The 68,889-nt window shown below is 39.1% G+C and overlaps 7 protein-coding genes, 4 long non-coding RNA genes, 1 other non-coding gene and 1 pseudogene across 15 annotated transcripts in view; 9 read left to right on the forward strand and 4 right to left on the reverse strand.

Annotated features, from left to right (window-relative positions):
- Positions 1-10,552: 10,552 nt before the first annotated feature.
- LOC124325950 (phosphatidylinositol 3,4,5-trisphosphate 3-phosphatase TPTE2-like) lies at positions 10,553-14,847 on the forward strand. Of its 2 annotated transcripts, none has more exons than XM_046784530.1 (15): positions 10,553-10,939; positions 11,032-11,154; positions 11,392-11,541; positions 12,173-12,292; positions 12,398-12,403; positions 12,500-12,619; positions 12,682-12,725; positions 12,792-12,856; positions 12,947-13,089; positions 13,395-13,474; positions 13,540-13,785; positions 13,911-14,023; positions 14,142-14,237; positions 14,436-14,509; positions 14,621-14,847. In XM_046784530.1, exons 1-15 carry the CDS (start codon positions 10,569-10,571, stop codon positions 14,772-14,774), a joined length of 1,905 nt encoding a protein of 634 aa, XP_046640486.1. In that variant the 5' UTR covers positions 10,553-10,568; the 3' UTR covers positions 14,775-14,847. The 2 variants fall into 2 exon arrangements, with proteins under 2 accessions (XP_046640486.1, XP_046640487.1); XM_046784531.1 differs by having other exon boundaries at positions 11,038-11,154.
- Positions 14,848-18,178: 3,331 nt separating this feature from the next.
- LOC124325999 lies at positions 18,179-19,536 on the forward strand. Its single transcript, XM_046784571.1, has 4 exons — positions 18,179-18,535; positions 18,620-18,827; positions 18,894-19,108; positions 19,172-19,536. Exons 2-4 carry the CDS (start codon positions 18,702-18,704, stop codon positions 19,446-19,448), a joined length of 618 nt encoding a protein of 205 aa, XP_046640527.1. The 5' UTR covers positions 18,179-18,535; positions 18,620-18,701; the 3' UTR covers positions 19,449-19,536.
- A 127-nt stretch (positions 19,537-19,663) lies between these two features.
- LOC124327696 lies at positions 19,664-21,480 on the reverse strand (annotated as a pseudogene).
- Positions 21,481-29,519: 8,039 nt separating this feature from the next.
- On the forward strand, positions 29,520-30,398 carry LOC124326000. The gene is made up of 3 exons (XR_006915491.1): positions 29,520-29,764; positions 29,882-30,149; positions 30,253-30,398. It is a non-coding gene; the product is annotated as an uncharacterized LOC124326000 (long non-coding RNA).
- Positions 30,399-30,404: 6 nt separating this feature from the next.
- Positions 30,405-30,890, forward strand: LOC124326001. Its single transcript, XR_006915492.1, has 3 exons — positions 30,405-30,445; positions 30,557-30,719; positions 30,791-30,890. It is a non-coding gene; the product is annotated as an uncharacterized LOC124326001 (long non-coding RNA).
- Positions 30,891-33,200: 2,310 nt separating this feature from the next.
- Trnay-gua lies at positions 33,201-33,311 on the forward strand. Its single transcript has 2 exons — positions 33,201-33,237; positions 33,276-33,311. It is a non-coding gene; the product is annotated as a tRNA-Tyr (tRNA).
- Positions 33,312-42,933: 9,622 nt separating this feature from the next.
- LOC124327697 (carboxypeptidase A1-like) lies at positions 42,934-44,106 on the forward strand. Its single transcript, XM_046786696.1, has 6 exons — positions 42,934-43,108; positions 43,175-43,369; positions 43,450-43,596; positions 43,662-43,768; positions 43,860-43,982; positions 44,071-44,106. Exons 1-6 carry the CDS (start codon positions 42,934-42,936, stop codon positions 44,104-44,106), a joined length of 783 nt encoding a protein of 260 aa, XP_046642652.1.
- Positions 44,107-46,517: 2,411 nt separating this feature from the next.
- LOC124327881 (dynein light chain Tctex-type protein 2B-like) lies at positions 46,518-47,278 on the forward strand. The gene is made up of 4 exons (XM_046786908.1): positions 46,518-46,713; positions 46,790-46,923; positions 46,986-47,119; positions 47,188-47,278. Exons 1-4 carry the CDS (start codon positions 46,640-46,642, stop codon positions 47,233-47,235), a joined length of 390 nt encoding a protein of 129 aa, XP_046642864.1. The 5' UTR covers positions 46,518-46,639; the 3' UTR covers positions 47,236-47,278.
- On the reverse strand, positions 47,260-50,457 carry LOC124327880 (transmembrane 9 superfamily member 2-like). Of its 2 annotated transcripts, XR_006916228.1 has the most exons (14): positions 50,127-50,457; positions 49,993-50,060; positions 49,840-49,933; positions 49,635-49,770; positions 49,445-49,566; positions 49,253-49,376; positions 49,070-49,191; positions 48,827-49,003; positions 48,446-48,768; positions 48,216-48,375; positions 47,876-48,139; positions 47,642-47,813; positions 47,452-47,569; positions 47,260-47,389 (listed from the first exon to the last, which is right to left on the reverse strand). XR_006916228.1 is itself a non-coding variant. In XM_046786907.1 (13 exons), the coding sequence occupies exons 1-13, from the start codon at positions 50,247-50,249 to the stop codon at positions 47,502-47,504; spliced, it is 1,953 nt and encodes a 650-aa protein (XP_046642863.1). In that variant the 5' UTR covers positions 50,250-50,457; the 3' UTR covers positions 47,260-47,501. The 2 variants fall into 2 exon arrangements, 1 of the variants encoding a protein (XP_046642863.1); XM_046786907.1 differs by having other exon boundaries at positions 47,260-47,569.
- Positions 50,458-51,120: 663 nt separating this feature from the next.
- LOC124325919 (probable imidazolonepropionase) lies at positions 51,121-54,097 on the forward strand. Of its 2 annotated transcripts, XM_046784493.1 has the most exons (12): positions 51,121-51,410; positions 51,693-51,857; positions 51,987-52,158; positions 52,305-52,440; positions 52,508-52,649; positions 52,738-52,832; positions 52,994-53,124; positions 53,196-53,414; positions 53,480-53,558; positions 53,625-53,706; positions 53,785-53,899; positions 54,006-54,097. In XM_046784493.1, the coding sequence occupies exons 2-11, from the start codon at positions 51,703-51,705 to the stop codon at positions 53,876-53,878; spliced, it is 1,305 nt and encodes a 434-aa protein (XP_046640449.1). In that variant the 5' UTR covers positions 51,121-51,410; positions 51,693-51,702; the 3' UTR covers positions 53,879-53,899; positions 54,006-54,097. The 2 variants fall into 2 exon arrangements, with proteins under 2 accessions (XP_046640449.1, XP_046640447.1); XM_046784491.1 differs by having other exon boundaries at positions 53,785-54,097.
- Positions 53,122-53,728, reverse strand: LOC124325920. Its single transcript, XR_006915450.1, has 2 exons — positions 53,601-53,728; positions 53,122-53,540 (listed from the first exon to the last, which is right to left on the reverse strand). It is a non-coding gene; the product is annotated as an uncharacterized LOC124325920 (long non-coding RNA).
- A 4,953-nt stretch (positions 54,098-59,050) lies between the features above and the next one.
- Positions 59,051-60,214, reverse strand: LOC124327698. Its single transcript, XM_046786697.1, has 2 exons — positions 59,940-60,214; positions 59,051-59,885 (listed from the first exon to the last, which is right to left on the reverse strand). The coding sequence occupies exons 1-2, from the start codon at positions 60,212-60,214 to the stop codon at positions 59,051-59,053; spliced, it is 1,110 nt and encodes a 369-aa protein (XP_046642653.1).
- An 8,611-nt stretch (positions 60,215-68,825) lies between these two features.
- LOC124326021 overlaps positions 68,826-68,889 on the forward strand; it is a 622-nt gene continuing 558 nt past the window's right edge. The window contains exon 1 of the long non-coding RNA XR_006915505.1: positions 68,826-68,889. This exon is cut by the window's right edge and continues 36 nt beyond it. This is a non-coding gene — a long non-coding RNA (uncharacterized LOC124326021).

A 68,889-nucleotide genomic window follows, 5' to 3' on the forward strand; every position in this document is an offset into this window, starting at 1 on the left:
CGAGTTTGCTATTAGTCATTATGTCGGCCTGGTATGTTATTCTACCGTCACCGTGTTGGATAGAAATCGTGAACAGGTAAAAATAAATTTGCCACAATTTGTTTTTTAAGGCTGTTATATATTTCTTGCTTTCCAGCTTCCAGGAGAATGGTGTCCTGTTTCCCATAGTGTCGTACACAAACTGCTGTAGGGAAGCAGGGGGGACATGTCTCACGTAGCAACTCAAGTAAAATTATGTAAGTGAACTCTAGTCAAATTTCACACCACAATGTATTACCATTTCATACATGAATATGTTAGCACGGTTGACGAAGACAAACTGGTGTTTGGAATTTCAAGATCACTTAGTTATTCCTCATCTGCCATGTTATTATGGTGCTCAGCGTGTTTGTAAAGCAATTGAATTATTTCATTCCTTTTTTGTATTAGACTGCAGGTTAAACCAATCATCAGCAATGTCGTTTTCATCAAGATCTACACCTTGTGTTTTCCAGTAAGAAACCTTTCTTTCTCCTCTGCTTATTAGAAAATTCTACAAAGCACAGCAACAGGAGATAATCCTGGTTGCTTTCTTTACGTGGGCGTAAATATACCGTAGTCACCACTAAGTGTTTTTTAAGGCTCCAAAAGATTGTTCGATCATTATTCGGGTTGTTGATAAAATCGTGTTGTAGTTTATTTTGGCAAAAATTTTCTTACAAGACTTGATTTTATCGCAGGTTTACATGAGGGAGCAAGGAAAAGTAGAATCTGACATTACATGATATTGGTAACCTGGGAAAAGGAAAGTCATATTTTCGTCAAGAAAGAGACCCAAATCAGAGTAGCGGAAAACTCTGGCATTGTTAGCACTACCAGAGAAACCAGCATAAGTATAAGAAAAGGAACGATTCAGGAGACAAACTGCTAGTAATATTAGGCCCAAATATTACTAGCAGTTTGTCTTGACCAAAAGAGCGTCCAGGATTTCCCTCCATTGCTGATAAACGCGCTGAAATTGACCCACTTTAGATAGATTATTGGGATTGGGAAAATAGGCTTGAAGAGGAAAGGTTCCCGTTTTGGGGTAAATCAGTGGATTAAATCATGTCAGTTGACAGACGTAAGGATAAAGAGAGTCGTCCAATAGGGAAATAAAGACTTTCGCCTCCTTGTCAAAGATTTCAAAGTTAATGTGAATGGGGTCTAATTGGACAATTTTTGTTAACAATGAGATTTCTTGAGGCGAAACAAGGGATCTTTCACTGGGATGAGCATCTGATTTAATCCCTAAAATGGGGACCAACAAATCCGTGTATTCAAGGGAGAGTTTTAATTGGGTGATATCAGCGTGTGCGGATTTTACAGCCACAGAGCCGGATAGAAAATTTCCTTCTGCGTCATCAAAATATCTTTTTGCTGATAGCTTTTTGTGGGCAGAAGTTTTTTCATCCACTGAAAAGTCTCTGAGGCAATTTAAAAAGAGGCCTCCGCTTCTGCTAAGTTAGCCTGGGCTTTTTGGAGCTCAGTTTCAAAAGGACGAGGATCAATTTTAAAAAGAGGCTCTCCTTGGAAAACTCTATGTAAAAAGGGAAATCTCTATGTAAAAAGTTGTTCCAGCAAATGCCTTCCACGCATGCCCGGACTTCCACCATAAGGGAACCATCGGTTTCGCCAGAAAAATCGAGAAAAAGTGGCGCTGTTTGGGGTTCTAATTTTATATACTCCCAGAGAAATTACGGCTTAATGAGAATTTGTTGAACATTTTCCCTTCAGCGAGGTTTCACCAGATTCTTTTTGTTTTGCATAAGACTCCACATGAGAAAAACCGTGACGACATTTGCATCCATTTTTCTTGGAGGCCAATTCTTTAAATAATGTTGACTTTGTTGTTTTATTCGTTTTTCCATTCATGTTTGCAAAACACATAGGCACAGGCGTTAAAGGATAGGACAGAATTTGTTCTAGATAAATTTTCTGTTCTAGTATTATTGTAACAATCCTACCCATAAGATCACGCTCCATATTAATATTTCAATTTTCCCATTTGTCTTCTTTCGTTTTATTTTCAACCCTTCTGTTACGAAGGTATCGAAACCTTGATTTTAGGGATTGGTTCATGACATTTTTATGGGTCTTTTTGCATTGCTGAGTTCACTGTCCTGTTGTCCAATTTCACGAATGTTTAGGAGAAAACTTGAAATTTCTTGTGAGACAGTCTTTTCTGTGGCAATATTGAATAAGTCTTGTACTTCTTTGGTGAAAGGATCTCTGGAGGTTTTGATGTAATCCACAATTGAATTCAAATGACTGTAGTATTTTTTTAATTCGATGAGACTTGGTTACCTTTGATACGTTTTCTTTGTGATTAAGACCAATATAATCGAGAATATTTGAAATTATTCTCGTCCGTATACTATAACTTTTTTTCCTAAATGAAAAATGGTCATGATAGTGGCTTTCATGTTTACCCGAGGAACCAATTGCGGCACCAGCGTTTATTGTTTGCTCTAGAATGAAGTCAACAGCATTTCTTAAAAGTCGTGTCGGAGTTTTCCTGATCAATATTGCACCATTGTTAAAAAGCTCAGTTATTTCTGGATGCGAGAAGACCGAGAAGACTGGTTTTAATAATATCACGTTAGCCAGCGAGCGAATTTTTTATGTTAAAAAAATATCATGCTGATATCATCAGGTACGCTGTTGATAAATAGCTGTAAATCACCAGTCCAAACTGCTTTGGAAAACTTGTGATCAAGTTCAACAAAAGAAAAATATAACTTCTATCTTGCATTTCTGCATTCTCCATGAGTTTTTGATTTTTCCAAGTTTTTATTCTATTGATGACCAACTAAAAAGAGGTCCAATTTGCTGACATCAATGCTCAATCAATTTTCTGTACGGCTATCTTTTGAATCATAGAATGAAAAAACTAAATTTGAATTGTTCGCGGTTAGAAGGAATACAAAATACAACAACACCTTTCATAATTTGAAACCAAGATTATCTTTCTTGTATCTATGAAGGATGACATACCTTTAAATAGAAATGAGTGAGGCATACGACCTTGGCTATTAAACAACTGTTTTGGCGGCGTTCATAAATTATGTTACGCAATAGGGTGGAGGGAATGTTACGGATTGTAACAAGGAACTTTGTAAGATAACAAAGGAAAAATCATATTTCCCTGTTTCACCATCTATCCGAAAGTTAAAAAATTCAGAAACCGAACCCTAGCAAAGATTTTGTGTTTGAAACTGTGGTGTGTGGTTCAACACACTCATTTCAAACTCTAAGGCACCAAAAGGCGCCAAATAACGTGATATATGTCTAATAAACCATTAAATATTCCTTGTAGTTCATTTACAAAGTCATACAATTTAAAATTTAATCACCAAAATAGTTTGGCTGGTAATTTCTTGCTTGTTAATACAGCTATACTGGTAGAACGAACGGAAGAGTGGGAATAAAACATGTAAATCTGGAACACATTAAGTTGTTATACAGACACTTACAATAAAGGAGCATGACAAAATAATCAGTGCTGAAGTACACGAAATGGCGTGAAAAGCATTACTAATTTGGATTCAATCACGCCAACAGTTTGTCTGAGAAATAGATTTCGGTGATGTTGATATTTCTCAAGCTGTAATATACGACGAAGAATTTTAAGAAATTTTATCTGATGGATTGGTAGGAGAAGTCGTCAAGGAGTAGTTTGAAAAAGGACTAGACATAGATGGAGAGAAAATCTTAAAGGACAATACATTCATGCAAGACAATGAAAAGCAGATGCTGTTTAATAGTTCTTGCAACAGTTTGATTTACTTCGTCATGGCTGGATCAACAATAAAATACACTTCAATAGTAGGATCCTGACTCGTTTGGAAGCGTACTTGTCGACTAATGTTTTGTTTTCATGAGTCCCGTTATCCGTTAGCTTGCTGTGATTTGCCAAATCGATTGTTCTCAACTATCTTAAAATTTTACCCAGCCAAAATGTGATAAAAAACTTTTTTTTATTGATCGAAACCTTACTTTGAATGAAGAAAACATAAAACTTTTGAAAACTTTGAATTGGATTTTTTCTAAAAAAATTGGAAAAAAATTAATTTTTTCAATTTTTTATTTTAATTAAATTAAATTGAAAAATTTACCATTCGCTGATGTTGTGCAATTTAATTTTGGTTCCGGAAGTTGTAACTTCTGGCGAAATATAAAAGGATTCACTTTACCACATTGATAAAGGATTTTATATAGCCTAAGGTAGGCATCAGTGACTGTATTTTCCTTAATGGAGTCAATCACCGTCACCTTGTATTTTGAAAAAAAAAGAAATTATTACAAATAATATAAAAAAAAAGAAAAACAAATTAAAGACTTATTAAGCCAGGTATAAACACCAGTAAGGTACAGCCAAACTCATTTCCTTTTTGGAAAATAAACTCTTTTTTAGTCCATCTTTTTATTTTGATGTTCTTGTCCAGTTCAGGTTGTAACGTGGGGGTATACCCCACCCCCTGGTAGTAGTGACTCCTTGACGAAATTTTGGTAGTGGGAAAAATTGGGTCCCGGAAGATGTTGAATTTAATATTACAACCCCAAGATCCCAGTTGCTGAACCCCATGTGTTGCATAACCCAATCCTCTCTTTCCCTTGACATCTAGCATATAGTCGTCTGCAAAGCCCCGATCTCTCTCAGTCTCACACTGACACCACGTCTGTATAGCTGTATAGCTCCACCAGGTCGTCAGAGTCCAGCAAATCGCCAGCCAGCGGCAGAATATCTTTCAGGGCTTCGTCCTCTATAGACTCTTTTTCCCATTGACATGATTCTTCGTCAGTTCATAGCAATATTTGAATAAATAATAACAATAAAAATATGAAATGAAAAAAATATTTTGCATTATTCTATCCGCATATTTCCTGAAGATTTTATCAGCTATCACACATGATGTCACGATTCGTCTATAAAAATTAAATAACACCAAATAATTCGTCAACCAAATAAAACACTGTATTTGTAACACGAGAAACATTTGGTTTGTCGATCGAATTTTACATTTGGTTTGTCGAATCATGAAAAATTTTGTTTTTTTATTGCAATTTGGATTGCCTAGTCTCCATGGTTGTTGTTGTTGCTGCTGCGGTTGGGGGTGGTTTCCTGATTTAACTTATTAATTAAAACATAAAGCCACCCCCTCTCAAGAAGTTCATCATGGAGCAATTTTTAAAAAAAATTGAGCGAGGTCAAAAAAATAAGCGGCGAAGGCTAAATTATGAAGGTGTAGCCGGTTTTCAGGTAAATCAAGGTTTATGAAAACGATGATAAGATTCAAAGTAATAAACCCCAATATAATAACAAAAAAAAGCAGATACAACCAGACCACTGGTGGAAAGGTTTTCGGCTGTAAAATCCATAACTACATTAGCCAAATGACCCAACAAAATCAAAATGAGGACTTTTGCCAATGATGTTATGGGCCATCGAACCCTAGTTGCATTACTTGTTGTTGCTGTTGCTGCTGCGGCAGTGGTACTGCCTGTTATTGTTGTTGCTGTGGTGGTTGCTTCGGTGGCGATGGTGATAGAAGCTGTTGCTGTTGTTGCTGTTGCCTCTGCGGCAGTGGCTGTTGCTGCTCTTCTTCTTCCATTACTATGTGTGTTGACGGAACCACACATGTGGGTATTAGTAGTGGGACTCCATGGCTAGATTCATGCCAAATAGGTTCTATATCCAAATCAGCTGGAACTGCTTCTGCTACTCCAAGTTCTGACATCTGAAACAGAAAAAGGTAAATATAATTTGCGATAAATAAAAATGAGCGAGGCCAAAAAAGTAAGCGGCGAAGGCTAAATTATGAAGGTGTAGCCGGTTTTCAGGTAAATCAAGGTTTATGAAAACGATGATAAGATTCAAAGTAATAAACCCCAATATAATAACAAAAAAAAGCAGATACAACCAGACCACTGTTGGAAAGGTTTTCGGCTGTAAAATCCATAACTACATTAGCCAAATGACCCAACAAAGTCAAAATGTGGACTTTTGCCAATGATGTTATGGGGCCATCGAACCCTAGTTGCATTACTTGTTGTTGCTGTTGCTGCTGCGGCAGTGGTACTGCCTTTTGTTGTTGCTGTGGTGGTTGCTGCGGTGGCGATGGTGATAGAAGCTGTTGCTGTTGTTGCTGTTGCCGCTGCGGCAGTGACTGTTGCTGCTCTTCTTCTTCCATTACTACGTGTGTTGACGGAACCACACATGTGGGTATTAGTAGTGGGACTCTATGGCTAGATTCATCCCAAACAGGTTCTTTATCCAAATCAGCCGGAACTGCTTCTGCTACTCCAAGTTCTTACATCTGAAACAGAAAAAGGTAAATATAATTTTATGCATTCAACAATAAATCAATACATAGATCCAAGAAACGGAAGGAAACGAACCACGTCGTAAAACCTGATATCGTGATCGGCTTGTCAAATAAAATGATAAAACTCAATCTGTTGCCGGAATAAAAAATTGAAATTGGGACATAAAAAATTGAAATTTATAAATGTTTTATTCGCAGTTCACAGTTCGTTCGTTCGTTCAAAAGTTTATAACCAGGAGGGGGGGTGAATTCAACATATTTATACTTGTTATGTTTGTTTTTGTTTGTTTCGTTCAAAAGTTTATAACCAGGAGGAGGGGAATTCAACATATTTATACTTGTTATGTTTGTTTTTGTTTGTTTAAGTTTGTTTTTGAATGTCAATAAATTTTATGTACAAAATTTGAATTTTTTTATCCGATTGGGCAATCAATTGAGGGAGGCCATTATGACATCCTCAATTACTGAGTCGATATTGTTCAAAATGTGCTTCCTGTTTTTTTTTCCTCTTTTGTTGGCCATCGGCTTCTTTTTTCCAAATGTTTTGAGGGGGTTACTCTTCTTTTTCCCTCTGGTGTACCGTAGCCTCTTGATAGAATTTTGAATGGCAATTAGCCTGAATTTCACCGTGTCCCAATCTCCTTCAGAAATGGGGGTTTCCTGAAGGATAAATTTAATCGTTAAAATTGAGAAGCTTAAAAATTAAATATTTAACATTACCCCTTTGAATTTCGTGGGGTTGTGAAGAATGCTGCACAACAACTTATAAGACACCGAGGAACTCTTTTCATACTGAGGGAACCTCCAATCCAATATATTAATGAGCTCTCTGCACGATGAAACTTGCTCCAAAAAGTTCTGAGTAGTTCTTGCTTCTTGAAGGTACTCTTGCACTAACATTTCTTCAGGAGTGTTACCCGTCATTTGCATGGCAAGAAAGATTTCTTCTTGTGACAAATACATCTGCAGAAAATGCAGAAAAGCATTTAAAATTTGAGTCTCATTCACGTTACATGACTGACTCACCTCAGGGAAAAGGAAACAGCAATCTTTGAATATAAAACAACTTCTCGATATCGCGGCTGTTAAAGATGAAGAATTAAAAAATGCAAAAATACCGCTTAATATCGCGGCTATCGAAGATAAAGAGAAGTGAAAATTCAAAAAACTGTTTTAATCTGTGCAATAGCGACTATTCCAGAAGGAGGCGAGTCTCTGAATGAGAAAGAAGAATCTAGAAAGAACTGAATCTGGAAACACATCATACATGTGTGTATCCCACCATACATATGCGTTTGGTTGATTTAATTTGTTTGTTTTTTTAAATGCGGAAAAATACTAAAGATCCAAGAAAACTTCGATTCGATGCCATGTATTTCTCTATAGTGGTGCTAAATAGCTAAATTAAGAGTGCTAAAATTCTTAGTAGAACAACAAATTATTGCCGGAACGCGATTATTCAAGAGAAATATTTTTTTAGTCTTTTCCCTTATTGCTACAATTTCCTGTCAGTAGGACAACAGAAATATGCCATGAAAAGGCACTTGTATTTTCAGACTATTTTCAAACTTTTAAAAGTAAGTGAAAGGAAAGATAAAGTTAGATGTAATGTATAGGCTACCTTTAATTCGAATGCTAACTTTTGCAATGAAGTAACATTTTAAAAAATAAATAGATACATACATCCACTAAAAGCTATGTTTTCGGAAAGAGCTGGGAATATTTGCTCACTGATTTTTACGTCTATTTGGATCAAATGATGTGATTAAAGCTATCACCACTTCTTTGTTTTTGCGTGTATTGCGGGAGTTTCAGACAGGATAATCGAGAAAGAACAGATTTTCGAAAATCGGTTGTCACATGTTATTGACGATTCATCAACACGTGATGGCACTCATTAATTTTTCTTGTAGTAATTATTGCGACAACCATAACATTTTATCCTCTTAAAAAAGATCAACAGATTGCTACGCGGGCACAAATTTAAGCCAAGTGTCACTTTTGAGTTTTGACGATGCAAATAACAAATTAAGTAATTATCGCAAGGTAGTAATTTCTTTTGTACATTATTTGTTAAATTGTAAATTAACGATAAACGAAATTTAAAAATAATTGTGTCAAGTTAATTTTCCCCAAATCTACAATAAATGGCCAGTTTAACAACTGCTGGTGAAGTTTCGGTTAACGGAGTGCATATATAGACTAGACCAAGCGGATATTCAACAAACTAAAAACCCAATTTCACAATGACAATCTTCGAAAAAGTGAAAATGGCCACTTCAAAATCGATCAGATTCTTGTCGTCCAAAAGAGATTCGATCGTATTCCTGATTCTGTTGATTGTGTGGACGTGTTTGTTCTTCGTTTTCAAGAAACCTGACCATCAATCAGACACGGTTCAAATAATCTGCAACGACAAAATTTACATAAACCACCCGATGGCATCACCGGAAAGGATAGAATGTAAACAATTCTGCCTCATCTTTGGACTCATTTGGTCTTCTTTAAACTTTGCCAGCATCGATTTCCTCAACGAATGGGGCAAAATAAAAAAAAGGACAACTTTTCTCAAGTTTTGCTATCGCCCTCTACTTTGGATCGCAACATTATTGACTGGACTCGTTCTCGTCTGGATGTGGGGTAACAATCGTTATTATTCCGAAAGATTGGCTCCAAACTTCTTGGCCGCCTGCCGACCACTCGATCTGTTTTGCAGTCCCGACAGTATTGTTCGGGTGAAGTGTACAACACCTGCTGGAATGTGGATGCCGGCCCTATCCGATTCGCTGCCCAAATTAGCAGCAATACAAGCTTACCTGATGGTAATAACATTCGTCAAGATGGCACACTTCGTGCTCTTGGCGGTATCAAACGCACAGATGGAGTTCCGCATTGCGTCGATTGTCTGGGGCCTGGTGGTATTAGTCATCAATGTAGCGGTTACCTTGGCCAGTGCTTGCTTGATTATCAACTGCAACGATGCAAGTGTCAACATTGACTTCGTTTCCGGCTACATCAAGAGCGCTATTGTTGCTGGCTTTTGGCTACTGGGGGAATACTATTGGAGGCAGAGTGGAATTGAAGATCCAACACTTCCACGTCATTGGAACGACCCCATCCCACCACAAACTGGTCAAATTCCTACCAACCTGACACCAACCCCCTTAACTTCGTTGGACGAACCTCCTGTGGCAACAGGATCAGCAACAGGAGAAACAGAAAATGTATATCACACCATTTACCCGAATCTGCCACCAGAAGATGAAAATCCCCCCCGTTACGAGGACTTGGTCACCCGATACTAAATAACGTTCGGGACAACTACCAATTGTGATCCATATGTCGCCAAGAAACGTTATTGTCTGGATTTATGTGTGACGATCGAATTCAATAAAATAAATTTCAAGTTCGCATTTCATTTGTTATTTCTTAATTAGCCTATAGACTTACTTATTACTGCAACAGAAAGATGTTGTTAAACATATCAATCGCCATTGATGGCTATTTCGTTAAAGAAGTAAAACTTTTATACAATTCAGAATAAAACTGAAGTAAATAAAAAGAGAAAGTTAGTTTTTCTTTTTATATGTTATTCTAACTTGCACCCATACTCACGCACTAAATAAAATAAATACGTCGAAGAACTATACATGCTGAATAATCGGAAAGAACTGGGAATATCCGCTTTCGGCTTGTTTAAATGTTGTTGTGGCTCTAAAACGCGCTAGATCACATGATGATGTGTTTACAGGTATCATCACGAGTGCATTTTTGTTTTTGCGTGTATTCTGAGAGTCTCAGACAGGATCATCGAGAATGAACTGATTTTGGGAAATAAGTTGTCACATGTTGACGATTCGTCAATACGTGACAATACTCATTCATTTTTCTTTTACATACGATAGCCAGCATAAATTGTTTTTCTTCTTTTAATTTGTGTTGGCGGATAGTTTTCTTAGTCCTTCTGTTTATTTTCACGAGGCAGAAGGATGATCGAGCTGCCGAAATGGATTTCTCTTTGTCGCCAATGCAAAATAAAAGAACTTTCGGCTGGAAGTGGCTGAACAGTTTACACATTCACCACTTGAATAAAGGATCACCTGACTAGTCGCAAACAGGTATTGTGCAACCAACAACTCTTCTCCAAATCTTCTCTGGATAATTGAGTAAAATAGAAATTATGTGACGTGTTTAAAAAGAATTGTCAATAAAAAACAGAACATGAGTTCCAATGCGCTTAGTGGTGGTTTAGACAACCCTTGTTTCGTCATCGACTCGTCCGAACTGTCGATTCAATCATTACAAGAATTGGATACGCAACATATTCAGATCGATTCTGGTGATGATGCTCAAGGGGAGAATTTTGATTGTGCATTATCTTTGTCCAATGGCAGTGAAAAGTATTCGTTGGAAAATGCGCCTCCCGTATTAACTAGGACAAGTATCAGTACAAGTACTACATCTAGTGCTCCGCTGGAACATTTGGAAAACTTTCTAAGCGATGCTCGATCCAGCTTGGACGATTCTCCAGTTGCTGCCCTAAGGAGACTTAGCGTGGTGAAATTTGATCCACCTGAAGAGGGTTACTTAAGGTATTAACTTCAAACTATATATTTTTAAAAAGTTGCATGAAAGAATTATGTGTATGAATAGTGTTCAATAGATAAACATTTTCCTATGCAAGGTACAGATCGCCAATAATATGGAAACTTGATCGTCTAATGCAAAGCTTTCCAGTCAACCTTCTGACCACTCTTTGCATTTTGTCTGATCTCGGAGTTGTAGTTGCAGACGTCATCGTGAACAGGTAAATTATATAATTTCAACAGCAGTTGTTGGTGTCTGGGCGATTGTCCCCCTTCGACAAATCCTTCTCGAACAAAAAGCAATAGCCTTCTCCATTCCGGAAATTAGACTACATAATCTTTCACGCACTCAAACATGCGCGTATATTTGTAGTTTAACTTATAGGCCCCTATTGAATTAGCGCGCATTCGATTATGTTGTATGACACTAATTGTTGTTTTTATTTATTTCGTTTTAGTCTGGTATACCAGATAGAAGTTTCAGGAAGCGCTGACAGCATCACAAATGGATCGAACGTCATCTATGTACGAGATAACTACGTCATAACGGATTTCATTTTATCTGTTTACTTGCTTATTGAGCTTCTTCTACGTATCGTCGCTGTAGGGTAAACTTACGAATTATTATGGAGAGCGTGGAGACAGTCTCTTTTTTTCTAATGTAATCATTTGAAAGAATTTACAATTTCCTTTAAATCTTACCCAAGCGGTTCATTTCGGGGAAAACATATTTAAACCCCGTTTAATAGATTTTTAGTTTATTACTGGTATTTTATTGTTATATTAGCCATTTAATGACTTTCAACTGAGAACCCTTTGTAGTGACTAAAAATTATTATTTGAAAAAAGAATTATCGCAGATTATTAAAAAAAAAATTATGGTTCCATTTTTATTATGGTTATTAACGATGATAGCAACCGCTAGGGTAACGACAGCGCAATAAATAATCAGGTTAATTTTGTAGCAGATAGGAAAAAAAAAGTCTTATGGAAATAAGTGGCTGTCTACGGGCTCCGTTGCGATATTAATATTTTTTTCTTTTTGTTTGGAATGGAATGAAGGTAAAAGGTAAACGGACGACTCTGACGATTGTGCCTCCAATAAGTAACGAAACCGCGTTTGGAATCGCACACTGAATTAAAGTATATATGCACAATCGTCAGAGCTCTTCCTAACCTTTAACTTCATTTTCTAATCAAAAAGGTGTTGAAATGACTACATATATTTAAATACATCAGATTAATCCCTTTTGTTCAACAATGGCACAATGACTTGGATGCCTTGGTGACTTTTTCGACCTTCATTTTCTCCTTGGTTGATTTGATCGTTGATGACACCCCGACATCCAACGGCTTACAGTAAATCTCCCTTATTGTAGTTTATTCATTACAGATTTCATATTGAATTTGCCTATAGTTTTGATCCAATTCAGTGCAATGAACTCTTTTACGTTTGATTTCCAGATACCGGTACTATTTTGCTAGAAAAACGACGATCTCTGTAGAGGATGTTGCAAAGCAGGCATAAGAATTTTTCTGATCGTATTATACTGATGGATTGCGCAGGCTGCTGCAAACCGCTAGATTGTGCCGTCTGTTCAGAATCGTGCGCGTATTCAGAATTTTTACTATGCAGAGGCGCTTGGCCAATGCTGCTAGGCTAATGGTCTCTAGAAACAAGCGCAGGTAAGACATGCGAATCGAAAATTCATTGGCTCATTGATTCACGCTTATTATTCCGAGTAAAGATACCAGTACGACGGATTTGATTTAGATTTAACATATGTCACAGGTAACTCTAATGAGTTTGGAAATATATGATTATTTAAGTTCTGTTCACTAAAAGTTTTCATTACAGATAAAATCATTGCGATGAGCTTCCCATCTTCAGGAAAAATGTCCTTCTATCGGAACCCAATGTCTGTATGTCAAAACATACTGTAGTTGTGTCTAATTGCGGAGTTATTAAATATTTTAATTTTTCAACAATTACACACTGATGTTCTTCAATAGGAAGTCGTCCGACTTTTGGACACAAAACATCCAAATCGCTACAAGGTTTACAATTTATGCAGTGAGCATAGCTACAGTCCGTCCTATTTTCATGGGAGAGTTGCAAATTTTCCGATTGACGATCACAATGTGCCAACTTGTAGGTAAATACGACTAGTTATCTTTCTTGTCAGCTAATTACCGTGTGATTAATATACAGTACTGATCAAACTATCAAAATATTCAAATACCAGAACCTTAAATATGAAAACAGAATTTGTGTTTCCTACCTCTCAATTAATTTTTTTTTAAATCCTGCTATCCTATAAATACAAAATTCCATAGAAATAATAAGATTAGGACCAAAGAAAAATAAAATAAAAAACATTTGGTTTCTTGAAACTCAAGGAAAATGAATTTTATAAGGCTTCAGCTTCATAATATAAGACGATTATACTAAATTAATTAGGCAAATGATTGAATTTACTACGAGTGTTCGCAACTGGTTAGAATCTGATCCCAACAACGTGATTGCTGTTCATTGCAAAGGTAAAAAGTTCGTTTTCATTCGTCAACAAAAACTAAGTCAATAATCTTCACTTTCCCGCGTTCAGGTGGGAAAGGTCGCACGGGAACCATGATATGCGTTTGGCTTGTGGAAGCGGAACTGTTTCTGAAGGCAGAGGATTCTTTGGTTTACTTTGGATCACGCAGAACCGATACCCGATACGGACATTCGTTTCAAGGCGTGGAAACCCCTTCGCAGTGCCGATACGTACACTATTACGAAAGGATCAAAGAAAACGGAGGGGATTTACCACCAGATAAAAAAGTCCATCTACGAAAAATACGGATGGAAGGTGATGACTCCAATACTTAAATGCGAGCTTAAATGTCTCATATTCTCTCCGAAGAAATTAAGCCAATTTTTACACGTATCAAAACATTCGTCTAGCAGCTTATTATTTGATGTGACATTTTCTAGGTATTTCACAGCTGGGAAAGGGGGACGGCTCAGATTTTACCGTTGAAGTTTATGATAACCGAGGCACATCTCCCGTGTTCCAAGCTGATTTTCGGAAACAACATTGCTGCCAGGTTATTGGATTGCTTCCTACTTATTTTAAACTTCAATCCATAAATGCATAATTACCATTGCTCTAAAGAATGCAAATTTCCTTTATTTTTTAAAATAATGATTTCATAAATATTTCAGACTATTTTCCTAGCAAGAGAGGAAGCCGTCGAATGCTTATTAAGCAAGGCACCACCTATTCAGGGGGACGTGCAGATCATAATCCGTCATCGATCGGTACAGGATATTTGACTTATACTGTTCGTGAAAACAAAGAATGGCCTTGTGTGGTTTCACATTTCTATTAAACCACATAATATGGCTGTATACATAAAAAATTTAAAAATTTTTTATTTATTTATTTATATTTTTGATTTTTACTTCCTCACCCACAATAATCACCTGCATTGGAATCAACGTGGATACGCTGATTAGAGGAGCGTGCCTAGAGGCTACATGAATGCTGTTCTATACTTCTGGTTCAATTGCAGTTTCATAGATAACAACAGGTGTGCATATTCATTTCATTTGAATAAATAGTAACCAAATTGATATTTCAAAATGATTATAAAACTAAAATTTTCACATTTTTTTATTACTGACGGACGGGAATGTTCCAGGCTACGGTTAAAACGAGAAGAATTGGACAATCCACACAAATCCAACACTTGGCGGTATTTTACACCTGATTTTGTCGTTCAGCTAGACTTTAGCGAGTGCAATCGAACAGATGCGGATGCAAGTTTGTCCATGACATCACCCGAATTCTTATAAAATGTGATGAAGTGCTTTTAATAAATATTAATGAAATGATGATCATTATTTTAAATCGGAAATCCGGCTATATAATAAAAGGTATGAAATAAATAAGTCAGCAAATTGACGCGTGCCAACATTGATTTAAATTTTATTACCCATGGGTTAACAGTACCGCCGTAGAGTTATTTGGAATCGTCCTATCTTTCCCCCTCTTTATTTTATATTTAGAAGGCAGCAAATATGTTTGGATGACCAAAACTAATGTAACGGGAAAGTGTTGCGTAAATCATTTTTTTTTTTAAACTCCTTGTAATTGTAAGTTTGCAGACTGTGTGATTCGTTGTAATAATTCTTGAAAGGTGCCGATCGGTCTTCTTCATGTAAAACATAACACACCCGCGAGAGGCTCTGATTAAAGGCTCCGATCAAAAGTTCCATTTTCCATGAGGACAATTTACTCAGTGCGGACTGCGTAGAGAAACCGTTCCTATAGATCCGCGGAGCCGGAGCGATGAAAAAGTGCTCCGTTGCCAGGCTTATGTAGTCATATATTATTGGCGCTCTTTTGCATGTTGACCGGAATAGCGCCGCTAGGTGGTTTGAAGGGTGTGGTTTGAATGACAAGATGCTTGAGCGTCGAAGGTGAAACCGAGGGTGAAACCATCTGAGAGAAAAAAAATAACAAATAAAAATACTGAACATTATTGCATTTGACGACTTCATCATTTTCAGTTGGGCGTGGTAGTTTGTTTGATTTCATCGTACTGATGGATTCATTCTTTACTACACTTCCAGCACTACATTTCCACCTGAAACCAGAGCCATTTAAGTTAATGGCTCTGCTGAAGCTAAAATCATTTTAAACTTCGACTAAAAATATGGCAAAATTGCATTTGTTTAGTAATACACAACCCACCGTTTGGATGGGAAATATTTAAATATTCCCAGCAAATAATTTAGTTTGGGGCGCAATATTTTTTTTTGTTTCAAGGATTTTGGGCCCGTTTTCCAGCATCGTGCATCACGCCGTTCGTCAATCCCGACGGTAGGCCTATTTATCACAAAAAACTGTTTTACCATATATGTGTTACATTCTACAGCTTAGTTTATCATGATTGTATTGAAAGGTTACGGAAATACTTCTATTTGAAAAATAAGCGAATTTATTCCTGGCGAATAAAATCTACGCGAATCTTTCTTGATTTTACGCTGGAAAACTTCAATTCGCAATTTCTTTTAGGCTTTGAAAAATTTCTACTTAAAGCCAAATGTAAGTTTTACTTCAAATATGTTCACCACGATAAATCGTTAGAAAGTATACGATTGAAAAAGTAATTGCGATGCAATTGAGTCGTTCAAAGGAAATTCAGTAAAAGTAACAGAAATGTTTTTAAATTTTTATTAAGAAGTTTAAACGACTTGGCGTGATTTAGTAAGAAAGGAACCAATATAGGTAGATGTGAAAGTAACAGCAATTTCAGATTAAAACATAAATGTTAAATTTCAAAACCGAGCAAAGAAAATATACTAGAAAATTCACGTTAATGATGTCAACATTTACAAGTATTGGACAAAGGGATAACACAAGATCCATAGAGACAAGCTGACAGCGAGTGGGATCATGATGAACCGGCAGAGATTTTTTTCTGGGTTGACTGTGTCGAATACGAACGATATTGTAGATATCTTGTGCATTTCTTTGATCACCGTAATAGGACGTGGAAACATGGCTAGCCAGAAACCTAATGGCATTTTCTATGTCTTCGGGATACCAAAGTGGAGTCAGAAATTCAGACTAAATAAAAACAAACGAAACCAAATTAATTAACCGAAAAACGGGGGGGGGGATTAGTTATTACCTCATTGAATGAGTCTGGTTGGTTGCAGATGCTACATTTTTGACCAAATAATTTGAAAAACGCTTCACACAGGACCTGGTCGTCGCTGGTCGCCTTGGCGACGAATGCGAAACCAAAATGAGACCCGCCCCTTCATCGACTTCCATCCTCTAGAGCACTATCACGACAATTTTAATCAAGATTACCAAACGCCCAGTTCAAATGATTGAAGAAAAAGGAATTACCTTGCACTGGAACTGAACTTTGGCAGAGAAGGAAGTTGAATGCCACGGCCACTCGACGGATAGCGGAGGAAGTTCTGTGGGTTCCAATGTCCACAGATGTCCGTGTGCGGCTACAAACGGGCGAAAGAACCAGCAAAACGCGCTCTGCCAAAATGTCTCCAATCCACTGTAAAGTTTTAAAAATGACAATGAGAAAATGCAAGATAAACAAATGGTTAGATAATTTCATACTAGGGCATCGCATTCCATCCTAGAAGACGAACTGGCGGCATGGACGGCGGAGGCAACGCCCCTTTAACACAGGGGCGCTGCCGCCTGTGTTAAAGGATAGGGATTTCGCTAAAAATTAAAAAATTCATAACTAGAATGTTAAGACCGGAAGGACGAAAATTATTACAGTATAAATAAAAATAAAGACGGTCTATCGAATGTCGCAAGTCGCGACCCGCTCCGTTTTTCGAGACCGGAGATATTTGCCATCAAAGTTTTTGTTTTAAAATGAAGATTGCGTAATCTTGCAAATGACTAATTAAACTCGGACAAAAACCAAAAAATCGCATTTTTTTTTTCTCTTTTTTTTGGTTTTTGTCCGATCTCAATCGCTCAATCCTCCGCCGTTTTATTCGCGTTTTAGTGCAAATTCCGCACTACGCTCCCGCAAAAAAACTGAAAATCGGAACGAGAATTCCCGCCCAACCACTGATCCAAAAAATCTGAAATTTTTACAGTGTAATATAATCATTACAAGCAACACACAGTATTTTTTTAAAAAAAATCGGCGAGGTACCGCGACAAAAAAAATTGAAATACCATGGAATGGCCCTGCGAATTTATGAAAATGTCACCTTTAAACGAAGCGGACTTGTCCAGGATCGTCGAAGGATGATTCCGGAACGTGAATCATCATGGCGTATCTACTCTGTAAATTTTAAGGAGTTACCGAAAGTCAACTGGAGCACAAGTCGGAGACTTATTCAGGGATCACTCGTTTGTCTCTGGGATCCAACATCAAACGATCTAATCGTAGCCAGCGTCGTACACAGGTTTAATTTAGTTAAAATTTTTTATTTTATTACTTTGAATTTTAACTATCTAATTATGTCTGCCATCCACAGTAACCCACAGGAATTAGCCAGGGGCCAAATCATGTTAGCGATTGAATCCTCAGATGCAGCAGACCACTTTCATAAGAAGGTATTTTTAATTTTTTGTTCGATATTGTAGCCAATTCTTGTATATTCATTTAATGCATTGTTTGATTAGACGTACATCATGTTAGAATCAGTGATATTCTATGAACCATATCGAGCTGTGCTCCAAGTAGGGGAGAGGGGGGCTAGTTGGCAGGTGGGGTAAGTTGGCAGTTTGCTAGTTAGGCCCCTTACAGACCAAAACAAATCGAGCATTTTATACCAAATATGAAAGACCACCCCTAGATGGCTCATTCAAAATTTCAAAAGGATACGACGCCTCAAACAGAAGTTATAGCAGAAAGAAAAAAAATTTGGTCAAAAGTTTTTTTTGGGCCTCTCACAACTTTTTGTTTGTCTTATAGTATAGAACTCTAAAGTTTCAGAACACCTACTGTCAAACATAGAGTAAGTGTTCATCTTTCTTTTAAAATAAACGTGACAGGTCTGCCTTAAACAGTTTTTTAGTTATTGATTTATGAATACGAAAAGCAGCCTGTGGGGTAAGTTGGCAGAAATTTGAAGGGGCGTGTTGTCAGTTGTCGTGTTCTTAAGAAAGCATAACGTGGGTTATTTTTCTCTCCCAGATGAGAAATTGTGAAAATGTTTCACGTGAAAATGTTTTGAAAGCCACAGATATGGTTAGGAATCACAATTGGGGAGTTGTTGATGCTGCCTAGAGAGTTTGAATTGAGTAGGAGTCTTTTTCGATACCTCTCTGTGGTCTCTGCCAACAAAGAGGCTGATGTTGACGAAGATTCACTTCCCTTAACATGTGGCTATTCTTCAAGAAAGGTAATAATGTATAAACAGTTGTTTTTGGTAAATGGTGAGTTGACGATAAATTTTTTTGTAAACTAGATCTTCACTGCAGACCAAGAGAAAGGACTTGTAGCCTACATCACCAAGGCAAGCGATATCTACTTTGGACTATGTCCCATGGAAGTAAGGAAATTAGCTTTCAGCTACGCTACTTTTCTTGAGTGTAAAATGCCCAAGTCATGGGAATCTACTTCCGCTGCTGGAAAAGACTGGTTTGGAAGTTTCATCAAGAGGAACCCATCTTTATCTATAAGGTTTGCTTTTATCAATGCTTAGTTGTTTTCAATCTCGAACTTAATTTATTTCTGAAATTCTAGGAAACCAGAAGCTACATCCCTAGCACGAGCCAGCAGCTTCAACCAATACAATGTTGACTGCTTTTTTAACAACCTTGACATTGTATTGTTTAAATACAAATTAACTCCACTGGAAATTTGGAACGTAGATGAAACTGGAATCACAACTGTTCAAGTTCCAGATAGAATTGTTGGAAGGCGAGACAAAAAACAAATTGGATCCCTTACATCGCAGGAACGAGGCACATTAGTTACTGCTGCCAACCTACCCCACCCCGTTCGGCAACTTACCCCGTAGGTGGGGCAGGTTGGCAGGAATTTTTTTTTTGTGTTTTTCTTATTTTCTGAATTTGGTGTCAATGTATTTCAAAAAGCAAGACGATCAATACAAGGAGAATTGAAATCTGAATCTGATTCATTCATTCAATTTGCAGAACGTGTGGTCAAAAAATTCAAATAAATTCACAAAAAGTGACCCTGCCAACTAGCCCCCCTCTCCCCTACTGCAGGATTTTACGAAGGATTCTTTCCCAATGCTGGACATCCAATAATCTGTAATAAAAGCGTCACATTAATTAGATTTTTCTTTACAAAGTTTCGATTAGTATTTAATCGGTAAAACTAATTTATATATGATTCATACCTGAGGCCAATAAAATTGTTGCCATTGAAGAGATAGACTTACGCTCCAAATAACAAGCGTTCGTACCGAATCCAGAACCATACGAGTGGTCGCTGACAATTCCTTTGTGACGCTGACACCAGCGAAATAAAAAAATGCGATACTTATCACAGTACCTAGAAAGCGCTAGAAAGAAATGACAATGAGGGATTGAAGGCTGAAAAACAATAGAAAATAAATACCTGACATGGCGAGAATAATCATTGGGTTATTACGCATTTGGATGAAACCATCCAGAGCATCTTCAAGGAGCATACGAGGATTAGAGCTAAATGGAGGTCCCACACGAAGGAAATACATAGGAATAAGCAAGAGGGACAGGGTTACAAAACCAAAATTACCCTCGCGGACCTCGACGGATTGTCCCAGCCGACGGCCTGCAACAATGGCACATTGTGTTTGGTAACAAATTTCTCTTCCCATACCATTTGGCTGGCTGTAACGATTTGCGCCATAACAACACCAGTGATAATGCTGTTGATTGAGTTGTTGCTGTGCTACCAGAGCCAAAGATGAAATCGGAAGCGCCCACCACACTCAGACCCATGATGACGGTTAACATTCCAAGCCATTCACGCGCTTTTAAAAGCCTCCCTAGGAAAGCTGTGGACAAAAGACCAGTGAAAATAATGATATAATTGCTTCCGGAATCGAGTTTAATGGGCGCCGAAGTAGGGTAAAACAGCGAATCCGGACATCGTTTTTCTTATTAAGCTTTCTTATGGCGTTTGTGTGTAAATCCGAAATGCGAATGTTCGGACAAAATGCGAATGCCCCGGACAAAAATTCGAATTCCGGACAGAAATATTTTCAAAAACTAATTTTTTTATTCGATACAGTTTTTAATTCTGAATCGAATTGCTTAAGGCATCAGTTATGGTGCAATGGAAATATATTAAGGATTTTTTATTTGAAAAATTAAAACATTGATCTGTCAAAACCATTTTTCGTCTGCCTGAAAGTTTTGACTTTAGTTCAAAACTGCCAAGCAACAGAAAAATGATTTTTTATAAATATTTTATATATCATTAGGCTAGCTAACTTTTACTGAAGCAAATAAGCCCAGAATACTATAATAAAAAACTAAACTAAAATTGGTGGTAGAATTTTCGAGAAATCTTATTGTTAAGCCTGACATACGTGTTGCGAATGTCCGGATCTAACGAAATATCGAAGAATTAATACTTATTTCAAATAAATGTTTTTTAAATAAAACTTGGTATAGACAGATTCAGAATAATGCCCTCTACAATTTGAGCTACATAAATATAATAAAGCGTTCATATTATTAACTATATTAATGGCGTTGTTCCCCCATTTGAGCCAACGATGCGAATTCCGGACAGCGAAACTGCAGATTACCATTAGATCCATGTTATTATTATTATTTAAGTAATGGGATGGCTCAGGGGTAGCGTCTTAGACTACGATGCTGGGAAACTGTTGTTCGATTCAACTAAGATTCATAATTCTTAAGAGGAATTTTTGAAAAGGTACTCGTGAGATGTATCTTCATTACGTATCGATATGATGTTCTATATTTTGTATGCATACATAACAGCTTATTGGTAAATACCAGACTTAATTAACATCATTGAGATTGATAATACTGTCGAACTTGAATTAGCTCAGCGGTAAGACCGTACATGGTAGTACTAAGGTTTATCGAGGGACTTGAGTTCAAAACTCTTCATTTCTAATACATTTTTTTTTCAATATGTATCGTCTAATAAATTCAATTATAAGTCAAAATAAATTTAAGAAAAGAAACCTCATGTTTATTATGAATTAACGTGCTATATTCTACGTTGTATAATACTGATATGAAAATTATATGTAAATACCATCATTTTCGGGATTTGAACCCTCACCCTTAATATCATCTCGCTAGACTTCATCCACAGAGCCATACAAGCCATCGGATGAATACAATTCTCAGAAAATAATGAGTAGGATAGCTTGTGTTGTGATGAGTGTCCGGATTTTGCATCACGGTCCCTTATGGGAGCAGGATTAGAACGGCACATTTAGATTTTTTGGGGGAATATTTAACTATTTTTACAATTTTCTTGATTAATACCCACTATGTAGGGATATATTTACTTTATTAAAGCAGTATAACCGCAATATAACGAAAAAAATGTAAGTATTTTACAACAACAAAAATTCGGACGTAAGGTACAGCTTTTTGAGATACAGAAGCAATTATGTAAGTGAATTATTAACATAAAATCATAAAATTTTGAAGATCATCACAAAAACCCTACGTTCTTTAAAACCATACGAATAAAAAATAGAATTCGAAAAAAGAAAGCAGGGACAATATTCTTGGATCTGGTCAGGTTTGATCCTCGGCCACTTTAATCTTTTTTCGCATATAATGTTAAAATTACGCAATTAAACGTATGCAAATTGCACATCAATCGATTTGTCTCAAAATTCTACGTCGATTGATGTGAAAATATAATAAAATAATGAAAATTTAATTTTAAGAAAATTTTATGTCCGGCATTCGCATCAGCTGTCCGAACATTCGCAAAATGTAAACATTTTCTTTTTATGCTGTAGTTTCATTAAATTCTAAACAATCTTGACAAATGTTTATATAATAATGTAGAGCTTTTCAAGCTCTATCTTTTCATATAATTATGTTTTCGATTGTTCTAGTTTATATATTTGATATTCCTTACGGCGTTAAGCTGTCAGCTAGCAAGGAATACTCAGAATTACCGTTTAGACCGTAAGCAAAAATTTCAATTTTCAATTAGAGATATCTCAATTAATCTTCAATATTGTTTGGTGCCCTTTGGCTCAATTATGTATCTTTCTTTTAAGTTTAAAGCTCATTTATCAGATGTGGCAATAATTTTATCGTTCAATCGCATTTAGAATACTTTAAAAATCGCTTTTTTTGTCCGGAATTCGCATTTTCTCGGGCCGTGTCCGGATTCGCTGTTTTACCCTATCTCGGATATTTTCTCAACTATGCTATAAAGCAATTCTACACAAGACCATTTACTGAGAAACAATTCTGCACAATTCTTTTTCATTCTTTTTTATTAATCCTGTTACGTTGCCCAGCAACAGCGATGATGTGTATTGTGAAGTATGCCTAAATACAATCAAAAGAGTTAAAAAAAACTGCTGATGTTACTTAATCCAACATTCAAGAAAGATGATTTTGTTTGTTTTTATTTCATCCGATCTTGGATTCTTTTTGTAAATTTCCCTCTGTTTAGAATTACAACCGATCGCAACATCCTCTTTTAGGGTGACGTTTTTCTAGTGACGCCGTTAATATTATCGCCGTTCTAGTGTCGGCCCTGAAATTACTGCCGTTCTAGCGTCGCGTTCTAGTGTCGCCGTTCTAGTGTCGCCGTTCTAGTGTCGGCCCTGTTGCCGTTCTAGTGTCGCCGTTCTAGTGTCGCGTTCTAGTGTCGGGGTTGATAAGTTCTAGTGTCGGCCCTGGAATCTTGAAGTTCTAGTGCCGCGTTCTAGTGACGCGTTAAAAAAGTTGTAGTTCTAGTGTCGCGTTCTAGTGTCGGATTCTTAAGGTTCTAGTGGTAATACGTTCTAGTGTCGCTATGCTTGGTTGTCTGCTGGAGTCGTTGATGGGCCTCGTACTATTTCAGCAAAGGAACGACAACGTCACGAATCCAAAGAAGCCAATCACGCAGTTCGTCGCTTTCTTCTCTCTTTCTGTGGATCAATCGATGAAATAATCGGCAACGAAACGTTATGATGTGTTGCTTGTCCGCTAAACCGTTTAAAAATTAAGAACATTAAGGAATAATAAATCAAAATTATAAATGAATAATTGGCAGTGAAACAGAAGGCGACAGAAGGCATATACATGTATTTCCATTAAACATAATACTTCCAACAACTAGTTGGTACGATAGCACATTTCAACATCAGAATTTTTGTAATGTATGTTTAATTTCAAATTTGCTTTTTTTGCTTGCAAGTGCCACTCGTAAACATTTCCGTGCGTCAAATTCTTACAGAATTGAATATCGATTTCTTCGACAAACTTGCTATTCGCCATTAGGGTATCTATACCTCGTTTTGTGATGTAATAGCAAAGAGTAAAATGGAACCTTCTTACGTTATTAAATTTGAAACAGCTTATTACGGCGTTCTGTAAAAATTCGTCAGTGAGAGCGTTACAGTAAGTAACAGTAACATCTGTTAGTGTAGGAAAGGACAAAAGAAATTGAAGGATTTCCGACGAAATGTTGTAACCACAATATAGCGTCTCAAGATTCTTCAAAATAAACCGCTCCTTTTCGTTGCGGTAAAGTGTTATTTCGTCTTCAGATAAGACCGTAACGCTTTCGCAATGAGTTTTGAAAAATAAAGAGTTTAAATTAGGACAAAATTTGAAAACAGTCCAAATATCGACGACAGGAAAAAAACAAATGTCAAGAACCTCCAATAAATTTCCAGTATTTTTCAATAAGGGAACCACACTACCTTTAAACGTGATTTCAAATCCTTTATATTCTTTAAGCTCTTTGGGACAATTTAAATGGAATTGTCTGAGGTTTTTTAATGACGTCAAACTTAAAAGATCAGTGTCAGTTAATTCCTTCATGGCAATAATGATAACAGAAGTAAGTGATGACGAAATGAGCTGCACCACTTGTCCCAGACTACCTTTTCTGTATGGAGTGACGTAACCTATTCTAAGATTCACCAAGGAAAACATATTCGGAATTTCCGACAAATTTTGATCCAACCGCTTCTGAATGAACTCTACCAAGACTTCGAAGGTACTTTGATGTTGAAGGATTTTTAACTTTGTTAGATTATTTATGGCCAATTGAGCTCCTTGTTTTGTAACACTAGTGCAGTACATCAGCAAATACTGGAGGGTCTTACATAAACCAGAAGGTTTCTCTAGATCGTCGTAATTGAAACATAGCGATCGAACTCCAGTGTCTGTGATTCGCTGGCAGTGGTGAATATCCAACATTCTATTCATTAAACCATTAAAAAAGGCATTTACAAAATGAACAATATTTTAAACAGATTTAGATTTCACGTACCTTAAATTTTTACAATAATTTCCTATTAGATGTAAACAATTGTCCCCTGCTTTTGTGTATCGTAAGTTCAAAGAAAGCAATTTCCCGAACTGGGGGAAAACTGTCAAGTATTCTTCGGTGTAATAATGAAATCTGACGAATCTGAGTTGTGGGCTTATCAGATATTCAAGAACAAATGTGTTTGTGGGCTTGCCATAGGTATGGTACGCGAAATTGACGTTGACGATTATTTGTTCTAAGACGCTTATGGCTAAAGAGACATTAAAACATAAATACGACAATGTTTAAGAAGATAATTTTTTTTCTAAAAGGCTAACTTTTTTATTTGACTCACGCAGCTGATGAAATGGATTGACAACTTCTTCTAGCTCCATTGGCACTTCATTATTCGTCGATGGTTTAACTGGAAAATCACTATCTTCGATAATAGAGACAATAAATGCTACGCACAGTTGAAAGAGAGATTTTACACTTTTCACGGTAGGCATCTTCGCACTATTTAATTTAAAAAAAATAAGTTTGGAAATATTCACAGATCTGGAGACAAAAACACAATGTCAGCCGAGAAATAAATGACAAGAATTGTAATGAGAAAAACCACGTAGCCTTTATATTTGCGCATTTTTTCACGATTCCAATGAAAGCATAATAATATTTAGTTATTCCCTCAGGCTATTCCCAATTTCCCATAGGACATTTTGAAAAATATAGAGAAGTTTCATATTGCACTCACAAGCACACAAGCCCTCTTCCCAGTGGAGAAGCTGGGGATCTTATATTAGTCATTACTCTGGGCCCTGGGGAGGGAAAACGCCACTGGGTGTCGGCCTTCACGATTTAATGCTATTTAATGTTCTCTCACCGTATCGTCTCTTGTCTGATTCTAGTCTATAGCCTACACATTTCCCCCAAATCGGGTATTTCATTTTCGCACCTCCTTTTCTGTTCCGTATTGAAATTCTTCTTTGTTATGTATAGGTTTTCTTCTTGATTTTCTTCTAGGACGATTTTGTAAGCGAAGTGGATGGCAACTCATGCTATTCTCTCATCAAAATGCGCATGCTAAGTGCTCACAGCTCTAAACCAAGGCCTACGTAACGGTGAAGCCATCGACATTCTGCGCTGCGTTTACCATCAGCAGGGCAAAGGCGTCCTTCCGAGTCCTTCCAACTTCCGTTAGGCCCTATGTTTTTTAACTCATTGAATTCATTCTTATCTAACTTTCGCTGCCCCGGATAGAAAAACATAACAGATCCTTAAAGATCCTCCTAGGTTTTTGCTGTTGATTTATTTTCTTAGTGCCCGTCCCCATAAACTTTTTTTTGGTTTCCGGTTGGGATTTTCAGGAGCCGATTATTTTTTTTTATTTGACAGTTGTATTTGTGCCATATATCCTCTGCATTTTTGTTTCGCAGAATCTATTTAAGATAGAAAAGCAAGCTTATCAGCTCGCCCCGAAGGGATAGTCGTAAGCCAGTTGAAAACTGTCTTAAATGACAAAATCAGGGCCTATTGTTAAGTCAGACTTATTCACAATTCACAATTTTCTTCACAGACTTTTTTGGTCTTAAAACGGGATTTTTCTGTCACAGTTCAATATCCTTGCAAGTTATTTACGTTTAGTTTGCTCAACTAATATGTTCCTATTTTTACAAATAAAGTTCAATAATTGAATTTAAAAAAAAACTATCTTTTAATCAAATAACACTACAAAACATAAATGCAAATATGGTTAATGCTTCATGGTTGGGACATCAAAGGTTGCGTCATCACGGCGGTGCTATGGACATCTGGTGGTGATCAATTTTGACCTAAATTGAAAAAGTTGTAGTCGCAACCACCAGGTGTCACTAGTCGTAATGCAATTATTTTAGCAATTTTTCATTAATTACAGGAGAACTAATTAAGTAAATGAAAATATTTTGGTTCTGGGTCGCACCGCATATTTTTTGTCTAATTTTTAAGACCAAAAAGTCCGAATCTGTCGTAAAACGCCCGAGCTATGGTGCGGGACATACAGACAGATAAACAGGCAGACAGGCAGACAGACAGACAAAGTGACATGGTTTTTATATTTCTGTGTATGCGATTATTAGCTTCGCCCTTCGGGCTCGCAATTAGCTTTATTCCTAGCTTCATTGAAAAATTTACATTAGTGTGATCTCCGGTTATTGAAACATCCCGGATAACAAATCTCCCTAATGCCTAAAATGTATTGTTATCGCGATTGAAAAAGAATCGAAAATTCCAATCCCAGCTTACGGCGAACGATCAACATCAACCTCAGTATGTTCTTTTATTAAGCGAAAGTTACAACAATATTATCCATCCAAAGTTTAATTGATAATCACTATAGCCACTGGCGAGCCGTCCTTGATTAATCATGAGCAAAGAAAGCGACGAGCAGAGCAGCAAGTAGAAGTCAAGAAAGGGGGCGGGGCAGCTGGACAAGCCAACTTGCAACAAGAAGCCCTTCCTACCTCGTCGTCGTCTTCGTCGTCGTCGACAAGCATGCTGTCTGGTCCCAACACTCCGCTCACGCCGTTTTCTAACGCCAACGATCGACTGCCAACCGCCTCACTAATATAATAAGGAATAATAAAGCATGGACGAGCTGGAAAGCTTTAATTTGCAATATTATATTTTTTAACAGGGGATATTTTTCAAACAACATAATTTGGTTATTTCAAACAACATTCGAGCTAATAATTTTGTTGCAAAACTGCTTCCTGAGGAGGATTACTTGACATCCCAGATTGATTGATTCCAGATATTAATCTGCCCGTTGCTATTTCTGTATACAGCGTGCTCGGATACCTGCACGACATTTTCATAATGTAGGATAATCAATATACTTTAGTGCAAAATAATTTTTTTTTTAAATTAAGCTACACCACTTACTTTATTTTAGCCGATGATAAACTCTAATGCGATCGACGACCTCTCCTTTTTTTATTTTCTCTCTTACGTTGTTCCTCTTTAACATCTTCAGAAACCCACATGGTATCCAGCAGTTGATTATGAACATGTTCACTGCTGAAATCTATCCGCGGATCGACCTCCGTATCTTCTGGATCGTTAACAGCACCCGGATTGTCGAGTGGAGCGCATTCTAGGATTGGCTGCTCGAAAGCCTGGATGGGTACTCCTTGAGCATCTAGCTGCTGCGCGGCAAGCAACGCAGGGTTTATCACGTCCATTGGAATGCCAAACAGGTAATGGTCTTGATGCTGCTGAAAAGGCCGGAATGGAGTGAAAGCAGTACGGATAGAAGTGGCTGCTTCGTTCAGAGAGGCTGCTGTTGTGTTGAAGTTGGCTGCCATTGTAGTCATTGAGTTTGCGGCAGCTTCGAATGATGCCGCCGCATGTAACATTGCAGCAGCTCTGTCACTGTGCAATTGAGGAGAACCTTGTGGTTGCTGTCTGGGATACATTATAGGTGAGGAGAGGTTGGCCCTAAAAACAGTAATTGTTAAGGAAATTTGCGAAATGAACAATAAAAAAAACTAATTGATTAACTTTCGAAATTATATTGCATAGTAACCAAGATAAACATGGTTCAGATCACTTTAGACTAGAAGGCAGACTAGGCATCTTTTCACCTGAATATATAACTAACTTAAGTCTTTAATCATTAACACAAATTCATTTCAGAAAAAAATGTGAACCTACTTGGGTAATGGGAAGGGGAACTCAAAATTTTCTCCTTGCTCATCAAGAGAGCTGGGAAATCCAGCACTTTTTGACAGCCGTTGCTGTATACTACTACGTACTTCTTAGATGCAGTAAAAACAAGCAAACACAAAACAAAGACCACGAAAACGGGATGGGAAAAGGGACGCAGATAGAAAAGCTATGTTGCGTAATTTTAGACTGGAATTACAATTTATTTGGAAACATATTTGTTGTTTTCAACTTATTGCAGATGCAATGCTGTAGCTACTATTTTCCCGCCAATCCCGTTACGAATAGTTTGAAATGAGTGCGAAAAAATTCTCGAAAAAATGTTCAGTTTGCCATGGTTAAATTATACATTTATTCACAGTTTGTGAGAATGCTAGATAAAGACGATAATTTTATTGTTGAATGTAAGACTTTGATCCTTACCCCACCGCATTTCGTGTTGAGGAGAATACCGTATTATATACGTTGATGAAATTCACGACGGAATTTTAGATGCTCTCATGGTGGCCGTTATGTTTTATTGCAGGCAATATTTGACCCTTGTTTGTAACTATTGCATCTCTTCTACTCCTATTTGTTGACATGGTATTATATTGTGTTAACTTTGCAAGTCAGTTGATGTTTACATTTGCATAGCGTCATCCGTCATCAAATTACTTGTATAGGCTACAATAAAGAAATCAATTTATTACGACAGTGAAAAACTTACCCGTCATTTTAATGCTGTTTTTTTTTTTTTTTTACATTTAAATTACATTTATTTTATCCTTCGGAAGTGCGTTTGACCATGGAACCCGAACTACCGGTCAACGAATTAGAACGTCCCAACGTTACACTTAATTGCCGGGTATTTTATTTTCCCCCTAATTACAAATATAAATTTTTAATAAATATTGAATGAAAGTACGACTGACGGAATATGATTAACCAGGTGGTCAATGGGTATTGGGTACCCACCGATCCTGCTGGGAGTTCGTTGGTATCTGGACGGTGAACTTCTCAAAGAGTTGCCCGATTGTCCAGTCAACGAGACGATCACTGCATTTTCCATGTACGACGAAGATCTGTGTGACGTGGATCCCAGCAAGTTACTTCTCGAGTATGTCGGCCGCTCCTTCCAAGGGAATTACTCTTGCGAGGGTATGAACGCCGCTGGATGGGGACCTTCGTCCGATGTCGTGACTCTCGTCATTTACTGTAAGAATCTGCCACAGCACGGCAGCAACTTTGCAATCTATTCTTCTGCATTCGTCAATTAAGAATTGCCAATTGAATATTGCGTTGCCTCATTAAACGGCCTTTTTAACGTGACAGATCCACCGGGTAATACGACACTTATCTTCGAGCCTGATGTGGTCGTGAAAGACGAGCCAATGGACTTTAACGTGCGGGGTCTCAGACGTTGGTCAGCCGGCTGTGACACAGTACAGATGGACGCGCAACGGACACGTCATTCCAGAGATTAGTGATGCCCAATGGAATGTCAGCCAAGTGACGCTGAATTATCAAGCCAACTACTCGTGTACACCAGTCAACGAGGCCGGCGAGGGCGAGACGGCCACTGTCGAAGTCGAGGTCTACGGTGAGTGATTTATCCCAATAAACGTTAGGCCTATATATCGCCGGTACAACTCGATAACATAGTCAACTAATGATATTTGCTTTGTTCGAGCGTATCTCCACAGCTGGGCCAACGTTTATTGAGCGACTTCCGCCAACATCAGACGCCCCTCTCTGATGCTGCCGACGCTACCAAATTATCGTGTCGCGTTGAGTGTTACCCGCTCTGTCAGATCGATTGGTTCCGCAACGGATTGCCCATCCGAGAATCACCCATTGTACACTGTCGTCGATAGTTTCGTGCCGGAAAACGTCAAAGTAAAAAAAAAAAAACTTATTGAATTCCTTTGAAATGTGGATGTTAGTTAGTTAGTTGCTCACATTGTAATTGTGGTTATTCAATTATTTTATTTTTTTAATGCGCAACAGTTTAATCAGCACCAGTCGGTCAAGTCGACGCTGTCTTTCAACATGCGGATGTGGAGTCAGGCGAAACTGGATCCGATAGTTGACACTGCGAATTACACTTGCACTTCCACAGACAACGTGGTGGGCGATGGTGTCTCTAGTACAACCTTTTTCACGGTTGAATGTAAGTCGAGACGGTTTTAATTTGACTGCTTATAAGCTCATTGAATTACGTTGTTAATTACATGATTGCAGATGCACCGACAAACACAGTAATTGACCGCCCAACGATCGAAGTGGAAGAAGGCTCAATAGCCGGTCACTTGGAGTGCTCGGCGTCCTCCTATCCGTTGGCCAATTATTACTGGCAGTACAACCACCAGATCATTGGCAACGGGCAACGGGCAACGTCTGGCACTTGATTACGGTCTGAGCCGTGATAAGACGGGCGAATACTCGTGTGTGGCCACAATCAGCACAGCAACAGCAGCGCCAAAGCCTTCATCAATGTCGTTTGTGAGATAATCGTTTTATCCTCAATCGCTTTGCCGCGTTTTGCGTCACAAGGAAGAATCCTCTGCTTGTTTCATAGTACACTTAATACTCGATTCGTCCAATCGATCATCCATTTTATTTCCCCAACTCATTTAAGCATTATAGGACATAACTTTCGTTTCTACCAAGTCATATAATCATTGAATATTGTGCGTTTTATTATGTGCAGACAAACCGGAGTGTTCAATCACTTTACGCGAAATGGAAGGCAAGACCAGGTTGATATGCGAAGTCAAGGCCAATCCCAAACTGGTTGACTTCACTTGGATGCTGAACAACTCTACGTTGACCACGGACATTGTTCACATGGGCTTGCAAAGTATTCTGACAATTGACGGACCACCTCCCGTCAGTGGCGTTTATACTATTGTTACGTGAACAACTCGGTCGGCCTTGCAACCCCCTGCGAGATTAACGTCGAAGGTAATTTTTTGTTTGAAACATTTTGTATGAACCGAATGTTAACTTCCGTTCCAGAAAAAAAATGAGAGGAAAGAAAAATGTCGAGTTGCCAAACCGAAAGAGACGATTTTTCTTTTGTTGAACCATGTGACACGCAACGCCATTAGAAATCCATCGCGTGCTGTCCAACGGAAGCCTTATATACAGACAAATGGATTTATCATACCGTGCTCGATAAGGATTTATGTCTCCATTAGTCACAATTTTTTCCCTATCTTCCAACGCAGGTGGGTTATTGGCGAAGCTGGGTGACGAGAACTCATCGCCATTATCGCCGCTGCCATCGTCGTCATCCTCGTCGTCTTTATTGTGTTACTCGTCATTTGCCGAAGACAGCGCGCCGACGATAAATGTAAGTCCTTTCTTACGACTCACTTATAGTCTATTTTGTCTGTCCTACGAATATCCGTTCTGCCATACATTGATATATAGTTTACAATTAAGTAAAATAATCAGCAATTATGCGAAAAATGGAACTGCAAGAGTCCATGAAGTATTTCTGTCATAGACTGGATATTGCTAGTACATCATTGCTATCGTTATATTCTACTGTAGAATCAAAGCTTTGATTTAAAATACGGAATGTGTTTGAAGCTTTTTCTAGATCTGTTTCCGCTTGCGTTGATTCGTCACTAACTATTTGTGATTTTTATTATTTTTTCCCACCTTTTTCTATTAAAAAATAAAACCCCGAACTCCCCCCGAGGCAACGACCACTTGATGAGACGGTGGTTAAATTGAACTTGGTTGACTTGATGATGGGAAGATTTGTCTTTGCTGCTGGGATAACACGGAAGTTGAATGGGAACCAGCTCTACACTGCCCAGTGGAAGAAAAATGCCGATGACGTGATGAGAGAACACTGCAAGTTGACTCGAAATTTGAAAAGATTCAACCGATATGCCACTGTCAGAGGAACTCTCAAATTCGACATCTGTAAATAGAAAAGGTGATTAGAGTTGAGAATCATTTTTTATAAAGTTTACAAGCAAATTTTGAAGCAATGCTAACATTTGAATCTAGAGAAAAATACCTGAGAACTCAGTCGAGTGGTGTCTAAAACTCATATTGATGGTGAGCTTTAGGAGATTGTCCAGAGAAGATTTTTGGAGTTGATGAAACAACAGAGAAGAACTGAATGAAGTACGATGTCAAAAACTCCGTTTACATATCAGAAATCGAAGAGAGAATAACCAATGGGAAGGTGTCGGTGATCATGAAACACGATGAAGGACGGTTCCTCCTCAAGACGGATCCCCCTCTTCCGTTCACTCTTTCCTCCAGCTGGAACCGCAAACAAGGACGTCACGCGTTACGTCAAACGCTAGTCCCACTGGGACTTTTAGGGATTAAAAGGGTGGGGGCAGATGAGAAGGTATGACACACATCATTAGATGACATTGGACTTTCGCTTCCTTTCGCATGGGCTTCATCAGAATTGCTTAAAAAAAGCTATCGCATCAAGAAAAAACTAAAAAAGTAGGAACTAACAAACTTTAAGTTGCCTGATAAATTTTAAAATGCTATTTTGTTTCAGGTAGCTTTTAGTTGGAATAAACGTTTCGTCGCCAGTAGAAGACACACGTTGTCTGCTCAAACGGTAAAGTGTGCAAGTAACTACATTGATAATATTACCCGCTCAAGTATCCCGTCGGTAGCTCAGTTGGCAGAGCGGTGGACTGTAGATTCGGTTCACGAAATATGGCATCGTGAAAAGCAAGTTATCCATAGGTCGCTGGTTCAATTCCGGCCCGACGGAATCCACTTTGATGTCCCTCCCTTTTAACGCAGATCAAAAGAAACACAACAACGAGATTTTTTTATAGCGCTTCTAATCAGAATTATTCCACTAAAGTTAAAATTTATACATTATTGTTTTCGGTACAGAAAAACGGATAATGTGGAAACTTACTTGGAAATCAAGAGAAAGGGAGCAAGAGAAATAGCTCGTTTAGGAAAGCGTGGCCGCCGGCAGCAGATAAATAGAACAACAAGCTGGTGGGCATTCGTGACGTATATTCATTGCGGGCGATATGACAGCATTTAATACTCCACGTACCAGAGCTGGCTCAGAAGCTCAGAACAATCAATTCATTGTTTTAAGATTTTAAATCCTTCCGTTTGACATAGGTAACCGTGCAGCTAAACGGTAGCATAGTCATTTTTTGAATTTTTTAAATCGAGATTTCAATGCTGTTAAGTTGATTTTCTCAACTTTATAGGATCGATAAAAGTCTTATGTGTCTTCTCTTCATTGGGGTTTGTGCAAACTTATACTAGTGGGTTGCATACAAGAATTAAATAAACCCTTAAATCGACTGCGGATGTTCTACCGTAGTCAGGGAGCGACACTTATGGGAATTGGGAAGCGAAGAAGGGTGGCGTAGAATGAAAGAAACATTTTTAAACGCGCGTTTGGACTTATAATATTAAATTCGTGTATCACATTTGCATTATTTCAGCTTAGATCATTATTAGTCTAAACGATGCTTTCTTCTTTTGCCATGTGAGAAGAGAACCATACGGCACACAATTGTTAGAAGATGCTGGACTTTTACTTCCACCAGTATCTCCACCTACTTCAACTAAAAAGACCTACAACATCAACAAAAGACTACTAAGGTACTAAATTAATTTTAATCGTTTTAAGTCATCCGGTCTGATATGGTCTGATATTTAAAATAACGAAAAATGTCCTTAACCATCTAAAACGTTTCGTGTATCAGACACGCTAAACTAGAACATCATTTTTTAAATTTAACTTTTATACTGTCGCATGCCATAACGCACATAGCTCTGTTATTGAATGTGGTTGGTCCCGCATTACTTCATTTCGTTTTTCATTAATTATTCAGTCAAAATTCCTTTTTATCGCTGAGATTTATGTTTGTTTTCCTCTAACAATTCCTCTGTTTTTATCTTGAATTTTAAAATGAGTTTGAACTAGTTGAAAATGAAAATCAAAGAATTATAGAAAACAAAAACCCCGTGACGCTGACTGTAACTTGCCAGAATTGACGAAACACTTCCAGTATTTCCAGATCTCGAAAAGAAAGAACGATAGGTTATGCCCGTAAATCAGATTCCCGAACGTGATCTTGACGTTGCTGCGTATTTTTGCTATAATTGTGTGGCGTCAATGGAAACTGATCCATTACATTTTATTTCACATTTCCCAGACATAGAGCAGTTGGATTATAGCTAACATTTGAGTCTTGTGGTCGACCACAAAACATTTTTCGTTACCCTCCCTCCTATTTCTCGGGTTAACACTTTCATGTCGTCGTTGCCTCGTTGGTGATCGCTCGAGGATTCCCGTCCTCCTCATTCCCACGGACTGATCGCTTTGATGCTCAGATGGACATACCAGAATTTTAAAGATCAGTGTGCATTTACCTTTCGAACTGTAACCATCTTTTCGTTACCTCTTTCGCTTCAGAAGAAAAAGACAAATTGCCTGGCCATTTACTTTTTTAAAGTTCGATGCGAGTTTCGTGTAGACTGATAAAAGAGTTCACAAAGTAGAACAAAATGTCTGAAACACCAAGATTGTTAATTGACGAACCGCCAGACGATGTTACCAACTGGAACATTGTGCCTAGCCAAATAACGTGACATTTTGCGGTCTGATGAAGTCTACCTTCGGCCCAATTTTATAGGCAAATCTTATCCCGAACTGAAAACGTACGTGGACGTACAAATGCGGCTACTAATGGAAGATTTTATGCAACCCCTTCGACATGGAATGGCAAAACTGCTCTCGGGAAAATTTCAACCTCGAGATGTCCAGGAACTGCGAATTTATGAAAATGTCACCTTTAAACGAAGCGGACTTGTCCAGGATCGTCGAAGGATGATTCCGGAACGTGAATCATCATGGCGTATCTACTCTGTAAATTTTAAGGAGTTACCGAGAGTCAACTGGAGCACAAGTCGGAGACTTATTCAGGGATCACTCGTTTGTCTCTGGGATCCAACATCAAACGATCTAATCGTAGCCAGCGTCGTACACAGGTTTAATTTAGTTAAAATTTTTTATTTTATTACTTTGAACTTTAACTATCTAATTATGTCTGCCGTCCACAGTAACCCACAGGAATTAGCCAGGGGCCAAATCATGTTAGCGATTGAATCCTCAGATGCAGCAGACCACTTTCATAAGAAGGTATTTTTAATTTTTTGTTCGATATTGTAGCCAATTCTTGTATATTCATTTAATGCATTGTTTGATTAGACGTACATCATGTTAGAATCAGTGATATTCTATGAACCATATCGAGCTGTGCTCGAAGTACTGCAGGATTTTACGAAGGATTCTTTCCCAATGCTGGACTACTTCCTTGGGACAGAAACGGATCACACGCCCCCGTCTTATGACTGGCAGTCGTATACTTACGTCCTGCGTAAAAGTGAAGACTCGACTTTCATCGTTGAAAACTTGGCTGATTTTTCTGAGTGGCCAACTGCCAACGAAATGGGATTGGACAAGAGGCAATACGAAGCATTGTACACGGCCCTTACCAGCCGAGTGGCTTTGATTCAAGGGCCGCCTGGAACAGGGAAGACTTTCCTCGCCCTTCGAATTATCCAATCTTTACTGGATAATAAAAATTCATGGCAAGGACAAAATGAGGGAGAACTATTGGCGAAATCGGAAATTTCTGAAAGCGGAGCTAGTTGTCGAGTAAATTGGCGCGTTAAAAACCAAATTTTCTGGGAGAACTATTTTGGAGAATGGTGCGACGATCGAGCACCCATAGTTGTTATCTGCCTTACGGTACGTCACATAAGGAGTTAATGTCATGGAAACGTGTTTCTAATCTTTTTCATTTGTTTAGAATCATGCCCTGGATCAATTTCTGGAAGGGGTCCTTCGTTTGACCGACAAAATAATAAGAATTGGAAGCCAATCCAAATCGCCAATCTTGGAGAACTTCACTTTACATAAAGTGAAATCAAAAGTCAGGGAGGCTCAGAATAACGGACCGTATGCAGAATCAAACTATCCTTATTATTTTCTTAAAATGAAGGAGGTATCATTCAAAGAATTTACGTGGAAATCCTAATTCGCAGCATTAAAAATAAAATTTTGTATTTCAGCTTCGGGTCAATATGGAGTTGCAAATTGGTTTCATCCAAAAAAATATTCGCAAAACTCATTCCGAGATCGTCAAACTCGCTGATCTGAAACGACGAGGTGTCATCAGCGCTGAAATTTGCCATGTCTTTGAGAAAGCCGAAAGATATTGGGTAAAGCGCAAACGTAAAGAAAATGTTCTGGAATGGTGGTTAGGCTGGACTAACCACCGGCAACTTCTCAAAGTATTCCGAGAAACGCGAATGGAAAATCGCAGCAAAATTGGTGAAGTGACTGCTGTCTTCACAGCGGATGAAAGCGATTCAGCCAATGCTCACAATCTAGAAGATAATTGTGAAGATTCCGAATTGACCGCTATTGATTCAATTGAAGACATCGTTTTCGATGATGACGAAGACTTTCAAGAAGAGCTCCGTGTAGCCCAAGAAAAAACGAAAGTAAAAACTACGTCAGACGAAGCCTCTGAGAAAAAAGACCCAACTTTACGTTTTGACAACACGGCAGTAACTGTGGAAGAGGAAACGCTCGTCGATTTTGCTAAAAATCAATTGAACCGAATGGAGTTTGTTCGGGATCTACTCTCCGCGATCCCAAACGATGCCTGCCTAGAAGAGAGTTTTCATGTCGGCCAAATCTTGACCATGTCCTTAAGACAACGTTGGATGTTGTTTAGAAAATCGAAACGTTCTTATCAGGAAATGATGGAACAGGATGTGCGCAAATCAAAAGAAGATTACGAATCCCAAATAAAAGAGTACAATCAACTCAAAGGCCAAGCCCTAGCAGCCCTTTGTCGAACTGCGGACGTCATCGGCATGACAACCACTGGAGCAGCGAAAAACCGCTTGCTACTGGAATCGCTTAAAGCGAAAATTGGTATGTATTATTTATTTTCAAACTTAAAATTTCTTTTTTTTTTTCAAACATTGAACTCGTAAACTTGTTTTCATTGACGGTGTTATTCCTCTTCAGTTATGGTAGAAGAAGCAGCTGAAGTGCTTGAAACGCACATTGTATGTTCACTGACAGCAGATTGCCAGCAACTAATTATGATTGGTAAGGTTTTAGTTTTTCAGATCTCTACGAACAAAGCTTAATATTGGGTTTGAATGATTAGGGGATCACCAACAGCTACGGCCGTCGGTAAATGTGTTCGACCTAGCAAAGAACTATCATCTGGATGTGTCGTTATTTGAACGACTCATCTTGGGCGGCCTGAAAGCTGTTAGATTGGGCGTTCAACACCGAATGCGACCTGAAATAGTGCGGCTGATCGTTCCTGCCATCTACGAAGAATTGGAAAACCATTCTACAGTCTACGATCACCCTCATGTTCCGGGAATGCAGCACGATGTATGATGGCCAAGCAATATTTTATAAAAATATTTGTAATTTTAATTCTTTTATTACGTCAAATTTTAGGTCTTCTTTTATCATCACAACTATCCTGAGAAGGAGGACGGAAGCAGTTTTTACAATCGCCATGAAGTCGATATGTCTCTCCGTTTGGCTATTTATCTCATTCGTGAACAGAAAGTCGCTCCCCAACAAATCACCATCTTGGCCACATACACCGCTCAGCTTCATCAGTTTTTTAATTCGCGCAAATCTTACGAATTACTGGCAGATGTCCGTATAACGGTCGTCGATAATTTCCAGGGCGAAGAAAACGATGTCATTATTCTTTCGCTGGTGCGAAATAACAGCCGGAACTCTGTCGGCTTCCTCCGCACTGCTAATCGCGTTTGTGTAGCATTGTCTCGTGCCCGAAACGGCCTCTACATTCTCGGGAATATTCACATGCTAGCTAATGCAAGCCCTGTCTGGGCTGACATGGAGAAAGTGTTGAAAGAACACGACCAAATCGGCGAGGAGATATCACTGCGATGTGACCGTCACCATGAAATCGTCCGTAAAGTAGGCACCAATCGCTAAAATTGTTATTAGTTTTCAGTTAATATAATTTTATGTTTTTTCCGCAGGTCAAACGGTCCATTGATTTCCCGATTGGGTCATTTTGTCGCGAGTTGTGCGGTGAACTTGATTGATTGATGAACTTGATTGCGGCCACGTCTGTAGACTCGTCTGTCACCAGGACGAACTACATACAAGCAGTTGTCCCGAAATAATCACCAAACTTTTAGACTGCGGACATGATTATTCTGGGCCCTGCTCAAGAAATTCCGAAAACGTGTTCTGCCCAGAGCTTGTGATCGTGACCAAGGAGCCGTGCATGCACGAACTTAAAATTCCATGCTCCAAGCTTCAAAATGGAGAGTTCCCTTGTCCTTTCCCGGAGATGAAGAAACTTCTCTGCGGACACATCCAACAGCTTCCGTGCTCTACGCCGCTGGATGCCTCCCTGTGTGATACGGAAGTGGAATTCGTAATGTCGTGCTCTCACCTGACGACAATTCAATGCCGTTTGCCAGCAGACGATCGACAAAAGCTAGCCGCTTACTGTACGGAGCTTGTGCGTAAGAAACTTTTATGTGGCCATCCAAAACGAATGAAATGCAACGAAGATCCGACGGAATTCGACTGTGGCGTTGCAGATGAGCGTCTTTTGGATTGCGGGCATCTTTTCCAGTATGCATGCCCCGGGAAATCCATGGACGTATTTATTTTGTCCTGTGAGCGCATTGTCGATCAAAAAATGCCTTGCGGGCATACTCAGAAAGTTACGTGTTCTAAACCGCTTACACGGTGCCTTCAAGAAACCGTCAGAGTACTCGAATGTGGTCACAGCGTCAAAAGCGCGTGCTGGAACACGACACCAACCTGTACGGCGATTGTAGAGAAGACATTGGCGTGCGGCCACCAGCAGTCTGTCCACTGCAATATCGACTCGGTTGTTTGCATCGAACTGGCCAAAGTCCTTCATCCCGTTTGTTCGCATTTACAGTTGGTTCCCTGTTTGATGACAAAAGATGAAACTTATTTGGGCAATTTGAAATGCAAAACAGAGACATTGAAATTGCTAAATTGTGGACACGAAGCTCTCCTTCCTTGTTCCCAGGAAATCGACGACAGCATTGTCTGTTCTACCTTGATTGATGTTACGCTTCCGTGTAACCACACGGCCAACATTCCATGCAGTAATAGTGACATGAAAGCAAAGAAGAAATGCAAAGTGAAATGCGGAGCCCTTCTCGATTGTGGCCATGGCTGCTCGCTGATTTGCCACGACCAAGCAATTGCACATGTTTGCAAGCAAATAGTTCCAAAACAACTGAAATGCGCTCATTACGTGGTACGCATTTTTATTTCCACAATATTACAATTTTGATCATTAAGAAATATTTCATTTACAGAACATGCCGTGTTCCCGCCAACCATTTGACGAAGTTTGTCGCGCACCCGTCTCCGTTCAACGTCCTTGCCGTCATACGTGGATGACCGAATGTGTCAATAGGTCTTCAAAAGACGTGCCCGTCTGTCGTGAACAAATTAAGAAAACATTGCCCTGCAATCATATGGCATTGGTTGAATGTTCCGTATCGACTGATGACATTTTCTGCAACGAGATATGCGATCATGTCCTTGCTTGTCAACACAGTGTACCTACCAGATGTGGAGTCTCAATGAAAAAAAGGTACTTGTTGACGTGCCCTATAAAAGAACTGAAAGAATTGCCGTGTGGTCACATCTACACCTTCAATTGTGGATCTTATGAAGCTAGCATACCTCTAGATAGCCTTTACTGCAGGTAACCAAATTTAAACTGTGACACCGAGGCAAGTTAAATTTAATTAAATTAATTTTCATGGTTTAGGGTTATGGTGGAAAAAACGGTCCCGGAATGCGGTCATAGAGTTATGTTTGAGTGTGGAAAACTAGTGTCAAAATACGACTGCCCACAAGAAGTCGAGCTGGAACACATAAAACTTTCGTGTGGTCATTCTTTACGAGGGGAATGCCGACTTCTTTACGCTGGTACTATCTTACTTTTAACCATGCATAATTAATCCCGTCGATTGTTACATTTTGTTTGTTTGTTAAAGATAAAACTGACATTATGGAAGCCACGAAAGCGGAAAAGTGTACTGGTCCTTGCCGAGCAAAACTCGTTTGCGGTCACCGTTGCACCGCACGCTGTCATGAATGCCAGGCAAACGGACTCCATTCAGTCTGCGCCCAGCGTTGTAATCGTGCTCTTATATGCGGGCATATGTACGTGATCATTTTAATTTCGCATTTTAAATGTAATTCGAATTACAATTAAATTATACTCTTGGTAGGTGTGAAGCAAAATGCACTAAAGTGTGCCCTCCGTGCAAGAAACCTTGCGGATACCAATGCTCACATCAAAAGTGTTCAGCATCATGTGGCGATGAATGTTTTATGTGCACGGTAACGTCTTTTTAAGTTTGCATTGTAGTAAAATTCCTAATAGTAATTTGTTTTAACAGAAAACCTGTGGATGGAAATGCCAGCACGCAAAATGCAGTCATCCTTGTTACGAATTTTGCTATCGGAAGCCATGTGACGAGCCTTGTCACGAAACCCTACCTTGTGGACATCGATGTGACAGCGTGTGCGGTGAAAATTGCCCGCCAAAATGTTTGTCTTGTTCTGGTAACAAAATACCAAACTTCAATCAGAGATCCAGGTAAAAAGAGTTAGACAAAATCGTGTTAAAAGATTATCGAAATGCTATAATCCTTTTAATGCCCAGGTATATTTATCTGGAATGCGACCACAGGATCGAATTGAAAAAAATGGACGAGTGGGTGAATCGAAAGGATGAGAGTGAGGAGCCCATCCGCCAAATCCGTTTCCCTTCGTGTCCGCAGTGCGGAAAGGCGATCCGGCAGTGTTTCCGCTATGGTGACCAAATCAAAGCCTTTTATTTGGATTTGATTGGCATAAAATGGGTCTATGTTAAGGATGAAACGATCCGCATTGTCGAAAAAATCAAGCAAGCATTGAACAAATGGAAACCGCAAACAGCGGAAACAGAACATGACGCCCGCATCAAATCGACTTTTCTTCGTCTTACGTCTCTGTCCAATTGCAACACTTTGAGTAGCGACCAACGTTGGGATCTGATTTATCGGATTCAGTTAATCTACGTAATGTCCTGCATAATGAACGATTCAAAGAAGAAATACGCGATGAAAAAGAACGAGAAAAAAGAAGAATTTAATCTAAACGAGTCATCAGTGGAACACATTCTGTGCGAGATTTCCAGCGCATTCCTCTACATGGAGAAAAATTCGAATTCTGGATATGGATACTATTTCGACTTGTTCGTTGCGTTGAAACGGATGGATTTGTATCGACAATACTACGCCGTGAATTCTCTGTCGGAAAGACTCCCAAAATCCAGTCGCGTCAATCAGAGGCAACTAGCGAAAGTCGCCCATCTACTAAACGCCAATCAACAATTGACTGATGCTGAAGAAAACTTTCTTGTGAACTGGTTCGAAGAAAAATCAACTTTTTACGGGATTAATTTAACGAGTTCATTCAATCGTGCTAACGTCCAGCTCGTACAACGCCTAGACATGAGCAATGAAACGTGGTACAAGTGTAACCGATCGTTTTGTGAGGCGGTCTTCTCCAAAACATGCGACAAAAAATGTCCCGAATGCTTGGACGAACTTGAGGCTTGATTCAGTTTTAAAGTTTTCTTTTATTGTTTAAGTTGTTTAACTGCAGCAGATTCATTTGCGTCATGTTTAATCATTTACTGCTCATTTTAAGCGCAATAAGTCTACCAAGATAATCGAATACAGATACTGTACTTTGATGAACCTTTGTTTATTGATTGACATTTGTGGAAGTGGGCGTTGAGTTCGAGTAAAATTTCAGGGGAAAGGACTTCGTAAAATCGTCGCCGATGCCCCCAACGCGAACTGATCGTGCGATTAAGAAAGACCGTGTTTCGTGTATGGACCTGACAAGCATGAAATATACAATTGGATTGGATACAAGGACCAACTTTCAAGGAGATGTTGCCCAAATAGATCCGTAAAAAGGTAAGGTAAGGTTTTTAAACAATTGAATTTCTTTTCTCGAGGTTTTTCGCTTTTCTTTGGGCATGGTATTGTTAATCGATCTAGCTGTTTAGTTCAGTTTCTTTTTGGTAAATTTTCCATTGGAGTTTAGGTTTCATTTCACGACACGGGCAGTGGTTTTTAGTCATTTAAATTTTATTCCAAGTAGCCTTCAGTTGCAGCCATTGTTGGTATGCAGATAATATTTAATAAATTTACTAATTCGAATCACGATTATTAATCATCACATTTGTTCATGTGACAGGACTTGAGCTGTGGCGATGGCAGGAGAGCCAAACCATCAATATCCCGATCGATGCCCTTGTGCCACCGCAATCGCAAATAGAAGTGAAGCAACAATTGTATCAGACCAACATTTCATTCGTCGTCAAAGTGCAGGAAGCATTAAAGACGAGAATCCCAACGTCAACGCTAGTTCTTGCAATACGAAAGCAGGTATAAATATTGGTATTTCATTTTTGTGTAGCTGCTACTATATTTAAACAAATTGTGGGAAAACAGCTCACAGAATGGACTGGATGAGCTATCACCGACTGGACAACATTTATGGGTACTTGAATTATTTGGCGGAAACGTACCCAAACCTTGTCCAGTTAATTAATATCGGCGCTTCGTACGAAAAACGGACGCTCTACGTCGTTCGCATATCTAATTCATCCAAACCTGATACGCAACCCGCCGTTTGGATCGATGGAGGTAAATGAAAACAGTAAAAGATTCACAACAAATAGTTTGATAATAATTTTATCGTGAAATTACATATTTCTACTTTCAAGGATTTCACGCCTGTGAGTGGATCACACACGCGTTGGCCACATACGCGTTGGCCACATACATTATCCAACAGCTGGTCGAAGAACCGGCAAACGCGAAGCTTTTGTTCAACATCGACTGGTACATTATGCCGGTTGTCAATCCCGACGGTATTTCGTAGAAGAAACTCAGTTACAATTTTTTAGTAGTTTGTTATTTGTAATTGTATTAAAAGGTTATGAATACTCCCATGTGATAAATCGTCTCTGGAGAAGATCCCGGTCCAACACAGGATTGAGGCGGTGTCAAGGTGTTGATCTGAACCGTAACTTTGACTTCAAGGTTCGAATCATTTTCTTTCCCCTCTGCAAGTGTTGAAAAACCATTTTGTTTTTTAATGTTTAATCTCTTCGCTACATCGACATAATTTTAGTGGGGTGGTCCAGGATCGAGCAGTAATCCCAGCTCCGAAACATTCAAAGGATCCAAAGCCTTTTCTCAGCCAGAGGCTGTTGCGTATTCAAAATTCATCAAAAGCAAATCCAATCAAATCAAAGTATTTAGCCTAACTGAATATAGGAACTCTTTATATAGCATGAAACTTAATGCACATTTTTAACTGGAAAACATTATATCCTTGATAGCTTTACTTGAGTCTTCACAGCTATATGGCCAATTGATTCTGCTTCCCTGGGGTTATGCACGCAAGTACCCGTCTGATCACAATGAAATGTTGGCGCTCGCCAATCTCGCAGCTTCGAAATTCCGCGCCTTCAGCTATAGAGTGGGAACTACAGTAGATCTTCTTTATCGAGCTTCAGGTATATTTAAATCTGTAACTACTTCATCTTTGAGTTTTAGTTTTCAGCATAAATGAATACCCTTTTATGAGATGTATATAGGCAACTCGGTCGATTGGGCCAAATCGATTGGCATCAAATACGTGTACACTGTCGAGCTTCCCATCAGAGGATTTGTCCTACCGGCTTCATTCATTTTGCCAGTGAGCAAAGATTTCTTCCCCGCCTTGGACGTCTTGGCTTCCAAAATATCCACACTGAATGTTTGATTCGTTTCATGATATTTTCTTCATTCACGTAGTTCGATTCGACTTGTTTGCTAGTGGTTTGATTTAGCCTAGATTCAGTGTTGTTTCGTTTAATTTTAGTTTGTGTGACAAAACACAAAATACATAACAAGTAAAAAAAAAATTAGTTCCTTTTTTTGGCAAATTCAGAATATGATCATTATGAATAGCTGGCAACTATTTGCCGTACTAAAAAAGCGGGAACTGGAACCAGATCGTCTGCAGTCTACACTTGATCACATGTATTATTTAGTAGTTGACTCCGGTGCGTAGCACTATGACGGAATCGCAGTAGTAAAAAGGCGCTTAAGTATCGTACTATAGTAATTTGTATCACAAGTAAAATTGAAAATGGCTACAGTGTATCACTAGTAAAACGTATCTCAAATAATACCGTTCGGTAGAAAATCAAAATTTTCTAAATAATTTATTTATTTCATACCAACAAATGGTCAATAGTAAATTGTTTCATAATTCTTTTTCAAAATTTCGTGTGAAAAGGGAAAGTGATACAGTAGTATTTTGTAGTATAACGACAACGTCTCGTTAGTAACAGGCATCAACAGTAACACCCCCTATGATCCAGTATGATATTCACGGCTTCGCCGTGATGATCCCGAATGTAAAATTCACGGCTTCGCCGTGGATGATACCGAATTTAATTTCACGGCTTCGCCGTGGATAATAATAAAATTATGTTCACGGCTTCGCCGTGATTGATAATAACTTGACGTTCACGGCTTCGCCGTGGATGATAATAATATGATGTTCACGGCTTCGCCGTGATTGTGATTCGGGAATTACCAATTTTATAACCTAACCTAACCTAACCTAACCTAACCTAACCTAACCTAACCTAACCTAACCTAACCTAACCTCACCTAACCTAACCTAACCTAACCTAACCTAACCTGATGTTACTTGTGAACAGAAATACTAGTGAGACAATTTTTCAATGCAACGAAGTTCTTATGATACAAGAACCACAAGAACTTCGTTCTTATGAGACATTTTACTTAAAGAACTAGTTATTAATGGGTACTGTTTCGAGTTACTAAACAATCAAATTATTAGTGATATATTTTACTAATGAAACACTTTACTTTCAACACTATATATTTATGAGCAAAAAAAAAAAAAGCTGTTATTTATGGCCACCTTTACTAGTGCGATTCCGTCACTGTGAGATGCACCCTTATAATCAGCTGGTCAGGTAGTGCTCAGGTTTTATTTCATTATGTCATATGAAATGTAGTGTTTAAGTAATCAAAAATAGTTTATGAAAAAATAGTTATTCAGACCTTCTTGAATGCTCAATGCAATTGTCAGTTGTTCAGTTGTTGATTTTATTGTAACTTCTTTAATGCAGTTGTCCTGCATTCATGTTGTCCTGCATTACCAGAAGCTTTCAAAACGAAACTACGACTAGCCAAAGTGGCCACCTGGGAGACAGTATGATAGTCGACTTTTAGTCGAATTTTAGTCGAAAAAATGACTATAGACCTTTTTAAGATTCCTCGGTGTAAGCAGAGCGAAAAGTCGTGCGGCTAGTCGACTAGTGCGCACCATGGCGGGGGATAGCCGTAACTAGCTGCAGACTTGGCTTGATTCTTCGAATCACCTTGTTGTTCGGCGGATAGGGAGGAAAGGAAAGTCTGGTCCCTCTTTTTTTCATTCTTTCCTTTCCTCCCTATTCTTCCCTCGGGCACGATTTACAAGGTGATTCGAAGAATCAAGCCAAGTCTGCAGCTAGTTACGGCTATCCCCCGCCATGGTGCGCACTAGTCGACTAGCCGCACGACTTTTCGCTCTGCTTACACCGAGGAATCTTAAAAAGGTCTATATTAAAAGTTCGGAAAAAGTCGATTAAAGTCGACTTTTTTGTTTTTCGACTCGACTCGACTTTCCATTTTACAAAAGTCGGTCGACTTCGACTTGGCATTTTAAAGTTCGGTACACGCCACTGCCCTAGAACCTAGAAGTCCATTGAAGATTGAACCTGGGTTGCTCGTCTGCTAAACGTCAATCGTCTGTTTTCAAATTTCATAAAAAAAAAAAAATAAATAAAAGCTTGTGTTTGGTTGTCATGGCCACGAATCTAACAGTTTTAAATAAATTTTTCCAAAATGCCTGATAAAATGCTTGATACGGAAGAAAAACTACCAAATTCTTATCCTATAAAACCCCCACTTGACAAAAAGTAAGTTATTCACTTACATCTACTGTTTGTCTTTGTTTAAAAAATCAAAAATGAATATGTTCACCTTTTTACACAGGTTCAGACCAAATGCAGTGAAGTCTATAATCCAAACCATACTTAATGAAGAACTAAGTGGAAAGCAGTATGACGCTGAACAGAGTCCAGTATGGTGTAGATCAATAGCAGATAAAATAAAGCATAAAATCAAAGGTTGTACAAATTCAATGATACATAAAACAAAATAGATTGTGTTAATGGATTGTATGATTTAGATCTTAACTATTCTAGGTATAAAATAATTGCACAAGTTCTTATTGGAGAGCAGCGAGGAGAAGGAGTTCGGATGGCTACAAGATGTTTGTGGGATGCAGAAGCAGATAACTATGCAACTCAAACCTTCATGAGTGTATAATATTTTATATCCACTCTAAATAACTTTTTTTCTTAAACATTCTCATTCCTTTACTTTACTAGGATTCTCTTTTTTGTGTGGCAGTTGCCTATGGAGTATACTACTATTAAAAAAAGAGCATTGAACAAATAAAATTTATCTTTGAATAGTCAATTTTACTCCTTTCTTTTTCTACCAGTATGACCAATAAAAAAAAAACATGTGTAGAAATGCTTATCTTATTACAAGGAAAATCATGATGCAATCAATACTGGTGTGCATGAGCTGAGAGAATAATTAATAATAATGATCAATTGTATCAACTGCAAACAGAAACAACTAAATACCTTTATTAATGCTTGCTAGTAAGTATGGCCAGCATTTTTGTAACATAAAATTAATCCACTTTCACCACTGAATAAATTTTGCGGACAAACCAAAAGCAAGCAAAGAAACCAATGGTCCCTGTAAAAAAAAAAGAAAAACGCATATTTAGCTAAAAATATTAACAAGTTAAGTTTAAAAAAAAAAATTTACCGGAAAGAAGGAAGAACATGAAAACCATGATGAAAGTGTATCCAAAGTAAAGGAAAGTGGATGTGGCATCTTGAATTTCCAGTTTGGTGACAAAATAGTGGACGCAATAAAGGAACAAGTAAAAGGCTGTAAACCCGCTTGTCAAAAAACTGCGCCACCACCAGTGATAGTCCTGTAAATTAATGAAAATTTAGATTTTGAAACATTTTTCGAACATTCGAAATTTAGACAAACCTCAGCACACAAATGAAAGTAGCAGAGTAGAACGGTAGTTTCTGAACATGTGATGACCAAAATGATGAAGACCAAGAAGAGAAATCCAAACATGTAGTACATTTGGTTGGACCACAGTGAATTTAGGATGAAAAATAGCTGGATGAAGATGCAACCAAACGGCAAAACGCCTCCCATGACGATGCCTGGTGCCGGACGGGTGTAAACACTTTGGTCAGGAACCTGCCGTGGGATTTGATTTGTCCGAACAGGGTGCTCAATGGGCTAAATGTTGATCATTTTAAAAAATTGATTAAAGGCAAGTTATAATTAAAAATATACAACTATGTTGAGATCTAACCCTTTTACGAAAGCCAAAAAATGCACCGACGAAGGTAAGTGGAACCGAAATGCCAAACCAAAGGGCTAACAATGCTACCAATATGCCAAAGGAGATAGCGCCAGAGCTACCTTTGCTCCAAAGAACTAAATTTAAGATGAAAAAGACTCCAAAGACAATCCTACCAAGGTTGTATATATGAAGTCATTAATAATGTAAAAATAAGAAATTTATGAATATGTTTAAAATACCCAGGACAAAGCATGGACGTCAGAAGAACATTCAATTTCCATCTCTCGCCCCCGAATGATTTGTAGATTCGTGATGACACATATCCGGCTGGTGTCCCTAAGCACACGTACAGAACTAATGCACATGTCATTAGAGCACCCCTGTTGGCCGGTGAAAGGAATCCAAGACAAGCAAAGATCAGTGTGATCAAAGTCATGATGAAAACTTGAACACCCGATCCCACAAAAACTGAGAGCAACATTCCCTTTCGCGGAGGGCGGAAAATATCTCCATGAACAAGTTTCCAACCAAACTCTTCTTGTGCGTCTTCTCCAGAATCAATCTATCAATTGCATAAAATTTAATTTCCCCATTTCAAAGTCTTAGCTTAAAAAAATTACTTGATTGTAGCGGGCGATATCTTTGTGCAGGGTACGTAGCAAAATCATTGCTACCATGCCAGATAAAAAGAGGACAATAACCAACGAATTCAAAATGGAAAACCATTGAATGTTAGCACTCGGCATCGATTCGAGTAAATAATCCCAACGAGATGACCATTTCGTCATAGGATCATCCTAAAAACAAAAATAAACATTCTTGAGAATTTCCAGATAAGGTAAGATTATGTAATCGATTCTTACAATGAATTTTACGGAGTAGGTGTACGTGATTGTAAGCGGCTCCTTTAGTTCTTTAGGAACGATCATTGGAGGCGACGTAGGATCTTTTTCTACGCTAAGAGAGCGTAATCCAACTTTGACACCTAATAATCGAAAATGTTAATAATTTATACATATTTTTGTCATACTTTATCAATTATATACTCAAAATTCGCCCAATATTATCATCCAACTCGGCCCCCCAAGTTTCTCCTTTTCCACCGTGATAGGTAATGGTGAGATCAATATGGTTAAAAATGTAATAAGTATCCGGTTTGCTGAAGGCAGGCTAAAAAACAAAAAAACAAAAACATTATAAGTTAGTAAAAAAAAACTCAAGCATTATGAGAATGTTACATTCATAACACAGGCATCTTTTGGTTTTCCAGACTTGGGAAGATAACAGCCCATTGGGAAACCAGTACTGCAGAACTGTTGGCCAGGTTCACCTTGATAACACCATGTTACAGGCATGTTGTCTATTGAAATAAAATGTTATATTTCAACATAACTTTGACACACACTGAATAAAAAGTAAATGATTTACCAACAATCCAATGGTGTTGATAGTTCAATGATATGCCATGAATTAGTTCCTTAATTTTCTTCAGATCATCTTGGTTGCCAGGTTGATATGATTTCTTGCAAGCATAATTCCATTCTTGATTGTTTTTGAATTCCAACTGAATGTGTAGAAATAAGCCATGTTAATAAATTGTGTAACTAGCAATAAGTTGCACTATTCACAAAACCTTGTATGGACTAGAACGAATTCGTTCACCAAAAACAACTTGGCCCAAGTTTTCAACCGGGCCTGTTTCATGGTCATCAGTGCAGAAGTCAAAACTAGTACACAAAAAATGTTAATAAAACAGTTGATGTTGTAAAACTTGAATTCTACATACTGATGGTATTCGTAAGGAATTATAGCTTCTTCTGAATTGAGACGATTAACAAAAACTGGTACATCATTCTGAAAATACAAGAAAGCATTAGAATTTTAAAATTTTAGATAAATAAAATTAGAAAACTGCTTTACTTTGCATGAGTCACTTTGTTTATTTTTAATACAGTAATTGACGGGAGCCAAACCGGGAAGATAAAACCCATAACTTAAATGTAGCAGCAACAATATACTGCTAAAAATTCGTTTGGTCGACATGGCAATCCTCCTCAACTAATCAGTTCAATCCGAACTATAAGGCAATAAATATGGCAAAGGATTTTGTAATCCAACACCGAAAATGATTCGGACTTCTCTTGGAATTTTTTTTGACACGTCAAAGTTTTGCTTACGTATTTCAGAGCTAACCCAAAGATAGGAGACTACTGTACTGCAGACTTGCCAGTTGGCAGTTACCACTAGCGCCGCCAGAGTACGGTTGAGTACTAGTAGTCTAGTACTGCTTACATGTAACTTGAGCCAATCAGAGAACCGTCATTTAAATTCTGTTATGAGAGTTGCCAGGTACTGCCAATATAACAACGTCGACAAAATTTAAACACTACACATTCAGTTGGTCGGCCCTAGCCCTATATACATGCATACTGCCTAAAGTGCCACGTTTTCAGAAAATACAATACCCTTTATCTCTATGCCACGTTGATTAAACCACTATGCACAAATATATGGGCGGCGCCGTATATTCTCTGTATACGGCGTTGAAATAAGATGGTCAAAAATTTCTGTTTCAGGATTTTGGATGTTGAAGGAGTTAAAATTACCTTTAATAAAAAATAATGCCAGTAGGTAATAATTAAGGTATAATAAAGCCATCAATTCATGCCTATGATTGATGATGTGCGAGATTGATGATGTGCGATATTCATCCCGGACTTAAGACAATATTTGTTACGTAAGGCATAGGCAAGGATGCAATTATTAAAACCATTTATTTTCTCGTCGTACAAATTTTTATAAAATTTAAATCAGGCAAAATATGCAAATCTTTTTTTTAGTATAAAGCCTTTAAAAAAACTATTAAATTTGCCTTAGGGCACATTGCCACATACGACTAAAGCTATTCATTTTTATGCAGTTCCTAAGGAAACACCAAGGCCGCAGTTTGTTTCTTTTTTTACTGCCTCAGTCAAAGTTTCGTCCTTGGAGCATCCTCACTCCACCCCACAGTTTTGCTTTCATTCGACTGCTGTTGCGTGTTGTCGATTGTTGGTTAACCTTCTATCAGTTTTGTGTTTTGTCTGCCAGCCTGTCACAGATCAGTTACTAATAAACAGGTTAAAATCCAGTTTTTCGAAACGACATTCGACGACAGCTAGCCTTCTTAATATATACATCTGACCGGTAATTTTGAAAAAGCACGTAAGTATTTGTATGTTTTTTATTTCTAGGAATTTGTGCTGTGGAATTTTGACATTGGTGTTGCATGAATCACTTAGAAAATGAAACTGTTTGTATTTTAACTGATTGGAAATAGCAGTTGATATATGGCAGGAACTCGATAATTTTGTTCTTATGCACAATTTGCCCTTAAGGAAAAGTTAAATCGTGCGGCCTTCGTACGACCTTAGCTGGCAAAAAGCACTTGTATAAAAATGGACGGATTTTTTTAAAAATTAGATTTCAATTCAAAAATTTCTTTAGATTAGAAAACATGCGTCTGTGGGTCAAACATGCTCGCCAAGTCGTCCGTGTTGTTTCCGATGCTGATCCGTGCCGAGAATATTTGGCTGGGACTGCTCAAAAGAACTGCACACTAGCTATTTTGGAGGAGGAAAATGGCAATGGACTTTCTATTATCGTTGACCAGTAAGATGTGATTTTTAATTTAAAGTTTAGATCTAAGCGATTTCTAATCAGCCTACCGCAAGCCTCCGCTTTTCTGTTTATCTTTTTTTTTATATATAAATCTTGTGTAACAATTACGCTTTGTTCTAGGGATGGACTTATTGCTGATATTGGCTACGACGACGTGATGGAACTTAAGTACAAGGATCACATAGTTGAACAAATCATTGACGCTTCAGGTCGCACTGTTCTGCCTGGATTGGTTGATGCTCACACACATCCCGTCTGGGCTGGTGATAGAGTTCATGAATTTTCCATGAAGGTACACATTAATACCGGCTCTTTTGAACTTAATTCTTTTCAATTTACCTTTTATTATTACGACAACCAGTACGGTTGATATTCATTGGCTACGTTGATTTCACAGATTATAAACTAACAGGTTGTCTTTTACACATATTATTACAGCTTGCGGGGGCGACGTATATGGATATTTATGAAGCTGGAGGAGGTATTCATTTTACCGTCAATCATACTCGACAAGCCACCGAGGATGAGCTATACAGTCTTCTTAAACAGCGGTTGATGCGCATGCTCGCCAACGGTATACTTATTCTCCTTTTACTTTGTTTAAATTTTAAAGTTTTCATTTAAATTCATTGAGATTTTAGGGACTGTGTTGGTTGAAGGAAAATCTGGATATGGCCTGGATACTGAAAACGAAATTAAAATGTTGCGCGTCTTGGAGCGAGCTAAACGTGAATTACCCATCGATATTTCGTCAACTTTTTGCGGAGCTCACGCTGTGCCCAAGTACGGAAAAGTTACAAATCGATATTTCAGTTTGAACAAATTTGATTGTCAGAACGTTAAAGAAATACTATTGTTAATGGTCGTATAGGAATCAAACAGCAGAGGAAGCCACCGAGAATGTATTAACTCAGCAGATACCTGAAGTGATGCGTTTACAAGAAATGGGAGAGCTACACGTTGACAGTAATTTTTTTTTCTCTAATTTTCGAAAGTTGTTCAGGTATTACAAATCGAAAAATTCCACGGCTTGGTACTAACTCTGGCATCATTGAACAAATTTTAGAATTGCTAACCCATTCCATTAATTTATACTATTAATTTAACTTCATTGTCTACAAATTCAGGTATTGATGTCTTTTGCGAGAAAGGTGTATTTAATATCGACCAATCACGCAAGATCTTAGAAGCTGGAAGGCAGGCCGGTTTGCGTCTCAATTTTCATGCAGATGAACTGACGCCAACATGCGGAACAGAGGTTGGAATTAAAATATCAATTTAGGGAAATAATATAAATTGGTAAAGCGGAACCATTTTATATAACCGCAGATGGGAGCTTCTCTGGGTGCCGAAGCTATGAGCCATCTAGAAGAGATCAGTCAAGAAGGAATTGCTGCAATGGCTGTGAAACCTTCTGTTGCAGTCATCTTGCCTACTACAGCATATCTTCTTCGCTTGAAGCCTCCGCCAGTTCGACAGATGATAAACCAAGGCGTACCGGTAGCACTTGGCTCCGATTTCAATCCCAATGCTCACTGCCTTTCCATGGTTTGACGATTTTATCATTTCTGGTCGTTAACTTTACAATGAATTCATTTTATTATGTGATGCAGCCGTTGGTGATGAATCTCGCTTGCGTTTTGTTTGGGATGACTTTACCTGAAGCTTTAGTCGCTGCGACAATTAATGCAGGTAAGTTTTATTAATTTGGTTCAAAAAAGAAAATAATCGGACATAGTTATCGATCTGTGAACTTAGCTGCTGCATTGGGTAAACAGAAAACCCATGGCTCTCTTGAAGTAGGGAAATACGGAGATCTGCTGATTTTGAACGCACCGAGGTACAACCTAACACCTAGATATTAAATTTCCCATAGTATTTTCTTTTTACTTTATACTTCTGATTTTTGAATATGTAGGTGGGAACACCTGGTTTATCAAATGGGGGATAATCAACAGATAATTGGACAAGTTATAAAACGCGGTCGCGTAGTTGATCGCGAAGTTTACTAATTAGCTGCTAATTAGTTACCGGTATTGGAATTATTTAAAAAAATTTTTTCTGTTGAAATTTGAAGTTGAAAGAAAATTCAAAATCAACATTTCTAAGTAATTTTTATCTAAAATAATGTTTCAGTAGCTAAGAACAAAATCCAAATCCAGAAAATGACGAAAATTAAAGGCTGAATATGGATGAAATATAAAGAAACTGTAAAATCTGAGAAAACAATAGCATTTGGATTTTCGAATTATGTTATTTGGCTTAACACAGTTTCCGTATCACACGAACTTTAAATCTAAAAAAATATCTTTTAGGATGCACGAACGCTTAATTATATTTAAGAATTGCTCCAACGCTTGTATCAATTCTTTAAAATATTTGGCTGCTGGCTGTATTAAATCAAGGATTTTTTTCATCTTGTTAATATAAATAGCTAGAAAAAGTAATAACAAGTCGACAAGAATATGGTTTTTTAAAGTGGTTGAGAAATCTTTTTCTATAAGTAAATGGTGGTCTTGAAAAGGGCCGATTGGATTGAAAATTCGGAGCTGGAATATGAAGATAACATTTAGCCGCCGAAACCGTACAGAGTGCGGCTCTGGCTTTTCAGTGCGTCCATGGCCGTCACAGTCTTCCTCTTGGTGTGTTCAGTGTAGGCCTTAATAATAAAGAATACTCTTACTTATTGCTAACTAAAACTGGTTCCTACTGAATGTCCTTCCTTTTCGATGATTTCAATGTGCATGAAGGAAGTCTGCTAAATTTTTTGGTAAACAAGAACAGTCATTGAATTATTGTGCACTATTTTGGAACTGCACCCAAACAAGTAAAGTCCAAACTATTGAACAGTAGGCTACGAATTAGTACCATGGGAAACTGAAAACTTTTGAACGAAACTGGTTTGCAAACAAGAATTGGCAGTCGGTTTATTCTTGTGATCCTCGCGACTCATTCTTACAATCCAAACACTTTTATTCAAATTCACAGCCACATTCCAAATCCCTAACTATTTGTTTCCATATTCACAGAAACATAATAAGTCCTTGCCAAAGAAAACAAATTCAGATTTTGTTTAAAAAAATGTGAAAAAACTCGAATTTTTTACAGAATCTAGGCATTCCTAGGGCTGTGGCCCGGGACGTTTTTAGCGGGTTTTTTTTTATGGGTTTTTTAGACGGGTTTTTCTTCTTCCGCGCAGGGAGGAGTATAGAGGAGAAAGCAGTCCTATCCCGCGCTGTTAGACATAGGAGTCCGGGGAGTGGAAGTCGCCACCAGTTGGCAGCACAATGAGGTAGAGGGTAAGTTTTCAGCCGTTTCCCCATTAGCTTGCGTGGAACAGCTGACTACCCGCCGATGATTTTGTTAAATAGCAGGGGTTATTTACAATATTTTTGAAAAATACTTCAAACAAAAAGTAATCAGAATTAAATTTCTGATTTTGATAAAATTTGTACTTTTTACTACACACTTGCACTGTCGCCCCCATAGGCATTAGAAATTTCGACAAATTTTGAAGTGGAAAACTTTAGGGTATAGGGAAGGGTTCTCTGAGTTGGTTTTATTGTAAATCATTCTTTAAATTCGTATAGAGTGAAGAATTCTGCATCTTTTGGCACAAAGAAAAAGATTTTAGCTTGATTTTTAGTATTTTTTGTAAATTTTTGAAAACGCCGTATTTAACACGGCGCATATGGGGGGAAAACGGGTGTACCTAATAAACTGAACGATACCGTAGCGCCGTGGGGGTTAATCCTACGACAACTTCGTGTGTAGAAAAAATGTAGATCATCATTAGATCTACTCAGGGCCAAAAGGAAAAAAATCTAGCCCAAGCGGTTCAAGAGTTATTGCATTTTTTCTAAACACGTAGTGCCATAAGAATGCACTGAAAATAGGGGGGTGTACCTAATAGTTTGGTGGGTACTGTACTTCCCCATGGAAAGTATGACTGACCCGGACAGCCAGCGCACCAAGCGGATGCCCCAATTTTATGGTCAAGATTTAGCAGACGAAACTGCTAGCAGGCGACAGTTCGTAGACCTCTTATTTATAGATCATGCTTATGGGGAAACGGCTGAAAACTTACCCTCTACCTCATTGTGCTGCCAACTGGTGGCGGCTTCCACTCCCCGGACTCCTATGTCTAAGACTCCCCTCTCAGAGGGATAGCAAAGTACTTTCTCCTCTATACTCCTCCCTGTTCCGCGGGTCGGAGCGGGTTGGGCCAACTGAGTGAACGGGTTTGGCCCGGGCCAACCCATGGGTCAAAAAAATTTTACCGGCCGGGTAACGGCCCGGGTAAAAAATCGGGTCAAACACACTTTTTTTTACAAACTTTAAAAAATTCCCAAAATTTCTTAATTATCTTCTTCTTCCAACAGTGACACATCAATTCTGTCTTCTGAACACCCCTTGAACGCCCTTTTCTACCACTTATCCTACTTTTCATGCTACGAAATTATCGTAGAGCATTTGGCGGCAATATTTTGAGGCCGCAGGCATAGAGAATAACGAGCTTCTCTATGTGACTACTAGATGGCGCCACCACTCGGGTTGGCCCGCGGACCCGGGGGTTTAACCCGTCGCCCGCCCCGTTAAAAAAAATGCCTCGGTGGGTCGAGTTGGGTTGGGTTTTTTTTCGTTCAGCCCGGGCGGTGGCCCGGGTTTTCATCGCCCGGGCCACAGCCCTAGGCATTCCATCTATTTTGTTTTAAAAATATAGAAAAAACAAGGAAAAATGATTAAAAATGGATAATGACCTGCACAGACTTGAACCTAACACTTCTCATATGAGAATCAACCATTATACCCACTAGGCTGCCAATTGCTTACTCTCAGTGAATTTGGTGGAAAGAAATGGAAGATTTTGCGGAAAACTGAAATTTAAAATCATACTTTCGTAAAATGGCAACGCATGTGGCATAGGTATAACTGCAAAAGGCAGCTGAGGGTCAGTGGGTGGCTCGAACAAAATTGACACCCAGGGTGAATCATAGATCTGTGGCCGTAACGTAACGTAGGCTATACTTTTTCCTTTTCTTTTCAGTTGTCGAAATATTGACGGTGTGCCTAGGGCCTAAGGCCTAAGGCTATTGCAAGAAAGCCTGTCTGGTTTCATTCATGATTTTTTTTGGGGGGAAAGGCATGACCGGTGGCTAAATGAGCCTATTTCTCCTTTTTCCTTCTTCCCACCTTTCGCTTTGTTCTTAGCCCCCAAAATTAGGACCAAAAAGCCTAACATAGTTCCCGCATGACTCATAGGTGGCTTTTAGGTTGTTCGGATTTTTTTGGACCATACTGTACTTAATGCAGAAGATCAAAGCGCAGTATTCGAGGTTGATGTGCGAATCGTACTTGAGTGACAACCAAGGGTTATAAGGGACGACCCAACGGTTATCTACCTCAAAGTTCGATTGCCCTCTTTTCAAACGATGCGTCAATCCTGTATCTCTTCTTCTGTAAGTTGGGTAGCCGTTGTCGTTGACGATAGTTTCTTCACAGAATGCCTTGGGAAACTTTTTGGCGCACTTCTCACCGTCCATACAGGGGGAATTCTCGTTGATGGCTCCGCAAGGTCCATGAATCATGTGGGAACATGACAATTTCATAGAGGCGAGGATGGGTTCTCTTGTCTGGTATATCTGCGCAGATGGTCAAGTCATTGTCTTTCTCCTTTCGTTGGGACGTCACGTTTTTCAACCCAGAGAAGCAAGTGACGTGGGGAAGGCCGCGTTTCTGAAATTCAATGACATGAATCCTCGCCAAAGCGAAGCCCAAAACTTGGCGCCTGTCGATGTCGTGGACCAACTCGTTCTTCTTTAGATTGTAGACTCTTGCTACCATATCAGGCCGATCCGAAGCCGTAAGGTAGTTTGGGATGTTTGCCGTTATCTCCTTCCACTTCGGGTTACAGGTGAACGTAGAAAGAAGATGAACAAGATGTTTTTTTGTTTTTTTTTTTGTTTTTTTTGGAAGTTTTTATTTTTTTTGTATTTTTCTGATCATTTTCGAGGATAAAGGTCCCTGTTTACAGGTTAAGCAATCCTCATATGGTTAGAACCATTCTTCTTAAACACCCATCAACCTACTCTGGTGGTAGGTCATACGTCCTCGGACGAAGGACACCATTACGACCAACATAGTTAATCGTAAAACTAGCAATAGGCAAGCCTACTGCCCCACTCTGAGCCCGCATAGCGGCACACACCTCATCCAGAGCCGGTCCAGCGTCCTGGATCCCAGGCTCAACCCTCTAAGCGTTTACCACCGGTACGACGGGAAAACGTGCGCACGCGGCCCGATACGCCTCCACAAAGGCGGCGTCCTCATCCTCTCAAACTGCAACTCATCCTCCAAAACGGCAGAAGGCGAACCGGATATGACGGCCCACGGACGACGCGAAACGTCTGGTTCCGGTTGTTCAAAAATGTACCTAAAGGCACGATTACGAACGTCATATATGCGCCCAACATCCAAATTTGGATAGTTCGGAGCGTACGCCCCAAACACGATGGTAAGGATCTCGAGCACCTTCGGCCTACGCCTAAGGGCAGGGAGGGCACCCCGATCAAAGAGATCACAAACAATAAGCCTAGTGGCCCGTAAGGCATGATGGAATTTGTACATTACAGGCGTAGGCGTGTGGATGCACGGATTTTCTGGGGTACCATAACAAACGTCACGCAGGATCGTCTTACCATTTGAATCCATAAACACACGATTGGCGGCACAATATAAATACTCACGATTTACACCGTCCGCGGGATCAGCACCCATCCGCCAGGAGTAGACATGCCCGTCCGTGTTCATGAATATCGCGTGCTTCGCGTCATGGACGGGAAGCATGCGAAATTCAGGCCCAAGTTCGGGATCATTGTCAATACCTAGTGGAAAACGCGCTGCCATGATAGAGAAAAATGAAAGAATTAACGAAAAAATTAGGACGAACAAGAAACCTTCAGAAAGAAGGTTGGCTTGCCAACTTTGCTGCAAATCGACATAGCATCTTGGTATGATTGCTTCATGGCTCTTGGACTGTCGATGAAACTGGATGAGAGAATATGAATTGTGCCGACAGTCTTATTTTCTCTCTCTGTGCGATTAGAGACATAGTCCATGAGTCCGTCGTACTGGGCAACTCGCAGCTCGGCTTGATGTTCCCTAATGTACTTGACACGATTGGCTTAAATCTTCACGTACGAATCAACTATCCATTGCTGTGTGAGGGGTCCTCCGGCCAACACTTGGTTGAAATAATTGCGAATGGATATGAGATAGCTGTAGAATTCGCACTGAGTTACTCTCTTCCTTTTGCCACTGCCTCGGTTCAATGAATGGGGATCGTTGTCATCATCACCTTCAATTTCTTCTTCGGCATCAGGTTCTTCTTCTTCGTCTAAAACTTGCTGCTCATCACCTTCGTCAACATCCATGGCTGTAGCTCCCTCTCTCTCTTTCCGTGTAGTGGTGGTGTAAGGCATATTTGAATGCCAACCATCCTCACCGTTGGGGAAGAGCAAGGGATAAGTCATCGGATCGCACATTGGTTTCTGGGGATTGATCTGGATGAATTTTCTGCCTCTGCTTGGAATAAGAAGATGGCCTCGAATGTCCCTGTCTACCGGTGGCTCTCCGTTGACGCTCTTGAAAATGATGGCAATATCATCCGTCGTTGGGTTGTTGTAGCGTCTCTGATCCAGATTTTTCCGATCACTGCTGATGAACATGCCCACAAACTGATGAGGACGATTTTCAGCTTCGGCTTTAAGGTACTCTTCTTCCAGAACTTGCCGCATTTTCTTGTAAATGGCTGCAAAGGGATTGTTTTCTCGCAGCATCTCGTCTAATTCTTCCATCAGATCCCTACAGCATCCTCCATTCGCTTCAACATTCGCTCTGTAACTACTGGCCTGTACCGCATCCATAAAGTAGAGGTCCGCGTACTTTGGATTTTCAGTAGTACCAACGGCAGCCGTGTTGTGATACACTTGGCCATGGTTTTGCTTTCGGATGATCGTTCTGCAAGAGTTTCGCCAGAGGTTCAGGGCACTCTTTTAGAGGTGGAAGAATGACTCAGCCCTTTTTGCAACATTTCTGAAATTTCTTGTCTTGCGGCCGTTCTCCTTTAAATGCTTTGCGCCACATTCCTCGCAAATCAAGTTCATTTCTCCACAGAAGTGGATTGGAACATTGGCTTCAGACTCAATCTTCTTGCAAGCTGCGCGATGAGTCCTTGGAACACCGGCCCGGTTTCGCTCTTCCAATATCTTTTCTCGATGGGACCGTTCTTCGTCAGTTTCAAGGGGGATCATTTCGGCATGCTCGACTGCATCCATAGCTCGCATCATTTCTCCATTTTCTTCTCTTTCTACACGGAGAAGTTCCATACGAATTCGACTTTCTTCGCGACGTTCCTCCGTTTCCTCTTCGTTTTCTGTCTCTCTGTAAGTTACCGTCTGTTCTCTATTTACTCTCCCCTTCGCACTTCAGCTTCTTCCTGGGATTCTTCATTGAGATACAGTTGGTGACGCAATCTATCTGCTATTGCAACTCCAATTCTCTCTTCTCCTGTTTGTTGTTCACGCAGAACTCGATACCGCTCCTTGTCTTGAGTCTGCCTTTCCCTTCTCTCTTCTTCATTTTCCTTTTCACGGAGGGCATTCTGCCGCAATGACTGCTTGTCAAGTCTTGCTCGGGTCTCTTTTTCATTTTCTTCTGTAGAACTTCCTGGCGTACTGCCTGCTATCGTAGTCTTGCCTGTCTCAATTCTTCTTGTTCTATCGCTCGCCGCTCCCTTTGACGCTCTGCTTCATTTTCCAGCCTTGCCTGTCTATCTACTGTACTTTGGCTTCGATGTAGTTTCTTCTTTCTTTCTGCCTCTTCTTTATTCGCATCTTCTTGGTCTACCTGTCTCTTTTTCTCTTCACGAACATACTTCGCTCTTTCTCTACTCTCTTCTAATCTCTTTGCCTTCGTCTGCGGATCCTCCTAAGCTCGCTTTTCTCACAACTTTCTATTCTTCTCCTCTTTTTCCTCTTCCGTAAGTGCACGACGCGGTGCCATTCTTACTCGCAAAACACCCTAATCAACGGAAATTCGTATCTATCAGTGGTAAGCTTCTAGGTGTTGAAGTCTTGGAGGACTTTACACGTTATACAGTTTCAAAAGCTTAAGACTAAGGACGGAGTTTGGATGGGAGTTTTGGAGGGCTTTACACGTTATGCAGTTTCAAAAGATTAAGACTAAACACGTATTCGAACATAAGACATGAATTAAAATACACTCACGTTAACAGATGGGATGTTTGGGCTGTGGCCCGGGCTAGATGGTCTTCTTTGGAAATCTGTTGCAAAATGATAGACAACAGATGCATTAAGTCATGTGTTTTAATGTATCGTAAAAACTCACACACATTCATACAATTGATAAATGTCCAGGATCAACCAGCACATTTTCACAATATTAAGAGAACGGTTTCTCAAACTGTTCACATACATCTGTTTGTTATCTGAAATTGCAGAGACCAGTTTCAAACTTCCAAATTTCTCATAGCCAGCAATAGAAGGAAAATGATCAAACTATCAAACATGGATTTCTGATCTGAAATCTAAGAAACCGGTGTCAATGTTTCATTTTTTTCTAAAGTAAGATATCGGTCTCTACGAACTTTCACACATCAGACTACTTTTTCAACATTTGAGAGACCGGTGTCAATCTTCCATTTTTTTTGTGGTAAAAGGAAACGGAGTCTCAAAATGACATGGAATGTAATGACAGTGTCTCAAATGTGGCATGTTCAGATTTGGAGAACGCTTTCTCAAAATCATCACTCAAACATATTATTCTATCCATTCGCCATATGGCACACATTTATTGCAAAAAAATTGTTACCTAATTTCTGTAATATTCCGGCACGAAAGGTTTTCCCTGTAGACCCGAAGAGGAGTGCTGAAGATTCTCGATGGCGAGGATTTGTTGTGGCCGATTTCCTCTTGAAGTCTATTGAGCAAATAGTGAAATAGGGGAATTTAGTAAATCACCCATATTCATACATTTGGGAAATATCAGAGTTTGTAAGGACAACCATTACATTTTGTCTACACAATGGGAACGGCTTCTCAAAATTGTTACATAGGCCTACATCTGCTGATTTTCTCAAATTTCAGGGACTGGTTTCAAAATTCAAATTGTCTTACAACTAAGGGAGAGGAACTTAACAAACCATAAAACATGGGCTTGTGATCTTAATTCTAAGAAACCGGGATCATTCTTTCAATTTTCTATAAAGGGCTCTTCCCTAGCAAGACAGGTTTCTAATATCGAAAAAAAAATTGATACAGGGTTGTAGATCTCGTTACGCTGATCATTTTAACACAGGGTTTAGGGTGTGCAAATGAGCGTAAGTGCCCGTAAAACGCGTTCGAAGTTTTGAGTTTTACGGAGCTGACGCGCTGCCCAAGCCGGCCTAAAGGGGGGTCGAGTGGAGGGGACTGCGCCCACCCTTGGGAGAGGGGTGAGTGAAAGGGGGGTTTACCTGGGCCATACTATACGGGCCCATGTTTCCCCCTTGGCCACCATATCAACGGTGTTCTAATGGTCTGAAACCAGGGCTGTAATGTCAAAGGTCCGAGGTTCGAATCTCGTCCGTTATCCGGTAGCTGCGGACATCCTTCTAACATACGATTTTGATCCTCTGTTTTTGATGTTCTAGTAGGAATATCCATCAGATGGTCAGCTTGTACCATATTTTAGACGTTTCATTAATCGTTCGTTGGAACGCCAATTGAACGCCCATTTACGTCCAGTTTTGTACGTTCATTTATTGACAAAACTGGACGTCCAGTGGACACCCACGAGAAAAACCTAGTAAAAATCATGAATTTTTTCTATCAGTCGATAGAAATCGAGCAATTGTTAGCCTATCAAAATACGCTAATAGTTTAGTTTCTATAGTTTTACAAGTTTTTTATTTAGTTAAGAGAATAAACAATAAAATAATAAAATAAAGTTAAAACAAAAAATTATGAAATTATTGTTTTATATTAATCTTTCCGGTTATTGCATAATTATTCCATACGCATTATGGAGTTGCATCAGTATTTTATATTGATGGTATTGCTTCGTCAACTTAATACGTAAGATAATCAGATAAGTTGATAGGTCAAATGGTTGAGTGGAAAGAGCGGGATATTGGGATGGAGAGGGCCAATGTTCGGTGCTAGTAGAGAGACGAATCTTTTTTCGCTCATTTGTATTTTCTGTTTCATCATCCAGTTGACGTTCATTTTCGGACGCCAAACGGGGTATAACAGTTTGGACGTCCATTGGAGAGGACATTTCGACGTCCAAAACAATAAAAAATGACGTTCGGCTTGGATGTCCAGCCCAAACGAAGCGGACGACTTTGAAACGTCCTATGGACGTATGTGTGCTAGTAGGTTATATGTCGTTCACATCATCAGTTTCACATCATTAACCTCGCCACAGCAGTAACTAATATTATGTTTATGTTTACTTTTTAGGTGCCAGCAGTAACCTCTCTGGAGATTATGAAGATCTATAATCAGATGACGAAAATGATGAAGATATGTCAAAAACAGTGAAATTCTAGATAAACGCCCACAACAAGATCAGAAGGCATACGACAAATTACCCGACTGGTTCATCGTCGATGTGCGTGCCACCTACTGAATTTTGTCTCCAAGACGGATGTCGACAACATTACAGACTTGTTGTTTAACGAACTCAGGATAAATGTCGAAGCAAAGCCATAATATCTGTGAAACAAGCATTCTTCTAGTTCTAACCACTCGGATACCATTCACCGACATCTTGGCCAATTGTTCATATTTAAAAATGAAACGCGCTGGAACACTTGATATTTCGCGATAGAATGTATGGTGATCCTAATCTGCAAGAATGCCAAAGCTATGCGGAAATTAATGGATGAATTTAAAATCCCCTTTTTTACTCCGAGTGAAGTACAGTTATTATAGGAAGGAATACATAAAGCTGATGAAACCGAAAAAGGAGAAAAAATGTAGGGTTGGGTTATCTGCTACCAATCATAAACATCTCAAATCAGATCTTTGTCTTTTGCAAGATGATTCCAGCATTATTAATTGCCAGCCCCTCATTTCTGGATTAGTTGATGCAATCAAATTAAACGGTAAATAAATTTATCTTAATAGTGCTCGGTATGCTAATGGAATTCTCCTGCCCCAAGGTTTAAAAACAAAACACGTTTGAAGATAAAGAATTATGGCTAGCAGCCATATCAAACCCTAAGTTCAAGTTGATGTGGCTTGAAGATGACGCTGCTGTAAGAAAAGCCACTACCCTCTTCCCACATAGCACCGGGTTGTCTTGAAGATATCAAGAGGATGTCCAATAAGCCCAAAGATATCCCAGACGAAGTTGTCTGGCAAGATCTACCTTGGGACTAAGACAACTTTGACTAAAAAAAGACGGCTTAAAGATATCCGACCAGGTCTACCTTAGGGCAACTGATTTTGAGGACTAAAAAAGGTGAAATATTTTAAGGACGGCTTTAAGATGTCCAGGCAAGTCTACCTTAGAAAAAAGGCAATACAAAGATGTAATTAGGTTGTCCACTGGAAGTCTAACTTGAGACAAAGACATAATACGAAAAAAGTTGTCCGTAAGAGGTAAGACGTCCATAATAAGACTATCTTTGGAAAACTGTTCAAGGGAAAAAGGACAAAAAGAAGATGCCTTTTTGATGCCTTGAACAGAAAAAAATTAGACAATTTTACCGAAAGAGAATTATGGCTGGAATTATGGCATAAGAGTAACTAAACGGATGTGTTTTGAATGTCTGTAAGATGTCTTTTAGAAGATCTAAAACAGACAAATTTAGAAAGAATAGTTTTATTTAACAGTCATCGAAAGTAACAGAATATTGCTGCTGAATTTCAACAGGCTCAGAACGATTCCATCCAACGTCTGGTTTGCTAACGAGAACTTGAACTTCTATTGTAAGTTTCGGAAAAGCATGTAAATTACGTGTGTTTCTTGAGGAGCTCATTGAAATGTGATTCACGCAAATTTTTCTTCTTCTGCAATAAAAATGTTTGTATATGAATATAATTTTGAGCCATGGACTTTATCCTGTGGAAATGCACTAATAACAATGAAATTCTAATTCAAAGTTAGAAGAGTGTTTCTATAACAATTACAATACCTGAATCCATGCTGGCTTCCGCCAGGAGCGCAGCGGACCGTACGAAAAAATGGCTGCAAGCCAGGGAGGGAAACCAGCTAAATTATCCTTTCATTAAATCAGTCATATCTCAACCAATAAAATCCGGAAAGGAAATTCCTTTTGGATTTCGGTGGTTGAGTATGCAATAAACCTTTAAAAAAAATTAGTTTTTTCCCTAGCTCCCCCGCTTTTCCAAAAATGGATGTCAAAGCCCCCCCACTTTCTGACAAAATTCAAAAAACCCAAACTTTAAAGCTAAATAACTCCTAAACGGGTGAGAATTTTGTAATTCTGCAAACGCAGGTAAATCCGGCGTGCGAAGACAAACATGCCTGTATTTTTTTTATATTTTTAAGGCTTGATGAGAAGATGTGAATAAAGAACCGTTGCTTGAGTAACGAAACGAGAAAGTAATGCATTGCAGAAGTATTGTCAATTACACATCACGGTTCATAAGATAATAGCTTTACAGCTACATGGAGCAAAAGAAAATGATCATAAAATGCAGGGGGGAGAAATTTATGGAAAATTACTACTCCAAGGTAAAGAAGAAAAGTTCTGAATTCAGAGGCCTTCCAACGAGGAAGTTCTCTGATCGTCCAAGGTTTCTTGCAAATTATATTCTTGAAATAAATACCGCTAGTTGGTCAGTTATGAAGGAAGCAACGAGAGCAGCTGTCGTGTGGTGTAAAGTAACGTTTCGAATGTTTCATTTCTTTGGATCTGTCACAAACATGAAAGCAAGAATTTTTTTCGTGACGTCTAGATCAAGTAGGTGCATTGGATCTATTGGGATATCTTTCAACATATCTAATTAATGGAGGTTTTCAAGGATATACCGACAATGATGATGAGCAACACACTGCTTATTTCTAATGGAAATATTTGTCCGCTATTCACCAAGAAATGGTCCGAAGCCTGTGCAACTGGCACAGCCATAACGTTCGGAAGAATGCCCTTTGATGCATAGAATCATTTCCCTTAGTGCGGGTGCATCGCAAATAAATGCCTTTATTTTAACGGGAAAATATTTTCCATGAAATGAAAGCCCTATTTCGTCAATTTCCTCTGCTTCCGAAATGAAGTCCAATAAGAATACATTTGAAGTACTTGGTTTCGAAGAAGCGTGGAACACGCCAATGTGAAAGGGCGGAGAATTGTTTAACAAGATGAACACCATTGATTCCGACATATAGATAGATATACGATATCAACAGGTAATTCGAGAACTTTCAGTAACATCAGCGTAACTAAAATTTCTTTCTTGATTACAAAGTGGTAATATTTACCAGGCTGAATAGTTTTCAATTTTACTGCTCTTCTCGGGGTTTTTACAAGAGTTTGAGTCGACAAGGAAGATCAGCGAAGAATGGATTAAGAATTTTCAAAATTTCATCGCATTTGTAGAATTCTATGTGATTTTGTCTTTGCCAGGTTGCTACAGCTGTGCATTAAGTGATGGTCCGCCAGGTGGTGGTGGTTTAGTTCCCTTATCACTTGATTCTTGAATTTTATAGATATTAGTCTTTCTAGTTTTTATAGAGTAGTTCTTCTATTCATACCTGACTGTGTATAGTTGAAATGGTTTCAAAATTTGTTTCGCTGTCTGGTGTGGAATCAGAATAGCCTACACGAGTACTTCCCAGAGCCAGGCTTGCCATGATCGAACTCAAAATTTGATCGAACTCAAAATCAAACTCAAAAAGTAATCGATCGATCAACTCTTTTAAAATGAGTTTTATCGCGATCAAACTCAAAATTTTTGATCGTAACTCAAACTGTGAACTCAAACTGTGAACAAAAAAGTCTTGGATAATTGACTGTGAACAAAAAGTTTTGGAGAATTTGCAGTCAATTATCCAAGACTTCAGTCAACACTCTATAATATATTTAAATTTACTGGAGATCAAAATATTCCAAATGAAAAATTGAATTCTAACTTACTTGGATGATTCAAAGCATATTGTATCAAAGAAGAAAATCACAAAATTTGGTAGGGGCCATCCTAGAGGGATACATGGTAATTAAAGTTAACTTTTTTTTGTTAAAGGTTTTAATAATAATCAACTTTCTCATTTTTTTTTTCATTGAGAATGTTGATGGAACGCGCTGCAAAGTAGAATATCCGGAAGGACTCGAGGGTAAAGGTGATATAAAGGATCACCGACTATCAATACATGAAACGTAAAGGATCCGATATCTTTTATCGTCATTCAATAAATAATTTTTTTTATTTTCACAGATTTAAATGCCCAGTGACATCGAATGATTGGTGTTACGTCACAATTAAACACAAACGTAACATACAAAGGCATATCGACGATTTTCACACAGGAGAGACTGAGCCTAAGCCTAAGCCTATAGGCTTAGGATACACATGTTGTATCTGACCAGCGATTGCGGGGGTTATATGTTTAAACTTTTTACCCCCTGAAATACCCGGAGCTGTGTCTTTGGGTAATACTGGTGGGCCAGCTGAAGGTTCGATTACCAAGACCTGGAATGGTCCTTCGAACCGGTTCCTAGAGCCGATTCTAATTCAGAACTTTTTCTGACTGTCTTGCAGTGTCCAGCCAATTTATTCCACCTCCGGCCGACCTGGTCAAACCGATCAACGCCATCAAGGAGTACGGAAAAACTCTAGTAGCAGCAGGAGATCCTCTGGAGTGTTGGCGCTTGCTCGAATATCTATTCGAGTTGCCCTTCTTCCATCTCATCAACGCCCCATCACCCTTGGCTTTATTAGAGCCCAGGCAAACACCACGGAAGATTCTACAGGCAGCCAGACGCCTGAAAGACGCGGTCGCTCGACTTCCAGAGGATAAACGTAGAGCCATTGAAAAGGAGGACAAAATCCTCGCTGACAACGTCCGAATCGCTCGCGAGTCACGGCTAAACGCCAAGGAGACAGCCAAGCGTAAGGTCATCATCCACGAGGAGGCCCTCCTGGATCACGACGCCCTAGACTTGGAAAAACGATCCTGGAGCTCGACGCTAAACGGAGACGTACAGCGGACACTCCGCTCATTGTGCAGGTCAACTGCACCCCAACTCAAGGAGGACTAATCCCAGCCAAGAAGCGCGTACTGGTCGAAGGGACATTTACTGGACCACCAGGCCCCCACGCCACCACCATAGGAAAGATCACTGCCAGGCTCCGTGCAGAAAGAGCTCTGGAAGAGCGCATCGCTCGAACTGGAGCCATCCGCACTGGGATCTTAACTCCTCCGGTAACCCCGTTGCCGCCCTTGCCGACCCCGGAAGAGCTACACGTAGCGTCAACCGAGACTCTTCCCACTACACCGACAGCCCCGAGCTCATTGCCGTCTACCCCTAGACGACCGCAAACAGAGGACGAGCTTGTACGGAGCCTTACTAGGGACGGCTGTACTCTCCGCCCGGTCCTAACTCGGATCACTCCGCCGAAAGAGAAACCCACAAAAGGGTCATCACCCGCATTCAACCCACCTTTGATTGCAATTCTACGGGGTGACTCTAAGTCACTGCTGGGAAACCCACAGTCTTGCTGATCGTCACGTTCCCCGGTCCAGTCCAGATACTAACCGGTCTTATTCCTTTCTCCACAGATCTGAACTAGCTACCCTCCGCTTAGACGCATCGTCACTGCATATTCCGCGCTATCTTCCGAGAAGTAGGTGTTTGAATTAGAGCACCCGTCGAACGGCTCATTTGTTGAACCGCCTAGAGAAATCTGGTAGGGAATTATCCCTATTAATTCTACATGGCGATTTGGCCGGTAACAAAAAAAAAACCTTAAGTCGACTGAGGAGAGAAAAA

The sequence above is a fragment of the Daphnia pulicaria genome, chromosome 2 (assembly GCF_021234035.1).
Source record: "Daphnia pulicaria isolate SC F1-1A chromosome 2, SC_F0-13Bv2, whole genome shotgun sequence".
Classification (NCBI taxonomy): domain Eukaryota; kingdom Metazoa; phylum Arthropoda; class Branchiopoda; order Diplostraca; family Daphniidae; genus Daphnia; species Daphnia pulicaria.

Bases quoted from the DNA above. Each gene is read 5' to 3' on its own strand.
- LOC124325919 (XM_046784491.1), top strand. From the start codon at position 51,703: ATGCGTCTGTGGGTCAAACATGCTCGCCAAGTCGTCCGTGTTGTTTCC. The intron at 52,159-52,304 runs GTACACATTAAT...ATATTATTACAG, and splicing joins TTCATGAATTTTCCATGAAG to CTTGCGGGGGCGACGTATAT. The intron at 53,125-53,195 runs GTTGGAATTAAA...ATATAACCGCAG, and splicing joins CGCCAACATGCGGAACAGAG to ATGGGAGCTTCTCTGGGTGC.
- LOC124327881 (XM_046786908.1), top strand. From the start codon at position 46,640: ATGCCTGATAAAATGCTTGATACGGAAGAAAAACTACCAAATTCTTAT. The intron at 46,924-46,985 runs GTTGTACAAATT...TGTATGATTTAG, and splicing joins AATAAAGCATAAAATCAAAG to ATCTTAACTATTCTAGGTAT. The intron at 47,120-47,187 runs GTATAATATTTT...TTACTTTACTAG, and splicing joins CAACTCAAACCTTCATGAGT to GATTCTCTTTTTTGTGTGGC.
- LOC124325999 (XM_046784571.1), top strand. From the start codon at position 18,702: ATGCTGCCTAGAGAGTTTGAATTGAGTAGGAGTCTTTTTCGATACCTC. The intron at 18,828-18,893 runs GTAATAATGTAT...TTTGTAAACTAG, and splicing joins GTGGCTATTCTTCAAGAAAG to ATCTTCACTGCAGACCAAGA. The intron at 19,109-19,171 runs GTTTGCTTTTAT...CTGAAATTCTAG, and splicing joins AACCCATCTTTATCTATAAG to GAAACCAGAAGCTACATCCC.
- LOC124325950 (XM_046784530.1), top strand. From the start codon at position 10,569: ATGAGTTCCAATGCGCTTAGTGGTGGTTTAGACAACCCTTGTTTCGTC. The intron at 11,542-12,172 runs GTAAACTTACGA...TAAATACATCAG, and splicing joins CTACGTATCGTCGCTGTAGG to ATTAATCCCTTTTGTTCAAC. The intron at 13,475-13,539 runs GTAAAAAGTTCG...TCCCGCGTTCAG, and splicing joins GATTGCTGTTCATTGCAAAG to GTGGGAAAGGTCGCACGGGA.
- LOC124327697 (XM_046786696.1), top strand. From the start codon at position 42,934: ATGGCAGGAGAGCCAAACCATCAATATCCCGATCGATGCCCTTGTGCC. The intron at 43,370-43,449 runs GTAAATGAAAAC...TCTACTTTCAAG, and splicing joins CGCCGTTTGGATCGATGGAG to GATTTCACGCCTGTGAGTGG. The intron at 43,983-44,070 runs GTATTTAGCCTA...TATCCTTGATAG, and splicing joins GCAAATCCAATCAAATCAAA to CTTTACTTGAGTCTTCACAG.
- LOC124327880 (XM_046786907.1), bottom strand. From the start codon at position 50,249: ATGTCGACCAAACGAATTTTTAGCAGTATATTGTTGCTGCTACATTTA. The intron at 48,376-48,445 runs GTATTTTAAACA...CAACCTTGGTAG, and splicing joins ACGTCCATGCTTTGTCCTGG to GATTGTCTTTGGAGTCTTTT. The intron at 47,814-47,875 runs GTTTGTCTAAAT...ATTAATTTACAG, and splicing joins ACTTTCATTTGTGTGCTGAG to GACTATCACTGGTGGTGGCG.
- LOC124327698 (XM_046786697.1), bottom strand. From the start codon at position 60,214: ATGATGCGAGCTATGGATGCAGTCGAGCATGCCGAAATGATCCCCCTT. The intron at 59,886-59,939 runs GTCATTCTTCCA...AAACTCTTGCAG, and splicing joins AATGTTGCAAAAAGGGCTGA to AACGATCATCCGAAAGCAAA.